The following is a 72,089-nucleotide window of genomic DNA, read 5'->3' on the forward strand; positions in this document are numbered from 1 at the left end:
TAGAAACTTAATGCAGTAATAAGGAAGATGTATTTTGTACTTCACAATCCACGTTACCCTCATTATATCATATCACTCATCATAAGAAAAAGCATACAGGTGGTGGCAGGTATTTGACAGAAATACACAGCTTGTCCAAGCCCAGTAACCCAACATGCAGCAACATTTGACTGCAAATCAAGAATACTTAGCTGAAACTAATGTGCTGTGAGAAAGCAAACCTAGAACATTATCTGAGATTTACATCAGAGTCCATTCAGATTTGATGTCATCACTAAATGTTTGTCTTACAGAACAGACATTTTGCTCCAAGTTACGTAGACAGCTAGTATTAATTTAAACACAATGTCACTAGCAGATATTAAACCAGTGAATCTGCTACCATTTAGCATGTGTAAAAGAAAAATGATGTGGAAAGAGTCCAGGAACTGTAAGCTTCTAAAATCTTTTTTCCTTTTATTACCAATCATTAATCTGACAGATGTCACCCAACAAGTTGTTTATTTGGCTCTTGATATTTAGATAAGCGTCATTCTTCTATAGATGATTTTTAATTTCTATTTGGCTGGTGTTGTTTATAGAGTTTCTGAAGTAAATGTTTTTATGACTTTTAGGCCTAGCTGAAAGCTTTCCCCTGCAAGCAATTATATTTCTGTAAAAATGCCTGCAGGACTGGAGCCCAGAGGATTTAGCTTGTATTTTTATCCAAGTAGCTAAGGCCCCAAATCAAATCAGTTTATCTCCAGATAAATACATGCTTTTTGCAGATGTTTCTTGAGCAGATTTCTGTGTCTGGTGGTAAGTAGTGTTCAAACACTGTGAGTTTACCTGTAAAGGAATTATACATAATAAATAAATAACTCTTATGTTAAAAATAAGAAAATTTGTGTTAAATATAGGTATGCACAAAGAAATGCATATAGAAAGCAAGGACATATATTAAAAAGTTTTACTAGTATAGTGTTTTATGAAAAATTTAATCTTGATGCTATCCAAGTGTTCTGTTTCCTAGTGGGGAACCAGGCAGATGGTCTGAAGTCCTAACCAGTGAGATTATTCATGCTAGAAAACTACTACATGCAAATTTGCCTTTTATTCCTCTCTCCTCACCACCACCCCACCCTTTTTTTTTGTTTTTTGTTTCTTTTTAAGAGGAAGAAGTGAAGCATCTGCAGGGACCAGGATGGAAAAATATACCACAGATCCATAGCCTTGTGGTTAGAGGACAAGAATCGTCACTGCAGCCCACCAGGAACTGTGGCTTTGATGCAGTGCTGTAGCAGTGACAGCCTCTCTTTATGCCAGGATCTGTTCAAACACAAAAAGAAGAGTCAGTCACAGCCACAAAGCTCTTACAGTTTCTCATATGAGCTAGACCTTCCTGCCAGGGGACTGCAGTGGAAAAAAGTGAGAGGAAGCTTGCAAAGAGAAGGGGATAATTACATGGTAAATAGGCTGTTGCTTGTGTCAATCTATATCCTGGGACATACACTGTACTATCAAAGGGATAGGCAAAATACTGAGATCCAAGGAGCTGCTCCCACATCAAGTGAAAAAGACTGCCTATAATAGTTTTGCAGGAGCAAGAAATGATAGAATCACAGAATGGCTTAGGTTGGAAAGGAGCTCAAAATTCACCCTGCCCCAATCTCTGCCATGGGCATGGCTGCCCCCCACCAGCTCAGACTGCTTATGGCCCCATCCAACCTGGCCTTGAGCACCTCCAGGGATGGGGCACCACAGCTTCTATGGGCAGCTGTGCCAGCACCTCTGAGTGAAAAATTTCTTCCTAACATCTAACCTGTTTTTTTTCTACTTTAGTTTAAAGACATTCCCCCTTGTCCTATCATTTATCAGGCTGTAAAAAGTCAGCTGCCCACTTTCAGGCTGCAAGTGCACACTGCTGGCTCATGTCCAGCATTTTGTCCATCAAAACCCCCAAATCTTTCTCCATAAGACTGCTCTCAATGAGTTCTTCGCCCAGTCTGTATTCATATCTTGGATTGCCGTGACCCAAGTGCAGCACCTTGATCTTGGCCTTGTTGAGCTGCATCAGGTGCACATGGGTCCATTTTTCAAGCATGTCCAGGTCCCTGTGGATAGTGTCCTTCCTTCTGTGGCATCAACCACACCACTCAGCTTGGTGTCATCAGCAAACTTCGTGAGGGTACACTTGATCCCATCTTCTACATTGTTGATAAAAATGTTAAAGAGCTCTGGTTCCAGGATAGAGACCTGGGGAGCACCTCTTGAGATCAACCTCCAACAGGACACAGAGCCACTGACCAAAACACTCTGGCTGTAACTATCCATCTATTCACTAAACAGTCCATCTTTCAAATTCATATTTCCCCAATTTAGAGATAAGAATGGTGTGGGACTATACCAGAGATCTTGCAGAAGTCCAGGTAGATGACATTGTCCTTCCTTTGTCCACCAGTGCCATCTCTCCATCATAGAAGTCCATAGAAGGCCATCAGATTTGTCAGGCGTGATCTGCCCTTGGTGAATTTGTGCTGGCTGTTTAGAACCACCTTCTTTTTCTGCATGTACCTTAACATGTTTTCTAGGAGGATCTTCCCAGGTGCAGAGGTGAGGCTCACTGGCCCAGGGTCTTCCTTTCTTCCTTACTTATAAATGAATGTTTCCCTTTCATCCAGTCACTTGGAACTTCACCTGATAACCATGATGGAGAGCATCTTGGCAACCACATCAACAAGTCCCACAGACCAGTACACACTCAGCCTCATGAGGTAGTCTTGGACTTGCTCTGCTTTGTAGAGCTCCACTCTGCACTGTAGTGCAGAGGATTTCACTCCCACTATACCTGCCTAAAATTTCAGGGACAGGAGAGGCGTGAGAAGCCTGATTGTTCGTGAAGACCGAGGCAAAGAACTTGTTGAGTACCTCAGCCTTCTTCATGCCTGTTGTAGCCATACCTCCCTTCTCATTTGTCAGAGGGAGTACACTCTCTTTTGTTTGTCTCTTCTGACCATTATATATAAAGAATCACTTGAATTTTTCACATCCCTCACCAAGTTCAGTTTCATCTGCACCTTGGCTTGGCTTTCCTGATCCTATCTCTGTATATATGGATGACATCCCTGTATTTTTCTCCTGCCACCTATCCCTCTTTCCACTGCCTGTACTTTTCCTTTCTTCCCCTCAATATCACAAGCAGGTCCTTGCTCAACCATGCCAGTTTCTTGCCTTGTCAGCTTGACTTCTCATGCTGAGGGATGGAAAGCTCTTATTTCTCAGAAAGGTTTCCTCAAAGAGCTGCCACTCTATTCTGTTCCTATGTCCCTAGGGACAGGGGATGCCATCCAATAATTCCTTAAATATCTTTAAGTTTGCTCTCCTGATGTTTAGGGTCCTAACTCTGCTCTTTGCCAGGCCCACACTCCTCGAGATCATGAACTCAACGAAAATATGGTTGCCGCAGACCAGTCTGCCTCCAATCTTAATCTCCTCCATGTTGGTGAGCACCAGGTCCAGCAACACTTCACCTCTGGTGGATATGTCCAATATCTGGACAAGGAAGTTATCCTCAATGGACTCCAATGGTCTTCTGAATTGCTTGCAACTCACTGTCTTGCTTTCCCAGCAGATATTTGGGATTTTGAAATCCCCCATCAGAGAAGAGCCTTCTGTAGCTGAAGCAAGAATGCCTTGTCAAAAGTTCTCCATGACAAGGCAGCCTGTAAATGACTCGGGCCACAAGATGTCTTTTATTGGTCTGTTTTGTAATTTTAACCCACAAGCTCTCAACTAGATCATTACTGTTTCTGAAAGGTAGCTCTTCACAATCTATCTACTTCTTAACATAGAAGGAAACTCCTTCACCTCTCCTGTCTTGTCTATGTCTTCTAAAAAGCTTATAGCCCTCAATCATAGTATTCCAGTTGTGTGATTTGTCCCACCATGTTTCTGTGATAGCAATTAGGTCATAGTTTTCTAACTGGACTGTGGTTTTCATCTCCTCCTGCTTATTTCCCATGCTGCATTCATTGGTGAGGGGGCTCTTCAGTTTGACTATCTGGCTAAGAAACCCTTCCATATTCCTCTGGGACAATTCTGAGGTTTTCCCTGCTGCTTTCTAAAGTGACAGTGTGCCCTGGCTCTTCTCTGTAACTCAGCAGTACATCTCCTTCCTCCATCAAATCTTGTTTAAAGCTCTGGTAATCAGTCCAGCCAGCTTGCTGTCCAGTATATTCTTATCCCTCCTAGTCAGTTATGTCCCATCTAATGGTGACATGCTCATTCAGTTGGAAGTACATCCTAGATCATAGGTCCAAAATACCAGGCCTTGGTAACAGCACTCATGGTGGACAGAGTGCCTGAGCAGAGCCAAAATGCATCTGTACAACTGTATTTACAACAAATTCTCAGTTTCCATAGCGAACTTCAACATAAGATCAATGTTTTAACAATAAGTGGAATCCTTGCAACTGAAATCTTGTCTGTTTAATGGGTAACTGCTTGGGCATACAGGCCAAAGAGTATTTTCCACATGGATAGACAACACTGCATTGGTGTCCCAAGGTACTTGCAGCTTAAAAAAAAAAAGAAAGGAGTGCAGTATCTCTTTGTTGTAGCTAGAAACTAACTTCTCAGTGTTTATTTTTCACAAGATTCTGATAGGCAGAGGGAGCAGCTGGTGGTCAAGCTACTCATGTGTAACATAGCAGATCTAGAGGCACAACTACACACACATCATCTCTACTATGTCTTCCTCCTACTCTGCCTTTTTACCACTGTTGATTACACAGTTTTGCCATGGTGTAAGCATAGAGAAAATTTTTAGAGGAAAGGAGTGCTATGCAGTGTATTTTTTCCTCAAATCCACAAACATTACTTTCTTTTCAGTATTTTCCCCATGTATCCAGAGTTTGGCTAAAATGTACAAGCTGACCAAGAGTAGGTTCCCTAGTAAGTCTTGTCTGTCATTATTTGCTGGGAACTGTGACCCCTAATTTCATTCAAAATCTGTCCTTCTGCCTTTGATACTGACAGTGAAAGAACAGCACATTCTGTAATTTTAATGATACATTTCCTGCTTATTGCTCTAGCTTGTTTTTTCCCTCAATAAAAATTTATGCCAAAATGCTTAACAAATACATAAATGGTTTTCATACAAAAATAACGTGGGCTTTTTATGGCCTAGGACCAACTTTATCTCAGGCAGAGTTCTTTGTATTCACATGAGACGATAAAAGTTTACTGATATTTGACCAGTTTGTGTTGATAAAACGTGAATTGCAGGATCGGAAGACATTTTGTCTCCAAAGAAGACACACTAAGTCATTCTGAGAGCAGTGTTGTAGAGCTTAATTCGATAAAGACTTGGGAGGATAATGTTCCTAATGAATTTAGGCCTAATTCTCTAAGTTCTCTCATACATAAATACTCCCACAGACTTTTAAAAGGAAAGGAAATAGGGGTCACAGGAACAGTCCTTTCTCATTAAGTACTCAAGATCTCTCCCATCTTATCCGTGCTGAACAGAGTTACTCTAACAGCAGTCTTGTTTACATTATGTGAACCAAATCCCCTCAGTTGGGCCCCAAACATGCAAAATTTGCAATCAGCTATGTTGACTACTCTTCTTAGCAGGCATACAGCAGTTAGATGCATCAGTTAACACAACATTTGTTAGCAAGTATGATCAAGCTTTTGCTTCTTATTCTCAGCAAGTAGTATTAAGCCACAGGAGCAAGCAGCAAGGCCCATTAGCCTACATGATAAGGTGTGCAAACATCTTTGTTCAAGGAATTAGTTTTGCCTTATGTCAAACATATCTCCCTGGAATTGCTATGTTACTGTGCCGTGGGCACTGAACCCAAACTCCAATAGGTAACCAGCAGATTTTCATGTTCCATATGTTTTGGAAAATGTTTTTCGGAACCAGAGAGCCCATCTCCTCCATTGTAAAAAACTTTGAGCTGTGTCTGAATTGTGTAGCATGGAATAAGAGGTCAATATGTAAAGCGGTGTAAAAGACTCCAACTGTTAAAATTATCTAACTAATAATCAGTGGTCATGTAAACATTGTGCACACATCAAAGCAATGTTACTAATATCAGGCACCAGCACAGAAAAAATGCTGCTGTTGCTACGATTGGGACAATCCCACACACACCATGAACCTGGGAGAAAGTGGACACAGAACTGGACGAAAGTACGAGCTTTGTTTTTTTTATTTGGGATGTGGCTTCTTTTTTTTTTTTTTACTTTTGTTGTGGCTTTTTTTTTTTTTCTTTCGCTAAACTGCTTTTGCAGCTTTTTTTTCTGCTTTTGCTAAACTGCCAGATAACAAAACCCTTCATATCATGAGAAGTAAAACAGCTGAACATAAGAGAAAAAACAAGTGTGTGGGATTGTAGTTGCTGTTGAATGCTTTGCTCCTCTGGACTAGTACCAGTATATGGAAGAGCCTGTACCACAGCAGAGAGCAGTGGGAATTCCCCTAGGATTAACAGCAAGATAGAAGCTATTAATTAAAAGCTGAAATAAAATATGTGGACGTATGAATGCAAAAGTACAGACAGAAGTCTATGAACAGAGTGTAAAAGGGCAACCCATTCTAACATTATTCAAACGATGCCTTAGAGCTGAAGTTAAGAACTGCTCAATGTGAAACGTGTGCAGATAAAGCTGACCCACAGTAACTGGCACCACCTCTGTGCCATAGCTTTACTTACACAACATCAAAACTTATCTTCCTATGCTCTAAAACAGTTCAGGGTAATAATTATAATAATGACATGGGGATATCTATAACACTCACGGACCATTCAAATAAAGCTGTATTTTCTGGACTTCTTGCTGAAATCCCAGAGGACTGAACATACTGACTCTACATTAGATCACAGTCAAGCACACAAGTGCTTTCTGGTTTAACAAAAGAGGAACATTTTTCCTGCTGTACTGTCTGTTCTTTAGCTACAGAAAAATGAACAAATAAACATGCACTTGCATATTTAAATAGTTGCTTAGATTCACCCTTCAGTCAAAGCTGCTCACAGCTTGCTGCTAGCTGACACTGGCACTATATCTTTTATTTTTTCATTGCTGAATAACAGCTACAACCAAAAATTAGGTTGTTTCTTAGTGTAGCACATCCTACACCAGGCTGTTCTAATTTTGTTTTTTCATGACTTTGTGGGGAGAAAAAAAAGACAGAAAGAGAGACAGAGAAAAGGTTTCTTTTTAGTTAAAAGTTCAGGAAATGTTTTTCCAATCCAAGCAGATTATACTGGTAGCTGAGAAGCTGAAGAATAGCCCATCATTAAGATATTTTTTTCCCTTTTTTATCCCTTCACTAGCCAAGAGATAGCATGCCCCTGCAGGGCCTCACTTCAGACTTTCTGACGAAAGCTGAGAGCCTTCTGAGCCACAAGATGAGATAAAACTGCAGTTATGAACAGCAGGGCAGAAGCTTTGGCATTTTTCCCTCCCACAAACCTCCATTAAAGGTCAAGCAAACTACTTAGACCAGCTATTAGAGGGATGAAAGAAGAACAGTTTTGCCATATAGATGGTGTACGCAAATAAATAAATAAGGTAGGAGAGACAATCGAGGCTCCTTGATTCCAGCTAGGAAAACATAAAAGGACAACTTTCATGCCAGACTGTTTCTGAATTCCTTTCAACCTCTTGACCTCAAAACATACATTCTAAGAATGAAAGGACTGTTACGGATTGCCTGAGATCAGTGACCATTCATACTCAGCAATAAATTTATTCACCTCCCATTTTTCCCTCCATTGTTCCCAGGTATATTATTAGCTAGCACTGTTGGAAGATCTGCCAGTAATGTTCATGGTGCTCCTGGGCTTTTGATAGAGGGAGCCTGTAGCGAATCTAAGGACATACAAAAAAAAAGAAAGAAAGAAAGAAAGAAAGAAAGAAAGAAAGAAAGAAAGAAAGAAAGAAAGAAAGAAAGAAAGAAAGAAAGAAAGAAAGAAAGAAAGAAAAGAAAGAAAGAAAGGAAAGAAAGAAAGAAAGAAAGAAAGGAAAGAAAGAAAGAAAGTAATCCCCAGACCTAGCTTTTGCAATCATTACTATGAAAACAGAACACTGAGATTAAAAAAGACTTATAACCTAATAAACAGATTTTTAAACAGCAATGCTGCAGTTTATATCATCTTCTGAACTGAAGCGTCATTACTAGGAATTTGTGGGGCAAAAGGATTAAATTGCATCTTAAAATATCCATATGGTTCTATTTATGAAGCTATAAACATGTAATTAATATATGCAAGAAAACCATATTAATATATTTTCCAACTTTGAGCAAGTATTAATTTTTTTTTTCCCTTCACCAAGAGAAAGCTTTATAGCCAAGAGAGGACAGACACTGCAACATACTTTCCATGATCCTCCTGAACAACAGGACCATTTGCTGCCTTTTAATTAGAAAGATATAGAAAAGCACAAGGAAGCATATCTTAATAATTGTATATCTTTGAGATAGGCAGATATCTCAATACTCATCAAGTCCAGTTTGTTTACAACACAATCACTATGGCAAAAGACCCACCTGCCTGTAAGTTGTCTTCTGCCTACAGTGGTAATCAGAAAATGCTTGAAGTTGCTTCTAGTTACCCAGGAGCAACCTTTGCAGTATCTGTGCTCATCTCTCCAGTTGATCTCTGAGGAAGTTTTTCCTCGTAAGTCTGCACTTTCTTAGATAGACTTTACAACTACACAGGAGTTGTGACTAAGAAACTAAATACTCTGAGCTTTGTCTAGAATGTCCAGTGAGGCCAGACACATCCATAAGGCAACACAGGCAGAACATCTCTGGCACACATGCAGCCATGTGGCACCTTTGGGTCCACACACAAAATAAATGTGACATGACTTGAATGCTTGTGTTCATGTGCAGTGTTACGGCAAGACCTGTACAGTATGACAAGAGCTACACAGACACCACACACAAATTCACTACTTCCATTTAAGAAGTCCTAAGACAAATGTAGGTTGCCCTAGGTTTCCTTAAAGGTGGTCCCAGACTTCCATAACTTATAGTATTAGCTTTCCGTGGTACCCTACGTCCAGTGTATGCACTTGACTGCTGACAACAGCAGGAAGATCTCATGTCCCAGCTGACTGCTGCAATCCTCTCCATATGGTCAAGGAGTCAGGATGGCCAAGTACCTGACAGACTGAGAAAAGTAGCAAGTTAAACTGGCTGTGACTCAATTTAAAACACATTAGACAGAAGTTTACAGGTTAGAACTAAAATAAGAGCTAAAATATGTGCCAAAAGCAATGAGGCCTGTTGTCTGAAGATATGAATCTACCAGCTGTCAGCTGAAGTTTAAGCTGAAAAAAAAAAAAAAAAACAACAACCTTGCTTGGTTTTACAGTGAGAACTCAGAACCAGAGCAACACTCACAGAAACATCTCCTTTAGGTACTGACTCTGATGCAGATATGAAATAGCTCACACCCTTTAGTGCTTTCTTCCAGGAAAACTGGGCTAGCAGTGCACCTCATTCATAATTCTACCATTTTTTTGCCGTCAAAAATAACTAAAGACTGTACAAGATTGATAGTTAACTCAATAGAATGATTTTGGGATGCAAATATAGGCTTCTGCATGATCTTGTTTATTTGCTTATACCCTTCTTTTCCAGAGCAGAGAAGAGATCTCCAGAACAATGTAGCAATATCTGTGAACAAATTTCCCATCACTGTCTTCTCTAGATGACAGATGTTCACTCTTCTACTTCCCTCCATTCCCTTCAGTGCAGACTGCATTGCATTTCCCTTGCTGCAACAGTCCCACCATTCTACTCACCGATAATAGTATCCTTCTGCACCACATACTTACTAACAAACTGTGGGGAGTTGGATCCCCACAGAGAGATAAGCATTTTAAATGTGGTCAGTGGTTGCCATTCACTTTTGAGGTCTTGCCTCCAGGGTCCTAATAGGAGGCACAAGCTCCACAGAAACCCATTCCATTCTACATTACATTTGCAATGGCATAATTCTGCTGTTCTGATACGAACCACACAGTCCCATGTTAGAGTCACCACTACGTAAACAGTTAAACCACATTCACAGTATTGAGATACTACCCATTTCAGTCCTCGTTGCTACAAACACTGGCTGTAGGAAGACCACATCGGAAGTTAGTGAGATTTCTTACTGCACCGGGGATATGCCTGATAAGGGTATTTTTTTGCAAAACATGCACCTCTTTCGTCAGTTTACACTTACTGCTTCGTGTAGGAGTCCATCTTTCATAATCCAGCTCATTAACTGACATTGTAGCCTATCCAACAATCCAAAATGCTCTTTTCAGCAGGAAATTCTTTATAAGGTCCACATCCTGCCATCGGCCTAGGCACTGATCTCCCACTTGAAAACAGTAGAGAGGTCTGTATAAAATATCACTGGCAGGATATGGGTAATCACTGATCTTTTTCTGGCTAGCTGTAGGAGTAGAAATATGCTGTTTTTCTCATATTTAGCAGTTATTTGGTCTGAATTCATTATTTACCTGTATGTTATTAAGGGTATTTGAAAAGGCTTGTTTTCTTCAAAGCCCTAAAGGGGAAGAGATCCATGCCAAGTCTGTCTACCCACACATAATTATATATTTCTGCAGTAAACTGTTTAAAAAAAAAAAAAAAAGACTTTTCCTTCAATGCTAACATGTCGAAAATTTCTCTCCGTGCCAATTACAGGACTCTGAATAAAATAAAATAAAATAAAATAAAATAAACCAGGGTGGAGTGGCAGATTTATCAGAGGACTGCATCATCAGAGGGCTGACCTATTGGAAATCACAGAATCACAGAATCACCAAGGTTAGAAAAGACCTAAAAGATTATCCAGTCCAATCATCCACTTATCACCAATAGTTCTCACTAAACCATGTCCCTCAACATAAAGTCCAAACGTTCCTTGAACACCTCCAGGGTCAGTGACTCCACCACCTCCATGGGCAGCCCATTCCAGTGCCTGACCACTCTTTCAGAAAAGTAGAATTTCCTAATGTCCAGCTTAAATCTCCCTTGGCACAGCTTGAAGCCATTCCCTCTAGTTCTATCACTAGTTACATTAGAGAAGAGGCCAACTCCCAGCTCACTACAACCTCCCTTCAGGTAGTTTTAGAGAGCAGTAAGGTCTCCCCTGAGCCTCCTCTTCTCCAGGCTGAACAATCCTAGCTCCTTCAACCACTCCTCATAAGACCTGTGCTTCAGACCCCTCACCAGCTTTGTTGCCCTTCTTTGAACCCGCTTCAGGGCCTCAGTGTCTTTCTTGCAGTGAGGAGCCCAAAACTGATCACAATACTTGAGGCGAGACCTCACCAGAGCTGAGTACAGGGGGACAATCATTTCCCTGTTCCTGCTGGCAACACCGTTTCTGATTCTTGGCCACCCGGGCACACTGCTGGCTCATGTTCAGCTCAGCATCAATCAATACCCCCAGGTCCATTTGCTCTACGCAGTCTTCCAGCCACTCTGCCCCAAACCTGTAGCGTTGTCTGGGGTTGTTGTGGCCAAAGTGCAGGACCCAGCATTTAGCCTTGTTGAACCTCATCCCATTGGCTTCAGCCCAGCTATCCATCCCAGTCCAGATTCCTCTGTACAGCTTCGCTACCCCCAGGCAGATGGACACTTCCAGCTAACTGGGTGTCATCTGCAAACTTACTGAGGGTGCACTCAATGTCCTCATCCAGGTCATCAATAAAGATATTGAAGAGGACATGCCCCAGCACCGACCCCTGGGGAATACCACTCGTGACAGGTTCCTCAAGACAATCTGCTCCATAACCTTCTCTGGCACCGAGGTCAGGCTAACAGGCCTGTAGTTCCCCGGATCCTCCTTACAACCCTTCTTATAGATGGGAGTCACATTGGCAAGCCTCCAGTCACTGGTCAACAAGGAGCACTGATAGATAATGGCAAGCAGCTCAGCTGTCACCTCTGCCAGATCCCTCAGCACTCTCAGGTGGATCTCATCTGGCCCCATGGACTTATGACAGTCCAGCTGGAGTAGTAGGTCTCTGACTGCATCCTCCTGAATCGCGGGGGGTTCAGTCTGCACCCCAGCCAAGACTACCAGGTCAGAGAGTGGAGTTCCCTGTAACCTGGTCTGACCTTTAAAGACAGACATAAGGAAAGCATTCAGAACCTCTGCCTTTTCCTTATCCTCAGTGGTCACATTCCCAGCCTAATCCAGTAAAGAATGGAGATTCTCCTTAGTCCTCCTCTTACCATTGATGTATTTGTAAAAGAGTTTCTTGTTCCTTTTTACCCCAGCGGCCAAGTTGAGTTCAAGCTGGACTTTTGCCTTTCTGATTTTCTCTCTACACATCTTAACAACTTCTCTGTACTCTTTCTGAGTCACCCATCCCTTCTTCCACAGGAGGTAGATAGATTTTCTCCCAGAGCCTCAACAATAGCTCCCTATTCATCCACTCTGGTCTTCCCTGTGGCTCATTTTGTGGTTCAGGGGGACAGTCAGCTCCTGCACCTTTAAGACTTCCTTCTTGAAGAGCAACCAGCCATCTTGGACCCCTTTACTCTTTAAGACTAAAACCCAGGGGATTCCCCCTACTAGTCTTCTGAATAATTCAAAGTCCGCCCTCCAGAAATCCAGGGTAGCAGTTTTGCTGTTCCCCTTCCTGGCTCCATCAAGAATTGAGAACTCAACCATTTCATGGTCATAGAAAACAGCTCTGCAGAGAAGGACCTGGGTGTCCTGATGGACAGCAGGTTGGTCATGATCCAGCAGCGTTCCCAGAAGGCCAGTGATGACCTGGGAAGCATTAAAAAGAGTGTGGCCAGCAGGTTGAGGGGGGCAATCCTCCTCCTCTACTCTGCCCTAGTGAGGCCACATCTGGGGTTCTGTGTCCATTTCTGAGCTCCCCAGTTCCAGAAAAATATGTAACTCCTCGAATGAGTCCAGCAAGGGGCTAAGAAGGTGGTTGAGGTGCTGAAGCATTTCTTCTGTGAGGAAAGGCTGAGAGAGATAGGCCTGTTAAGCATGGAGAAGACTGAGAAGGGATCTTGTTAATGTGTACAAATAACTTAAGAGAGGGTATCAACAGGATGGGGCCAGACTGTTTTCTGTGATGCCTGGCAACAGGATGAAAGGTAACAGGCTCAAACTGAAACATAGAAAGTTCCTCCTGCATATGAGAAAAAAATCTTGTTTACTATGAGGGTTAAGGACACTGGAACAGGTTTCCCAGAGAATCAATCTTTACAGATCAACTTTTAAAAGCATTAGAAAAGATCCAAAGTGAAGAAGTCAGCATCTAATTACATCACACGATCTACATTTTTCAAAAATATTCTGATATCACTTACAGGCAGTAAGGATACAAGAGCAGGGAAGGGCAAGTTATCCTGAATTCTCTTTCCAAGTCTACATCATCAAATTATGGTGTGATTTAAAGCTGTACTTAACCTCATTGCTTATGATGAGCTTAACAGCATTATAGTGTTTTGTGGAGCTGGAGACATGAAGAGAATTCTCCTGCTCCCTTTCTGAAGGCATATGCTTAATTGAGAATATCATCTTTCATTTTTAAACAGTTTCTAAACCTCAGAATTGCAGAAAATTCTTGAAAGCATGAATTCAGTACAGAAAAGGCAAATTAAAGGCATCCACTTGTTAAAAAAAAATATGTTTTTTTAGGAGAAAGTAGAGGAGGGAATAGTTGACAGATGTTTGAAGAGCTGAGGTTAACAGTGCAGGATCTATCCTCAGTTCTCTCCAACTGCAAGATAATCCTTATGAAAGCAGGATAGAAAAAGGAGACAGAAAAAGATATGGGAAAAAGAAAAGGTGGTAATTAATAGAAACCTTACTCCTTTACTCAAGACAAGAAGTGGTTTCCTCTCTACTGTCTTTCCTTGTCCTCTTGTAGAACATGCCCACATTAGCACAGATGGATGTTACACTGAGGGAAGAACACAGCAGTAATACAAGGAGAAGCCTGCCACAAGACAGAATACCCTGAAGTTGGCACCAAATTGTCAGACAAACCAAGATAAGAAAAACAGTCTAGCTGATGCAAACAGATGAGTTAAAAAAAAAAAAAACAACCCTAATAAGTCTTACCCAGAATCATGGTGCTCACAAGATACCCAGAAATTCATTAAAAATAATGGTAAAGGAATAAAACAACTGAAGTTATCAACTACCTGCTGCATACAGACACTTCTACTCAAGCAGACATAATTGAGATACAAAAACTTCTATCTCTTTTAATTGATACTACCTCTTGCAAAATGTATGTCATCTATATGATGGCTCCAGAAAGTTCACTGGATAAATTATTTCATTTTTTAACAGTTTCCAAAGGGAAATGCTTGGAACTGTGTTACATGGAAGAAAGTAAAATAGTGCAGGAAAACTATCTGGGATAATAAAAGCAATGCATAAAGGAAATAAAATTCCAAAAAAGCCTTAGTTTACTGCAGTGCATGTAGATAGTAAGTTTCTAGAATAATGCCCGTGGGAAATGGAGAAGAGAAATATAAGTGCTTACATCATATCACAGTTCTGTGCTTCATATTAGAGTTAAAATACTAAATTCAGGTCTTTCTACATTCCTTACCCTTGTACGGTGGACTAATTGGTTTTCAGCTGGTTCAGTGAACTGAGTTGGCAGACGTAACTTAAAAAGAGGGTGGGCTTCATGCTTAGAAACACGAAATGAGAGTCAGGTACATTTCATTTCAGATAGTCCCATGGGACTGAAATGCTGCTTAGTTTCTTTCAGTGCAAAATCAATTGAATTGACAGGGACCAAACTCCTAAACCTCTGAAGCTGTAATTGTTAAAGTGTATGTGTATCTGTGCATTTTCAATGCTATTTGAGAGGCCTCTAATAGCCTCAAACTACGTCATTAAATTAAAATCTGTGATAAAATCTGTCTCACTTGGGCTTCTCTCACCATGAAGCATTGCTGGAAAAGAGTCTTGAGGGTTTGTATACAAGAAAGACAAAATAAACACTTGAAAAATGAAAGCAATCTGAAGAAACTCACAGGCTGCATCTTGCACTACCCAGGACATCCCAGTTAAAGGTTAGATATACCTTCTACCAATGTGTTTTGTTTCTCTAGAATAGTGGTTAGAACACATCTGCAATACTGCAGCTATTGACACTCTACCAGTTTTCAAAAAATGTCAATTTTTTGTGAGAGAGGCCTAGGTTTTCTTCTAGTCTCCCTCTTGTGAGAGTGAGCATTGGGAAGTAAGATTTGCCCAAATTCACTCTAAAGTCACTGAGCTGGTGGCTGAGCAGGCTGAAGTTGCATGAAGATAAATATATTGTACCTTGCACAGCTGGTGCACAAAACAGTTTGAGTGTGACTACACAGTCATGCACAACTAATTTCTTACATATGGTTCATGGCTTTGGTCTGGCCTCTAAAGCTTAGCATAATATTGTTCTTTCACATTTACTGAAGGAGCTATTACAAGTCACAGAGATTTGAGATAAGAGCCATATTCTGGTTAATAATTTTCCAGGCTCCCTTCCCAAAACTCTCATAGTTTGCAAGAAACAACTTTGACCTAAACCACCTCTGGCTCAAGTGAGAGCCTTGCAGGACTACCACTCCCCCAAAAACAATCTTTGAAACTGTGACCACTTTTATTTGTCCACTAGAGACAGGAAAATCCCAGAATGCTATGCAAGCTCCCATGTTTTTCTTTGGTGTTTTGTATTAACTAATTTCCAAATTCAAGTCATATAAAATTGATTTTTTAGTTGACTAAATTTTGCAATGTAAAAACAAAGAACACCAAACACAACAACATGGTTTCCTTGGTTTATTTTGGAAAAGATACTGAAGTCACTATTGGGATGAAAACAGGTAAATACAGCATATCTGAGCTATAAATTGTATTTGAAAAGGAATCAATAGCATTATTTGAAGTAAATAAACCAGTTAGGTAAAGCAGAAACTGCCACCACAAGTCCTTCATCCCAATCAGAAAGATCCTTTATCTCTGATGATGTTCTGAAGCACCAGGCATAACAAAGCTCACTTTATTTCTGATTTATGTTCAACAGTGTATTGGCTCCAACATATGGAAAGTTTTGAGACACTCCTGCTTCCCCTGAACTTTTTTTCCTAACAATTAGATAAGTTTTTTCTTTTGTGTGGATTTGCCAATGCCTAGGGCAAATATTTGATCAATTTAAGCCAACATCAAGGATGGAAAAAATGGTTCCATCCTTCTCTTGCATTGCTACGAATATTCATGCCACCACACAATGAAAATGGATTACAATTTTTTTTTTCCTTTTTTTTATTTTTTTTTTGGGGGGGGGGAAAGGGGGAAGGAGCATGGCTGGGGTGGGAATGCTACATCACTGTTGAACAAAAGACCGGCCTCACCTTTAGGTTAGGTATATTAAAGGAACAAACCCAAAGTTAATGGATTTAAGCAAAACCTCATTTAAACAGATGGCAATCAGTATGAAGTACATCCAGGTTTTTTTTATTTTCTTAAAGAAGTATTTGGAGTATGTGAAGATAGCAAGCATGTGAGATTAAAGATAAACTTACGCAGTTATACACTTCAGACTGGAGGCCATTTTCCAGTCCTAAGAAAAATATATATAAGTGGTTAAAATACAATTGCCAGTCCAATATATGTAAATAATCACTAGTAGTATATGATCTAAAATGCCAAACTAAGATGAAAATGACAGAGAACTTCTGGAGAGTCATATTGGTGTAGAGACCCAGTGAAAAGGTTTGCTCTTTTCAGAAGGTCAGAAGCAGGATTCTTTGTGAGAATTTGTGTGGATTGTTACCTGTGCTGAATCCAGTAGATACATTTTTTAAAAATTCTATGCATTATGGTTGTCACTCTGGTACCTTTCACAAACAATAATAATTTTACAGAGAGGGAGAATAATGTATTTATTATCAATTTTCTGTATTTTATTACCATTTCTGTATATGATCTGTACTATTAAATGATCAGAATTAATAACACTAAATGATCCTGAATGCATATCCACTAATAATCAAAAAGAAATGGATTCCAATAGAAGGCTTAAAATTAAGGAACTTTTTTATTTCTGGCGGGCAATGGATAGGAAAAACTTCACTGAGCCAATGCAAAAATGTCAAGTTGTTGTTATCAGAATAGTAAAAATGGAAACATGTTTGTTATTGATTTATGATGATGAATGGCTTTTTTGCTTTTGCTTTTTTGCTTTGGAAATTACAATGTCAGGAAAGAGACTCAACGTGAATCTCCCCTTCTTCATCTGCTATGATTTTTTCCCTTTTTCCTGTGTTGCAACTTATAGAACACCCTCCAACACAACTTGGAAAATTCACTGCTTGAACCTGTCGAAGGTCATGACTGTCAGTAAAAATTCAGAGAAGAATAGATTTTGGTTTTAATCTATGTACCAATCAGTTTTATTGGACTCAGCATAGAATTTAATTGGATCCACTCTCAGGAGAAGATCTTTCCACTCACAGCCCGGCAAATTCCTTTATCCATTATTTTGTATTCATATTTTGTATTTGAAAAGTGTTGAAGTAAGTTACCTATACTTATGGCAATCAAACTTCAAAACTGCAAGGGAAATTTGCAGGCTTTTTTAAGAGTTTAAAAACAGCACCACAAAGGTACACAAGTACAGCAGCTACTTATATTCTGGTTTCATGACAGCAGAATTTATATCAGATTCTTACTCTCATCTCACTGCTCCTAGTAAGTAAATTTCATTTACATGCAGTCACCTGTACCTCTCTTCATGCACAACCGTACACTACTCTCACAAGGTGGATTATATTAAAGGGAAGATAGATATATTTATTCTCTATACTGCACAGAAGAGCTCAATTTGCCCACAGTCCAACTCCCAAACACCAATTGATCATTTTAGACTGCTGCCAGTTTATATGTTAGAAAAATCACAGTGACAGATGGCTTAACTCATGTTTGGTACCATTCCAGTATGGTTACAGGTTTTTTTCCCCAGCATTGTTCAGAAGCAGGATTCAGCTTGCTTCTGCCTCAATGCTACTTGGTACAGCAGTGTGGGTGTGGACAAACGTTGCAAATTTAACAACATTGCAGATTTTGTCTTGCACCTCCAACTCAATGAGATTTTCCATGTTCTTTGATAGAGCTCAGGTTTCACCCACTGTAGCTGTCAGGTGGAAAAAGAGCTTATTGGTTAAAAAAAGACTCTTGTTCTTCTGTTTTTTTAAAAGAATGGTTATTGAGACACTGAGTGAAAAGGCAAGAGAGAGTTACATTATGTGGGAGACAGTATCACTGACACACCGAATAGGAGCTCAGAATTAGTACTATCGCTTTTGATAGTAATAAATATTTTGAAAAATATGATTCATAAAAGGAAGAAAATGTTCTTCATTCTAGTCTTGCTCATTTTTAGGTATATATCATGTCATTTTTTCACTAAACTTTGTTTTCAATGCCACAAAAATCAACAGATGCTTCTGACAACTGTTTGAGTTTTTACACTGACATCAAAAGCTAATTCTAGATTAATTTTAGAGAGCTCTTTTCTCTCAATTACAGCTTGGAGAGGGGGGAAATGGCAACTTATGACTGAGGCTTTGTTTTATACCATCCAAGCACCAGCTCTTGAGAGGTTTTGTAGCACCACTGAGGTTTCTAGAAAAAACAATAATAATTCCCTCTTCCTCTGCTCTTATTTCTGTTCATAAAATAATTATTTTTTTTCCAGCTCTCTAGGTTTCAGTCTAACATTTGCTTTCTGGGTCGTCTGGAATTTTGCCTTCTTGAAAGACAGACTTCTAGGTAAAGCCATTCCAATTGCTATATGAAAAGATTCGCTTGTGTAGAACGTATAAGACCAAAGTAATTTGGAGTGCTGAGGACAACTGTAAGAATAATGATTTGTCTAATTTGTCAATACTATAATTAAAATATCAACACTTCTGATTGCTTGGCAGCAATAAGTGCAATTTAATACAAAACTTCATAGCAAAGTGAAACAGCTAGACGAAAGTGAAAAATGTAGTAGATTACATGATAAGGTTATCAACTTTCTTTGATCAGCTGGTTAGAGAAGATCTCATTTACCTGTGACTGGATTTATCCAGTATGTTCAGAATGGTCCATTGTGCTTGGCAAGAAAAGGAGCTTTTTTGGCAAAAAAAGCATCACACCTGAATTTGTAGATCTTATGGGAAAAAGTTGTGCCATCAGACTAATGCAATATGATGTTCAAATATTTCCTTTGTACCAACACATAAACAAACGCAGGACAAACTTCCTATTTTTCAGTTTAGGCTTACCTGTTTTTAGTTTCTGTGTTGCTTCAAATCCCCTCCATGTTGACTTACTGTGCTAATGGTAGAATGCTAATATTTAATTATACACAAAGTGTTTGTGCAGAAGACCTGACTTTGTACACACACTACAAAACAGATGATACTGAATTCAGTTGATTCTTATTGTTCCTGCAGAAATAATATATTACATCTTGACTAGCTACGTAAATACCTTTTCACAACAGCTGTTTACATACATATTTTTGGTTTGGATATATGCACTTACGTTACTAATGTCTGTTTCGAGTTCAGTGTTGGGCTAAAATACTGTCTTCTGTTCAAGACACTGAAGTAAAAAAGAAATAAATTCTCTGTCCACAGCAGAGCTAGAATGGTTAATGTTTTGGTTATCTTCAAGACACTAGAAATTCCCATCAGTTCTTCCGTGTATATTTGGACTGAGCAGTAAGCTTAAAATAGGATTCAAAGAATAAAGCCTATGCCCATATTTGTATGTAAACTTCTAGGCATTCTGGGAAACATTATAAGCATCAGTTGCTGGAAAGCAAACAAAACCCTCGTGACTCTTTTTTCCCATGCACATGCATGTTTAGAGAAGGAACTACTGTCTTCTTCCACCAGATTTGCATTTTGATTGAAGTTCCCTCATCCTAATTTTCAAATAAATGCAGAAGAATTTTGTGATCTTATAGTATGCCCTATATTCTTTATCTATTTTTATCTGCTGCCCTTAAGTCCTCAAGAAACTACTACATGTGCAGATACATGAGCAGACTGTTGTGTATTAAAACTGCAGCTATGTTCATGCATAGTCAATTCCTGAGCACATTACTGTCCTTAGAATACGTAAGCATACTGACATTACAATATGCACCATATCCACGTGACAGTAAGTAACTTAAATTGCAACTCATTTAAATAATATTTCTAACAGCCATTTTTAGTGGAATGTGATCATTCTACCAATAGGAGTAAACTATTAACAATTTATTTTATTTTCCCAGTATCTTTATATTTTTCTTTCCAGAATGGTACATTGTTGCAAACAGGACATATGTAACTTTCATAGTGTGGATTAAAATTCAAAAAAGGGAGCACATAATATAAATAACCTTTTAAAAATGGAAATCTCCGGTGCTTGTAGACATGTTTGTAGCCAGCATTTCATATATGTGCTCCATGAGCACTAGAAAATACAAGGGAGATGAGGAGTATTCAAGACATGGTATTCATATGATACTCATGTTGGAAGGGACATGAACTAAAGATAATATTTTATTGACTGTATTTATAATTCAGAAGAAGTTAAGTTTTGATCATGAAAACATATCTTATGATGGATGTAACTGAGTAAGCCAATAACAATAAAAAATCTTTCAAGATTTGGAAGTTTGGAAAAAAAAACTGATCCAAAATATCTAAACTTAGAATTTTTTTATATAACTGATGACATAGTTGCATCAAACTACCATGCTGAATAAATGGCTTACACTGACTGAAATAATGGTTTGTCTATAAGCATTCAAGTAAACCTTAGAGGAAAAAAAAAAAAAAGTACATAGACAAGGGATATTTTTATGCAATTTTGATATTACCAATATAATGCCATTATCATAGTTTAAAATCAGAAAATAATTGTGGCTAAGAAGGTCCTCTGAAGGTTTTCTGGTCCAGCTTCCTGCTCCAAGGAATACTAACCTCCTGGTAGCATCAGCTCATATCCTTGTCAAGTTATGAAAATCTTCAGCAACAGCAATTCCACAGCCTCTCAGGAGAATCCATTCCAGCCTTCAAGGACTTTCATTATGAGAACTCACCAAACCTCACCTCTAGTATAAGACATACCCTTAAATCTATCCATCCAAATGTTGTGGGTTTGTGTTTTTTTTCCAATGTTGTCTCAAATAGAAGCATGATACATCCATCTCAAAAGACAGCAGTCCAAGAAATAAACCTTTGCTAGTAATCAACTCACTGGGGCAACACAGGAAGGATTAATGGGAAGGATTAATGACAATCTATTGCACTGAAAAAGCATTTGTCATTTAAATTGACAGTCTTGCTCTCCATCTCACTGACACTATTATTTCCTGGTCACTTAGAACCTCAGCTTAGCAGTTGAGCACCTACCATGCATAATAATGTGTGTCAGTAAAGAAAATGTTACAGATTATTTAATTGATTATATTAACTGACAGACAGTATTTCTGTTCTCAAAAAACTTTGATTTCCAGTAAATTTTTGTTTCCAATCTTCCTCATACAGAGAATAAGAGCACCACAGGTCTTAAAAAAATCCCACTCAAATGATATTTTTGATTTAGCCTGCTTTTATGCTTAAGGCCACAATATTTAATTGTCTGTCTCTTTACGGGTTAAATTGTGGGTATAAATGTAGTTTGCAGTATGTAGACAATTTGGCAAAAAAGAAAAGGTCAATCTATCTCCACCTAAAATTGTTGGCCAATCGATTTCAGCTTTGGGATGAAAACAAGTCCGTTAAAGATTACCAGTGGAGTGATATTAATACTACAGGGTTTCCATCACAGTTACGTTCACAAGCCAACCCTGGAGTTCAGCTTTTAGTTTTTTACCCTTTTATTTACATGTCATAAGCAAGCTGCTCACTGTTTCACCAGTCCCCAATAAGGCTCACAAGCTGACTATTCATTCCTGCTGCTCACCCACACATAGATGTATGATTTCGGATGGAACTGTACTCAGAAGTGTCATTTGTGTGCTACCAGTAAATGAACCTTTTCATCTTTCCTCAGTTTAGTCTATCTCTTTCCAAAACAAAAATTCTCCTCCCTGTCCTTTCCAGGAGGTGAGTGGGCTGCTCTATTCCTTTCTGCTTTTGTTTCTTCTGTGATGTGATGTACTGAGCTATGCCTTGCAGGACCATCAGATGACTCTTCTTCCCAACCTTCAGAGGATCATGAAGTAAACTTCTTTTCTGCTTTCTCCACAATCTGGGAGTTCCAGGAAGCCCAGAGGATTTCTGTTTCATCCTTCCTTCCTCAGGGCAGATGGCATAGGGAAGAGCAAGGCTTGCAAAGACATCTGGAAAGGATCTGTGTACCTCACTGTTGCTCAAAACAACGCTGAGTCAAGATTATATAAACCACATTCAAAGCAGCATCTTATTCAATTCAAATGAATTTAAGATTCAACTCAAACATTTAACACAGTTCTAACTATCTGTCTCCTTAATGAAAAAGATAAAAAACACAAAAGGTATGGTATGCATGTGTGTTTGGGAGAGAGACAGAGAGGAAAGGAAAGGGTGTTCCTTGCTTGAAACAAAATTAGTTGAGCATGTCAGACTCAGGAAATTACATGGATTAGCTAATCTGAAAAATTTTATGGCACATACACATATGTATCTCAGGTGACAAGGTTTATCTGTCACTCCTTATAAGTTCAAATTCCTAAGATTTCCTTCAAATTCTTCAATCTACTTACAAAAGAAGTCATCCTGATGTTGCAATAATAAATACTCTAAATACAGATCCTGAAACTCATGGATACATAGGTTTTCATATCACAGTCCCTTCTGAATAAAAGCTTCAACTAGAAGCTGAATAGTTGGAGCACATTTAGATATCTTCAAAAGTTTCATTGTAAACGTGTGGGAAAGTTAGTACAGTAACAGTCGGTGCTGTGAAACTACTTGATAATCAGATAAGGAGCATGGCAGGTCATTCTGCCCTGGTATAAGGAGATCAGAAACTTTTATGTCCCCAACTCACCAAGGATACATAAACTCTGTCTTACTGAGATTATTTTTATTGTAAGAGAACATAACTAATTCATCCCTTCTAGAATAACTGAGGTAAGTTTCTACACAGGAAGTGCTTGAGGCATATCCTCACTGTTTTCTGCAGAGAAAAAAATCCAGCATACTCTCCTTTACTGAAGTTTAGTACTGTCTTCAAAATGGATTTTACAGTTGTTTGATAGGAATAAGGAAGTTCCTTAAAGACTGAACACCACTGAGTGATATTTCCACTGAAGTGTACTTTGCAACAGAGAGGGGATAATTCCAGGTTTTTTTAGATAAGACAAAAAAAAAAAAAAAAAAGAAGAAGAAAAAAAATTCTCTTGGTTATGCAAAACTCTTGTCTTGATTAGTGGCCAGGTCTGGATCGTAATCTGTATGATTTCAAAATATCATGTTGGAAATTTCACTGGAATATTACTAAAGAAATAGCTGTATTGATGGACTGCAACTTCCCTGATTCTGAGTGCAGCCCCCATACTACTGGAGAGTAGACTTCATAACAATACTCATCAATATTTGTGAAAAGCCTGAATGGAAAAACTGTAAACAGGTGAGAAAAAAAAAAAATGCATTAAATTGAAGGATTAATTTTTTCTGTCAAGGTTTCAATAATATTTTACAGAAAGACTTAAAATCTTGAATCCTTTTTTATTTCTGTCAAGAAAATACTGTAACTTGACAGTTAAAGCACAAAGTGAGAGGACTCAAGTTCAAGTTCCAGTTCTGCCAAATTCTCTTTTCTATGTGTTCATTAAGTAATTTTTTTTTGTGCTTTGTATTGATGTGGAACTAAAATCAAACATTTCAAAGCCTCCATTTTTCATATAACAGAATCCTTATTTCCTTCCCAAACCTAAAATTCTTTTTGTTATATTCTGTCAAACTCCAGTAAAGATAGAAATTTGAGAGTTCCATTCTCCACCAACCTGCTCTTTACTATAATATCAGGTTAGAAGTGTTCCTTGTGAAGCTTGCAAGCTCATACACATAAAATAATTGGCTCTACTACATGGCTGAAGTCAATACACAGCCCCAACTGTGGTAGACAACAGCATGTTAATCTGCAGTGATGGGAAATATCAAGCATTTGCCACATTAAAAACAAACAAACAAACAACAAAAACAACAGTAAACAAACTGTAATGAGAAAATATCTTGTATTGGGACCACCTCCATCTTGGAAGTTCAAAGCCTTATCTAATCTTGAACATGAATGCACCCAGTACATAGCACTGCTGTAACATCGCTGTCCACAACAGAAATGTTTTCACTCTGATCAAGACAAGTATTTGTAGATTTCATTTGGTATACATTTTTAACGTGTCTAAAGAGAATGATAAAGATAAAATATTTTGTACTATCTCATTTTGAATATTGACTTTTTAAACTAAAAATACTGATAATAAGCGGAGTGTTTTTTCCCCTCCACTTTTATTCTGGGATTTCAAAAGGGAGACATTTCCACTCATTATTAGCCAAGCAATCATTATTTGGCAATCAGTAGGGTCAGTGTCACCAAAACCAGTATTTTCTTGTGAGGAACCTTTGTCTTCCTTCTCAGAATGCACATTTTTACCTGATTATTTCCTCATGATCAGCTGCAGTCATGTTGGTTGAAAACAGCACAAATATCGCAGAAATGAATCATAATTCAGACGGAAAAAAAAGAAAACAAAAAACATCCAACTGGCAATAAACTTGTTTCTTGCCTTTTTTTTCAGTCTCAGAAGATGGAAGCATTGTAACATAAACACTTATTTTCTTCAGGTGCATTAAGTCTAATAATAACGATCTAAACCACGTTTTCTGTGCAAAGGGTTTTACATGAGTGCAGTGCTCTGGGTGAGAATTATATACTCTTTCTCATGTCAAAATCTAGTTTCTCAAAGCACAGTTATTTGAGGCAAAGTCTTGACACAACTAGATAACCACTTGAGTTTGCAGATGCTTCTAATCAGCAGTTATACAGAAACTCAGAGAGACACAGGAAGATCAAAAAACTAGGTAAATGCATGCTCAGCTAGAAAAAAATCAAGTAACTATAGTATTACATTAGATCTAAAAACTCACTTCTTTAACCATCAGTGTCAGGGCAGAGAGAAGATGGATTTGGAGATAAATATAGAGACTTTAATATGTACCATCATATACATTCTGCTCCACAATTAAATGCTTTTATTTCCATATGACTCCATGCTCATTTGAAAGTTATGTTCCAGGTCACAGCAGTTATCTGTAGTTGCTTGTGACAAACACTAAGTGTTTCCCTCAGCAGTAACCTATGACAATGCTTTCAATCAAGGTTTCATCACAGTCTTTAATGTGATTGTTGAACAAATGACCACGTGACTCACTTTGAATAATTTATGTGTATTATTTAACTGACTCACTTTGGTAAAAAGATATAAATTTAATAATTGGCATTAGCACAAGGTTAGAGATGTATTTGCCCCAGTATCCAAGTCTTACAAGGGAGCGGGACAAAAGCTACAGCTATGCTTCTGGACACTTAGTGATACTAAGCAAATGATTTTGGTTGTGCCCATGAGCTCTGACTCTAGTGTGCACAGGGCACTAGAGGGTCAATATACAATGGCAGTGCAAATGTACCTTACACATGTAGGCAATCCCACACAAATCTCATGCTCAAGTGTATCAAGTCTGAAGCTTTCAGTAGTGTCTTCAGTGTGTTCAGCAAAGCTGGCCTTTTCCTAAGGCATCAATCTCTGTGCCTGAACAACACACATATGAATTTCCAACACAGAAATCCAGCAGCTCTAGACAGCGCTCTTGCAACATATAAGATGATCTTAGCTGTGTAGGGTCTTTTTTTTTTTTTTTTGCTATGGCTAAGGACTATACGTGCCTCAGAATAAATATGCACGTAATACTTTTGATAAAGTCAGCACACTAGGATCACTTCCAAACAGACCTGATGAAGAAAAACTGAGATTACTGCATTTTTTGCTCAGAAATTGAAAAAACATGTTCCAGATAAAGGCATTCTGGCTGGTAAGTTGGTGTACACTGCAAATCCAAGAATCTAACTGAAACTGGAGCAAAATCATAATAATGATTTTATAAGAAGTTAATTATTATGACAGTTGAAGTGGACTTTGCAAAACATTTGACAAAACAAGCCTCCCATGCAAAGCTGTACTGCTTCTTATGTCTCTTGCAAGCAAGAGTTGCAGGAAATTAGATTGACTGTGGTGGAACATATAAGCTGACACTATTTTGCATATGAACAACAAGAAAAGATTCTTGAGAAGATGAAGGCTGAAAAAATCTTTTTTCAGCAGACAAAATATATTTACCTGATAAAAGAGAGAGAAGTATTGTCTCCCAGTACAATTCCGAGGGGTCTGCAGATGTGTGCCTACTTGGAGATAAGAACAGCCTTGAACCAACATATATACAGTGAGAAAAGAGATGCTTTCTCTCTCCTTACCACAATGATAAAGTTTGTTCTGTGATTACTAGAGTAATATGGAAGCCAAACAATTTGGAAAAGTGTCGTATTAACTACGAAACAATATAAAACAAACAACAACAAAAACAGCATTAACTCTGTTTAAAACAAAATACTCAGACATCCCTCCTCCAAATGTTTACAAAATACCTCCTGTTCTGCAAGTTCCAACGTACAATGAGAACGTCCCGCTATATTTGTGCAAAAATCTGGCATAAAGAGCCCTGACAGTGTTGTATGCCTAAAGCTACAAAAATATCTGGACTCATCATCTGACACTGATTTCAGAGTTATCACCCAGTTTTGCCTGTGGAATATTTTCTATAGCTGCTAATGTGGAAGAACCTCAGCTGAACTTTTCAGACTCAGGAGGACCGCATAGGATTGTTATTGTAAATTAACTTATGCCTGCAAAACAGTCATATTCGATGCAGCAGTAGGCTTTAGGGACTGAAAGAAAAAAAAATCACCTGTGTCTTCTCTTTTTTTTGTTGAAGGAAAGAAGGCTGGATACTTTGCTCTTCTTAAAGAAGGATAGTGAAACTATTTAAAAGACATGAACTTCCAGTCAAGCTGGATATTTTTCCACCATCTTATTAAATCCTGCTGTGTACTTCTGAGACCCAATTTATTTGTGCACTATGCCTGCTGAACCACAGGGTAACTCAGGAGCAAAAAAGCACAGTTATGTAGAAAAAATTGCTTAGTAAAGTATTTTCTCACTGTTAATCTTAAAAAAAACTTTACTTTTTAATAAAAATGACATCTTTCCTGTTTGTACTGTATGCAGAACATAATTTAACATTTAACAAGCAATTAAATTAGCATTCACACTTTTAAAATGTTTTACTTCATTCTCCCAGGAAAAACTTGTCAAATACGGATTTGAGTCTACGTATCCTGTTTCAACTAAAACTGTAATTATTAGGCCTTAGTCCATAGCAGCCAAATCCACAAATTTGCACTAAAGAATAGGTGTGAAAACTGGGAAACACAAATTGGAACAAATCAGATCTCAGATAGAGATCTATCTGAAGCTATGATATCTGAACTGAAAAGGAGATAAGTCTTTATAGCCTTAAAAATTCATCTGAATGGTTAGCAGCTCACCCAGTGAACAGACTTTTCCATTAAAAATAGACAATAAGTTTGACTTATTTTAATAGTTTATTTTTTTTCATACTATTTTTATTTTGCTGATGTTAGAATTACTTATAGAGGAAGATGCACACTTCTCATACAGGAATTTCAGTCCCTTTAAGCAGAAGGTGTAATTGTGATTCTGCATCGCTCTTTTTCCACACACAAGCAGCTCCTGAGTCAAAGGGACTCTTTTCCACAAACACTTTATGTTCCTCAGTAAAACGCTGTTCCACCTTGCTCTAAGTCTGAAATTCACACACACAGGCAATCTAGGCCAGTGTTAGTAAAATATACCACAAGTGTCCATAGGACCAAAAAGTACTGAGTGCCCGTACAGTAGAACTTAGCAGGGATTTCACTGTCAGTCTCACAGAGACACTCACATGGCCAGTTGGACTACATAAAAGAAGGGGCAAATAAGTGAGTGTTAAAAGGTATTTTTACCAGGTAATGGTCATTTTGTTCTGTTTTGTGACAAGTTTCTAAGCATATTCATTGTATTTGCTCAAAGATTATACTAATTTCTACAATACTATTTTCTTAAACCTCCCTTGCACTCCATGCAGGAACAGGAATACCTCTCTCCTTCAGATTTTACTGCTGCTATCAATACCAGGAACAATTCATCAGAACTAGCACACCACACAAATGCAGGTACCCTCCATAACAGTAAATAACTAGTCTTTAAGTGATTTTAGAGGTGAATTAATTTATTTCTTATTTACGTTAATGAAAATATTTATACAAAATGCTTTTTTTTACAAAATGGAGAACATGGTTGTATTTTCAATTATTAATCAGACTGTCAGTATGATGGTTCCTGGTTATCATTGATCCAGGGGGAAAACAAGTTACTCATGTTCTTTTCTAGTCGTATATTCTCTTGAGAGTCTCTAAACATTAAGTATTCTTTTTCTCTCACCCCTGCAAATTCATCATCAGCTATTTTGTACTAATAGAGTCTGGCAAGGAAACTGATTTTGACCTTCCTATACTTAATGCAGAAAAATATTAGTCATCTAAACTGTGTTCTCAGCAAAGGATGTTTTAGCTATATAGATACATACCCTTAATATCTTCATACTGAAACTATTGTGGCTTTTGGAATCGTGGGAGCTTTATGAAGCTTCACTTGAAGGGTTTAAGAAATATTTACCCCAAAGGACAAGGTTTTCTGCTTGAATGGTAGTTTTCGGAGACTCCATTAGTTTTTTCCTTATTCCAGATATAAGATGATGTTATATATTGTCAGAAATGTATTCTCCTGACAAAGCTGGTACATATTGCTTGCAATGACCTTCAGTTGACAGATGTGAGACTGGCAACTTTAATATATATAAGATATTAAAAAAAACACCCTTTTCTATAAAGTCTCTCCATATCACTCCTTGGCAAGTATTGTGCTACAGAGAGCAGACAGAACGTCTCTGCCTGTCTCACAGAAAAGGGATGCATCTCATTCTCTTGCAGGTGTCAGAGTGCTGACATTATGAGCTACCTGCACTTTTCTGTATGCTGAAAAACAAGCTGAGCCACAGATCTGACAGTCAAAATCTTACCTTTGATATCCAAAGCATAAGCCACCAGAGGACTAAAACTTATCCCAGTATAGATGGCATTTCACTTACCCACCTGCACTGTTAGCTTGGCAGCAGCAATTTATTCTGAAGATTACCATGTTCTCTAGCTGACCATGTTATGCTACTTTGCCTCCTCTGCAGTCATAAACAGGTTGCAGCAACCCTCCATATTATTCAAGCTCAAAGTCTTCTCCAAGTATTTATACTTGAAATTTATAATTGACTAAACTTTTTCTCCTGTATCCTTTCTTCAACTCACGCTAAATTCATAGACCTAAATGCAATTGGCTCCAGCAAGGTATCATCCTGTTACTGGTCATGACCTGATACAGAGCTGACAGGGTACATGCAGCTAAACATCTGCCCAGAGATTTGAATGAGGTGATAATTCAGCACACCAAATGCTGTGTTATATGTTCTCTTTCAGATTGTACAGTATGTACACACAGAAGAATTGGCGTCAGGTAGAGCTTGTTCTCCACGTGCCAAAGTGCTGCACAGCTGCAGTTTCCTAAGCTTAATGCAATTTGTTTTTCCAGAACATATTCCATATGGTTTAGCAATGAGTTTATTCTAACTGCCCCCTTCTGGTACATCAAAGTTTTATCGGTAAGCACCGAAACTGCCTTTTTTCCTTCTCAAAGAAGAACAGGCAGCACCTTGGGGCAGATGAAGAGAAACACGCCATCTGATGGTGTTCTTCCCTTGAACTTTGTATAGTGCTTATGTTGTATTAGAACTCCAGGGTGGACAGAGGCTGGCAGGGGAGGAGGGAGAGGGGATAAAAAGCAGACTGGCAAGATGAAAGAAATGTCCATAATCTGATAAATGTCACCATGGGGAAGGGTGAGGGGAAATGAAAGGAGGGCATGATTAGGAGGAAACATGAAATATCAGCAATGAACCATATGTCAGCTAGAACTGAAATTTTAATTCACAGCATCCTTCAATACAGGGGGAAAAGTTTAACAGAATGGTTTAAAATTAAGATACTAGTTTCAAAAATCAGGAGTTAATTTTCTTACCTTTCTCAAATAAACTAAACAAAACAAAAGAGGTCTCATCCTTATGGGGTCCCTTCCAATTCAGGATACTCTATGATTCTACAAAAGCAGAAGGGTTAAGAAATTGGATGAAATTACTATAAATAATAACTTGTTAAACAGTTGCAGTGCCATAATCAGGATTTTGGCACAAGATCCAGTAGAAAGATGACTGTTAGATTGCCTTTGCTAAAAGTCCATTTTAATTTTGAAAATAAAATAAGCAGAGGCCTATCATACAGTATGATTGCCTAATTTCAGTACAAAAGCCATACTGAAGTCACATGGATTGTTATTTGCCAGAAAATGTGGAGAAGGGAAGGGAGGAAAGGGGAGGGAAGAGGTAGAAGGTGAGAGTGAGAGAAAGAAGAAGGTAACTTGTGAATTCCCCAAATGGCCCTCTGCTATTTAGCTATTACAGATGAGAAAAGAAACATCTTGTTGAGGGCAAGACTATCTTCTGACCAAATGGACCAGTAGCATTCATAAGAATTAAAGATAGGAAATTGTAATAAAGCAGGAAAGGAGGTTATTATGCGAGCCTTTCAACATCTGAAGCCCCAGATCTAAAATCAGACTAAGACTGTGCTTTAAAAATATCCAAAAGGCATATTGCTCCAAAGTAAACAAAACAACAAGATAAGACTCTGACAGTTGACAAGCTGGCAATGATGGTAACACTCTGGTTTTCTTCTGCAGAATGTTACTGCTGCTGTATCTGATAACAATCATGCTATCATTAAAAAAAAAAAAAAAAAAAAAAAAAAGAGCAAAGATATTGGTGATGAGCAACGATAGATAAAAAGGATATTTCTGATCTAAGTGTCAGTGTCATTATGAGAATGGGGGGGCTGTCTACGTGGTCACTCCAGAAACATGAGATCTCGACTACTGGAGGAAATTAATGAATGTGCATGGATTCAACTGTTACCCCACAGGGTTTTCCATTCCCTATCCATGCCCATGTCCTGACCTCATCCTAGTTCCCTATCAAAATGAGAAGTAATTGCTCACTATGTCCACCACCGACCAGAAGGAAACCTGGGCATCCAAGCTGGAAGGAAGTTCCAGGTCAGAGTGGCCAGGTTTCTGAAATTTCAGCATAACCCAAGAGAACAAGTAGGAAATGAATCATCCTGTTCATTTCTTGTAAGGAAAAGAAGAACCGGGGGGATTGGACAGAAAACATATTTAAACAACCTTTCTCCCTTCACCCTTTCTGGAACCACCAAAACTAAATCTGCAGATGGAAAGTAGTGTTTATAAGGAAACAAGAGAGTCATCAGATATTGGTAAGCCTTCAAAATCTCGGAGAAACTTTTTTTATTGTTGGAAAGTCTGCTGATACTAATTCTCCTATAGAGGCCCCAAGTTAGATCATCTTCAATGTAATTTGTCCAAGTGGGAAAATTGTCTTCCATTATTGTTAGCAAGCACCCAGTGGCCCTGTATATCATTCCATAGTAGTTTGTTGGCTAATATTTGTAATCAGAATATTAAAAAACATACTGAAATAAGGTTTTCTTATCAACTATCTTTCCTTCCCTTCCCCCTCTGTGCTGTGCTCACACAGTGATAACAGAATCTCATAATGGCTGACATGGGAAGGGACCTCTGGAAATCACATCATCCAATACAACTACTCAAGCAGGGCCACCCAGTACAACACCCAGGACCATACCCAGACAGCTTCTGAATATCATCAAGGATGGTGGCATCTCAGCCTTTCTGAGAAATCTGTGCCAGTGTTCACTCACCCACACAATAAAAAAGTGATATTCTTGTGGGGGCCTACACAAGGAGACAATTACTATGTGTTTGGACTATATATAACACATGAGATGTATTTATTTCATGTCCTGTGAAAGATAATTAACAAACTTTAATCATATAACGGATTCAGGTCTGATTTAAAGGAAAAGTAGTTTTTTAAATTAAATTCTGCAAGCGATATTGAAATTTTTGTAATCACAGATGTTCTTCAGCATACTGAAACAAAACAAAACAGGCTGTATTATTTAGTATGACTCACATTTAAGTCACCGATTAATAAATAAATAAGCAAGTTGTGATGAGTTACATCAATAACTTATTTAACCTACTTGGGAATCAAGTATTCAAAAAATTTCTTTAGAAACTGTGAAGCTCCTTTGAATAAATTACAGGCTAGCAAATCTCTTTTTCACATACAATGAGGCTAATTTTCCCTTTAACTGTGTATTCTGACAAAGATGAAATAAGTGTCCTAATATCTTCCTCCAGCCCATTTTCTAAAAATCACTGCATTATTACAAAATAACAAGCTCTAGCTATCTTGGTATGCTATTGACATATGTAATTAAGATTGTATTGAGTTTTGCACTGGAAGTATAATGAAAGTTCCACTTAGAATTTTACTATTAAGTGTAGTCTCACCATTTGGCATTAAATAAGTACAGAGAAATTTTACAGATACATTAAAGCTTTTGAAAGAGAAACAGCTTTTAAGTGTTCCTTTTTTAAAGTTTTGCCATTTGGCTGCAGTATCCTCCTCTCTAGCATAACCTCTGCTTTCCCCACAGACTTCCAGCTTCTCGCATGCACTTCAGCACCTCAGACACAACTGACTGGGAGATTTAAAGTTCCATCCATTCACTTATTTTGGTGTGCACAGACATTGAAAGAAGGGGAAATTAAACTGGTTTTGTCAGATCTCAGAGCTTTCTGTTACATCTTTCATCTCACATGCTTCTTTCCACTTGTATCACCACAAAATGACCAAAAAAAAACCCAATAGCTATAATATTTTGCCTACAGGTCCTCTCTATGATTGTTTACCATCTTGTTATGTGTTCTGTGATTTTGTTTCCTTTCATCCACAATCAGCAAGCATAACTTGCAGTCACAACTCCAGGCATGCCTCAGAGGGACTGTGGGACTGTGTGAAGACTTTGAATTCAGCTTTCATTTCGTAGACTAGAAGCTGACAATATGTTATCATGATAGCATACTAAGGTCAAATTTTCATAGGCATGCCTGCATATTTTGTGTGCTTATACACAAGCTAAAGAAACTGGCAATGTTCATTGTACAGACTTGTACTTTAGACACACACACACACACACCAAAAAAAAAAAAAAAAAAAAGTAACATGGAAAAAAAAAAAGTATTTTCTTGATTGGCAAGGTGTACGAACTGAAGTAGCCCTGGGTGTGAATTTTAACTAGTCATTTTCTTAATAACATTGTGTTGATTGAAAATGCAGTCAAGCATCTCTAGTACTAATCGATACATTTCAATAAGATGTCATTTTGAAACTTGCTATTGAGAGACTAGGGCTAAAGAAATGTCAGCTGTCCAACAAGAGTCAGTTTTCTGCATGCTTCCTTTTCTACTGGAGGTCAGTAAGGTCTGAGGCTTTAAAGGGACTATTATATCACGTCAAATGTTTTCTAACAAAACAGTTTCAGTATTTCAACTTTATGAGGTTTTGCAGAATGTGCGCCTGCTTTCTGGCTAAAGTTTATTCTAATCCAAAACTGAAGATATCCCCATCGAAGAAGTAAATAATCTATAGCACCTAACAAGTACTCTAAGATGGAATTATTTCAGTGCATGGGCAAGGCGTACAACAGGAAGGACATGGGGCAACAGAGCATTGAGTGGAGACCTTAGGACACTGAGAGGAGGCCTGATGGCGGCTGCAGCTCCTCACAGGGAGCGGAGGGGCAGCGCTGAGCTCTGCTCTGTGTGACAGCGACAGGGCCCGAGGGAATGGCATGGAGCTGTGTCAGGGGAGGGGCGGCTGGGGGTCAGGGAAAGGGTCTGCACCAGGGGGCGGTGGGCGTGGGACGGGCTGCGCAGGGCTGTGGGCACGGCACCCAGTGCTGGAGTTCTGGAAGTGTCTGGACAACACTCAGAGATACATGATCTGTTCTTTGGGCAATCCTGTGTTGCATCAGGACTTGCTCTTGATGATTATTTTGACTCCCTTCCAATTCAGAATGTTCTATGATTCTGTGTTATAAGCTACATAGAATTCAGTCTAGCCTTGTCCAGATGGAAGAATGGGAACATAGGTTATCTAAAAGTTAACTCCAGGGAGGGATCAGAGCTTAAAAATCAGCTCTGAAACATGCAGTCTGACACACTTAAATTCAGTGTCTGTTGAAAATAAACTATGTTGTTTCAATCAATTTCCAGATGGAAAGTTGGAAGTTTGGGTGTTTCAACAAATGTCAAAATATTTCACTGTAAGAGAAAAAGGAGAACTAAAGTAAAGCCAGACCAAACAATGTATGACCAATTGCAGTACTGATCACTTGATGCTATCAGAGATTAAACTGTTCCAACTGATGAGATCTGCAAAAGAATTATATCTACTTCCACTTTATAAACCTGTTATGAAGACTGTAAATAACATTGATCGAGTCTTATTCAACACTGAACAGCAACCTGGTGACCAAGTGTATATCAACATTGCAGCTGGGCTACGGTTTTAATTTTCTGTCTTACACAACAGTTATTTATAAAAACAGCGTTCCAATCAGAGTCAAAGGATTACAGTCTGATTTTAATAACATGAAGGTACATACAGTATAACTGCCTCTGTACCAGTTATGTAGTGGAAGATTAAGCTCTAGAACACATTTCACGTTAGGCCCTCACTTTACAGTTTCATTCTTAGAAAAATAACCCGAATTCAGGTAGATTTTCCTATTTTACATATGTTTAAGCTGTTGCTCATGGCTAGAGCCTATGTTTACCTATGTTTCTACTGCAACAAGAGACAAAAAAAAGTGTTGAAAAAATCCTGCAGTTAAATTAGACTCATTATACCCACAAAATAAAATCTCTGCTCTTTATAGGCTCAGTTCATCTTAAATTTTAATCAAAAGAAGCTACCACTCCCTCCACATTTTTCTTCAGCTGAATATTCCAAGGAACCACAGTTCCTGTGGAAAAAGAAAACAAAACAAAACAAGCTCATAAGCCCATTTGCTTCATTTTAACATCCTTGTACAGCACCATCCCAGACACACCTTTTAATGTTATTAAAGCAGAACTTTTGCTCTTTCCTGGACAGGTAAAATTTACCTTGCAACCTTTCGTCAGAGTTCATCCTTCCAGAATATCTCAATAAAATATAACAGACACACAGAAACTCTCCCACTACCTTCTCTTTCAAGGCAAACATTCCTATGAAAATTCAACCTTCATCCATCCTTAAACTTTGATCTTCCATTGATTATCTACCCTCTTGGCATCTCTCAGCTTCTTTTGAACTCTCCTTATTGTTGGCTTAGGCAGATGTGTAGCTTCCCCATGCCTGAGGCTGGGATTGGAATCCAAAACCATCTTTTTAACACCATTCTCCAGCTAGAGAACTCCATCAGATTGAACTGCTTACCCCCAAGCAACCAAGTAGCTTTGTCTTCTTTTACCAGCTCCAACCTATTTCTTTTGCTTAGGAGTTCTTTTTTCAGCTCCAACCTATTTCTTTTGCTTAGGAGTTCTTTTTCCACTGCTGCTGCACTTTAAAGATTGGAAACCAGCTGTTGTAGGTCCCACGACTGCCATCCTACTGTATCAATCCCACCACTTGGGGATCAGCCTGACCAAACCCACTTGAGAGCTAGGATTTCTCTTCAGAGCCAATTTGCCCTATGATATCATTGTCTTTGTAGCTCTAGTGGTTGTTCCTTAGCACAGGAGATACAGCTGAGAGTCTAGTTGCACTGTCACATCATTCAGTATCAGTACGAATGTAGAGCCACCATAGATCCCAGGGAGAAGAGAGCATCTGAACAAAGTTACTCAGCCTTTGGCTTCCCTGCAGAGACTGCCAAGTTGCAATGATTGTGTTAGGCTGTGTTCCGGAAAGGCCCTTAATTGTTCATCAAACTTTAACCAGATGAGTAATCTTATTAAAACCATGAATTACTCATGCTTAGAGATAAATACTTGCTCAAGTGCTCTTCTGGATCAAGGACTCAGTGATGTAGATTCTTATCCATTAACATGTGAACTGAGATAACCAAGTCTCCCTCTTTTAGTTGTGATAAAATCTCACAAGATTTAAATCCTTGTGTTAGTGGAGAAAGGTTCACCCACCTCTTTGCCAGAGTGCTGCTCCTCATCACAGCTGTAAATCACAAGAAAGTGGCTTATATCAAGTGTCTAACCCTGAAGACCCATAAAATACAAGCAGTGTTGTTATCAACTGTCAGTTAACTCACATAGAGTGGTAAAGAAGCACATAGCCAAGAAGTATAATGTATCTTCTGTTCCAGGCAAGCTCTTAGTAAACATAATATTTTAATTATATGATTATTTAGTCTAGCTAAGCTTTCATTACTGACTGTATTCTGCTCTTCAGAGTTTCAGAATGCTGTTATTCTTGATAGTTTCCACTAACTAAAATTTGATTGTTTAAGAAATGCAATACTGCCATCTAGCATCCACAAAATGTGACTAAACTTTCCTCTTAGATTTGCACAGGCCCATGTCAGATTTTTATGAGCTTTGGGGACTGTAGGTTGTGAAAAGCCTGTCCTTCAGAAAGCTACTTGCTTCCTCAAAAAGTGCTAGGGGAAGTATACCTGGAGACTGAACTGAAGGAGTTACATTTGCAAGATCAGTCATCTTCATGGCTGTTGTTCTTGCTCCAAAGGGGTCTCAAAGCCACCGAGCAGTTTCAGAGAGCAGCCAGCCCACAGCAAACTTCAGACAGGACAAGCAGGATGAACACCCAAGACCCCACAGCCATTTTGTGGCTGGACTGGATGGGTACCAGCAAAGCAGGTGTGCTCCAGCCCTCTGGTGTCACCACCATCTGATTATCCTTAAATCAGTACTGTGCCTTCTGTGATAGCGTGTATATACATAGTGTATATGTATAATGTGTACATAGTGTGTGTACAAGAGAGTGCATAGTGTGTATACAGAGAGTATACATACATAGTATATGCAATATATATATATCCACACATAGCATCTGTGTATATATAATATATACATTTATGCACTGAGCATATGTTTCTAGGCTATATCCATATATATGGTATGTATATACGTATGTGTTTGCATGTGTGTCTGCATTTGTGTGTATATATACGCTGTGACCCAATGGTGGTAGCTAGGACACACCTGAAGAGATCCTTAAATGGTCTTAGCAGTAGATGTAATGTTAAAGCATACTGCAATTTTCTCAGCCCCAGGGCAGGTTCTCTGGTTTCACAGAGTCATTAAATCATATAATAGGCAAGCTAGAAAGGATCCAGAAGGATCTACAAGTCCAACATCTGGCTCTACGCAGAACCTCCCAAAAACCAAACCTTATGTCTGGGAGCTCTGTCCAAACACTTCTTGAACTCAGGCAGGCCTACTGCCATATTCTGTGGAGCCCCCGTGGAGCCCATTTTCAACCACCCCAGGTTTCCATCCTAGGATGAGCCTTGCTCTGGTGAGCATCTTTGACCCACAATAACAGCTAGCCTTCCACTTCAGGAGGTAGGTTTGTGCTGTTCCCAGTACTGTATGTTCATCTCATTATTTTTTCCCAGCAGTGGCTGCTCAAACACTTTCCAAGATGCTTGGTTCCTTCTGCAGCCTTCACACAGCAGCAAACACAGCATGCACTCAGAAGTGCTCATGTCTGTGGACATAGACAGACATAATCTCCGTGAAACGGAGCTCTGTGATAAAGTCTTACTATTTCATTCAATTATCATTGGTCTTTTCCCTGCTTGGGGACCCATCATCACCAGTATTTTGTGTCATTTGCCAAATGACTGAACGCTCGGCCAGCTTTACAAATAGACTCACATGCAGAGGAAGAGATGGAGAGGTGTGGAGGAGAGAAACAGAAGTGCTAAGCTGTCAAATTCTGAATCCTCCTTTTCCCTGAAAGAGCAGTTTCTTACTCAGAATTATAGTGGTCTATCATACAGAGCAAGTATTATTCCCCTTGAACCACAAGGCTGAAAATTGAGATCCCATATATGCTATCTGTCATATTTGAGGTATTAAACAATGCTGTTGGTGTACACAGAACATTCACTAGAGGCTTTTTTCAGCATTTTCTTAAGACTTCACTGAATTCATTGTTCTAAGACATCTGGGTTTACAGTTCCATTTCATTTTACCTAGCTTCAAATGTATGTAATAAAACATTTCTGCCTGAGCCACTTGTCTAGACTCTTTCTACACTTGAGAAAGTGTAGAAAAATAAGCCCTGTTTCAGATGTCTACATAAGAATGAGATGGACTTTGACCTAACAGTACCTCTTCATCTCCCTATAAAGGAGAGCCTAAGCAACTAGCAGGCATAGACTTCTGCAGTGTTGATGTCTAGAACAGGAAAAGATTAATCCTGCCTTTTGATTTTTAAATCCAGGGAGACTTTAAACTGTTAGTCCATGTCTTGTTAAATATTGGTCAAAAACTTTCATCAAGTTACACCTGTTTTAAGCTTGATACCTTGCATTTGTTTACAAGCTATTTTCCAAAATGACACCCAACATTGATTCAAAGACTTAAACCAATGGAAAAGTCAGTTTTGCTGGAAATTTCTTCAAATGATTCGTCACCATCACTGAATGATGTAACATGATGGGTAAGTATAGAAGGAATACCCGTTCAGACTTCACTTTTACTCTAGTTTTTGATTCTATCAAAACTATAGGATAGTAAAAAATCATGTTAAAATATAGTCAGTTCATTGTAGTTAATGTCTGTATAATTAACATTCCATTAAGAAATTTCCTTTGGAATCAGCCTTCATTAGAAGAAAGTGAAGTGTAAGTTCCATCCCACATATGAGAGTTAGAATATGTTTTTGCAGTGGAAACTTCCAATACTAAGGTATAGGCCCTTACTGAACTTAAAACTTTATTAGAAAATGACTGCTGCAAGAAAGATGCTGAGCAGCAGCATAGAGCAAGTCTAGGACATTCTGACCGGGGTAAGAAATTAATCCAAAAGGCTTGAGCAACACCCACCATGATCAAACACGAACAATGTGAACTTTTGCAAAGGAATACGCAAGGGAAAGACTGCTAAATAAACATAAATAAATAATTAAATTTATGTTTGCACATAAGCTATTAAGCACAGCATAATAGCTATCATAAATCAGGAATTGGGGCTTACTAACCTTTAGATATTTTCTGATACAGGTTTCTTCTTAAACATAGCTTTTGTAAGTAGAAATATAAGGAAAAATACAGATCAGGATAAGAAAAGCCTGGCATAGGATAAAACAGTTTCAATAAATATTGCCCTCCTAAATCCATATGAACATACAAAATGATCTGAAAAACAATAGGTTGGTGATAGATCTTGTATGGAAAAATGGATTAGCAAGTGCGTTGTGTAGATTGTAAGCCTGGAGTACCTAGCCAATAGGGGAACAAGAAACCCACAAAAAGATAAAAGGGTTTTTAATGAGAAGAGTTTCACTGATTAAGCACAAAATTTTTTCTGCACCGTAAGGAGATGTGTACACACTATTGCAGTAATGAATAAAAACTTTGCTACTTCACCAAGATCTTTGCCTGATTGAAAATTATTGAAGCTAAGTGTTTCTCACACCAAACTAAGGTCAAAGACATTTTTTGCTGTAGTGCCATTCTCTGTTTCAGAAAGCTTTGTCTATGAACTCTGTAACAACTTCTTGTACATGTGGAAATAGATGCAGTTCACCTATTTGCTCTAAAGCTTTTAAATGATGGTTCTGCCACAGTGTGAAAATGACAGATCATTGTTACGATTCCTAGTTATATAAATGTTTGATTGCTTTGCTGATAATTGGGATTACTCGACCACAAAGCCGAGGAAAGACAGCTGGACAACAAAGATGCCCCAGTACAGTGTCTTCCAAAGATTTATGATTCACACGATCTAAACTTATTAACCACTCCACATTTTAAGAAAAAACTCTTTGTTCTTCCTCCATTTCTAAAGTGCTTATTCTGAGAGACCTCAAGTCTATCTCACCCTTTTAAGTTCACTCCACTTAAATCTTTGTGGTTGAGTTGAAAATATTTATTGAGATGTAGAAGTATAGGAAGTAAATGTCAAATTCCTTCAAAACATTTAAAAGCAAGTGTTCCCTAACTTTGTCTTCCTCTAGCATTAATGAGAACTGCCTATTCAAAGCATGTGGTGACATTTACCATTACTGTCAAAGTAGTCTTTCAAGTGATGAATTCAAGACATAAATATATGACTGCAATCCATAGCAGATTTCAAAACTGTCACTCATTTAGAACTCCTGCAGGGAGCAAGAAGAACTTCCCCACTTAGAATTTTATCAAAAGGTACAAAATATGAAGGAATCACCCTTCTCTTCCTTCTGCTCCCTTAAAAAAAAAATGTATTTACATAATTTTGCTGAAACAGCAGTTATGGTAAAGTGATTCGTCCCAGCTATAAATCTATGAAACAGTTTGAAATATTTGGGGATATGGTTTGGGATAAGATATTGCTCTGAATAGAGGTCATGGACTATTTTATTGACTTCCAAAATTAAATATAACCCTGGACACTTATTTCACTTCCCAGTTTGCTGCAAACAAAGGTATCCACAGGCAAACTTACCACATGCAAATGTGTAGATTGGCATACTAAGAGCAGCTCTAGCCAATACTGTGTGGGCATCTCTCTTGTGTCTCTTGTGTCCTGAGAAAGGGATCAGGAGGCAGTAGTGCTGGGTTGACAGCACAGTAGTGAGGGTACCCCCCACAGCAAAGGTGTATGTTCCTGTGGCATCCTGTTAGCCCCTTGGCATGAGAAGATCAGAGATTGGTAAATATAAAGAAGACACAAGGGCTTTTATTTCAGTATTTTAAGATCTCTGGTTTGATGCATGAAGGGAGGTCGAACTACAGTGAAAGCCACCTTTGTCTCTAGAATAATAACATGCTTGCATTGCTTCCCATGTGGAGAAAAACAAAAAGAGAAATAGTGAAAGAATGAGTGTGAGTGAGCAGAAAGGGAGAACATTTCATTAAAAAGAATAATGCAATATTGAGAAAAATAACCCCAGTCTCTAGGCTGCTAATTTAATCACTGTCACTTCTTCTGACATCCTTTATTTCTGGATGCTTTTCAGCAAGCCTGGAGGAGTTTCCTTGCTATTCTTTTTGGCAGTGACCTTTTGATGTGGAGGGGTAGATTGGCTTCCTGATTTATGCAAGGAAGACAGAGACATAAATGAGATTTTATCCATATGGTGCAACAACAGCTCCCTACCTTCTGGGAATGGACAGCCTCACACTCCTGCAGTAGGCAAGGAGGATAGGTTAATATGGAAGATTAATTTATTTTTTAGATTTGGTTAAAAATAAAGCCCAGGTTCAGTAATGAGGAGAAAAGCAGAGACAGAGGAAGAGAGGTTTTGGTTTGCTTGCTGAGAGTTTTTTAGTACATGCTCATATTAGCAAGCCACTTGAGGTAAAATAATGGGCAGCTTCAGGATGTATGAACCATTTAGGAAAGTCACACAAATTTCTGGAATAGAGTTTTAGTTTCACCTTCACAGAAACCATGATGTATGCAGGAGTGGCTTTAAGCTACTTTTAAAACACTCTTGTTAATCTTTACCAGCGTAACGCAGAGCAGGTTTAGGCCACTACAGTTCATTTCCTCTTACTGTCCATGTTTGGAATGCTATGGAATCACATGAAATCTGCAGATAAACAGAAATGACTGAGCACAACATACATTTATCTTTAAAAAGTTGCCCTTTTAAACAGAAGCAAAAAATGCATGAACTGGGACTAAAGTTTGCATAGCTGCCGTAGATAGAACCTATAAATATAGACAGTTTTGGGCAGAGAATAAATTATAAAATACCAACCACACCAATTTCGTCTGCTGCTATTGATGCCCAAGTTTTTAGCAGGCCATTAGAAAAGATCGTCCTATAAAATCTGTGACTTGAAGGAAAAACTTATTAATGGGAGATGAGCTTCAGAGGCAATTAACTGAGACCAAAGCACAATGACAGTCTGTTTTTGGGAGCTGTAAGAAGCATCTTACTTGATATTTCTCTTTCGGAGAATATGATACAGTGAAACAGTAATTAAATTTGTCTGTGACAAAATGTTCCCTGACAAGAAAATTGCCTATGTCAAAACCAACCCTGTTGGCCTTACCACTGATCACCCTAAAAGTGAAATAATAATTGGTCATAATATTAATTAGCATGTACAAACCTGAGATAAAAACAGACAGTATTCATTATAGCATCTTTGTTGTTTTTGAATTTTGGTTGTTTTGGCTGTTTTTGTTGTTGTTATTGCTTGTTTGTTTGTTTGTTTTTGTGGGTTTTTTAACAGTATGACAAGAAAGAATTGGATTAGGTAAAGAGTTAGTCATGTCTACTAAGAGATTCACAAAAAGAGAGTTTACCAGGGTAGGCAGTTTGTAAGGATTTTTAAATGGTGTTATTTTTATTTGCTAAAAATAAGGCACATGATTAAATGTTTTATTAATGGAAGTCCTAATATTGACTTCTCTCCATCCTGAGCCTGCCTAAAGGAAATAAAGGAACAGTGTTTTCCTTAGAAAGCTGCTTCCTGCTGTGATACTAACCTTGATGAAGTGGATTTCAAGTGCTGTTAAGAGTAAAGAATATATATATTAAAGGAAAGCTTTCCATGACTGAGGTGAACTGTTTTTTTTTTGTCTCACTGACAGGAACAGATGCTTCTCTGAAAATATCAGCATTAGACATAAAACATAAAAGCAGATATATGCTTGGCTGAAAGCATTATGATGTCCTAACAGCTTTTATAGTTCTACTCACAGGTTTAAAATTAAGCTTAGTTGTAAACGACTGAAAGAATGCAGGAAAAAGAGTAAACAACATTTTCTTTCTCATTTTCTCTTATTGCTGGAATAGTTACGCGTGTTCTAGTACTTTATTGTTTAACTTCATTACTCCTGTGTTCTCAGCAACCTTATTACTTCTAGTCATCTCATTTCTGAATTTAATACTTAGCAGTTTTTTCTCTTCACCTCTCTTTCTTGTTCTTCCCTTCCCCCCACTTTGCTTCCTCACGGTCTCTCTCTCTCTCTCTTTTTTTTTTTTTTTTTTTAATAAATCTGAATGTACTGGTAGGTTTTAATTTCCATTAATTCCAGATTAAAAATAACAATTGCTTAAAAAGATTCTATCAACTCCTGTATAGAAAAAGAGCAAATAAGAAGCTGAGAGACTAACCACCAAAAACTTAATGCTTATCCTTGAGGACAGAACATTTTCTAGTCAGTATATTGATATATATTACATTCAAGTTAGTGTTAAGTGAAGGGAGGAGGCCAAATAAGTAGTGACTACACCTACTGAAATATTTACAATTATATATACATTTTGAAACATATAAAAACATGCACAAAGAGATAACGTTGCATGAACTATGTGCTGTCTTGCAATGGGGTAGAATAACAGTATTTTATTCTAAAAATGAGAAATCCACTGATTTAGTAAACTTCATTTTTATTTGAAAAATTCGTTTGCATAGTATACAAATAAACTTGCCACTACTGAAAAAATTGGGAGTCATTTTAGCATGATACCGCTGATATCCAATGTTTGCTGGATATCAGCACCAAACTGAAACTCCAGTCCCAAGGGTTAGGAAAGAGTAATTCTTTTTCCAGGAACAGATCCTTGACTGTAGTAAGAGTAATTTTCAAGATTTGAGGTGCTACCTTGTGGCTACTGCTTCTAGTAATCTCAATCTACCCACGTACTCACAGTATATGAATCAGAAAAGGCCAACAATTTGTATCTGTTCTCAGCAAGACAGAATAATTAAGAGAAGTAATTAATACTGTTAAAGAAAATAGTCATGGAAAACTTATCTCACATCTCTAGTGAAAATTGCAGTATAAATATAGACCTATTTAATGACTGAATAAGTTTTCTCCATTCATGAAAATACCACTCAGGATTTAAGGGAAGTTATTGCAGATAATTACACAAATTGGCAGCACTACTACTACACCAAGCTCTCCTAGGCATTAATCATCACAGTTTTCTTAAACATCAAATCCTAGAATATTAAGTAGTGCCTTCCACAGTAGCATCATTCAGTACAGTCTTTAGTTTCAAGTGAAAGCAAGGAAAGGCTTGTTTGCACATTCACAGTGAGTCTTTGCTGGGAAACCAGTCTAAGTAACCTCCATCTTTTTAGCCAAGAGCCAGTTTCTGTGCTTGGTTTGGTGCAGTGGTAGTTTACCCAACTCTTGTGCTACTATTGGCGAAACATCAACAAGCCCTGACATATTTAACATACATCTGTTGTCTGCACATATTTAACATGCACTGTCCTACTCCTACCTATTTCTAGGGCACCAAAGGGAGAAGGAAGTTAGAGGTTCAGTCCATGTGCATTCCAGAGCATGGAAAAATGCAAAATGCATCCACAGACTGGGATACTTACTTTACAAAGAATAAAATGAATGTGTAGCAAATAATATTTGGGACACTAAAAAAAAATGGAAACATTTCTTTGGCTAATTCATTTGTGCTGTTTCAGCGCAGTAGATTGCAATGCAGGGAGGTGAAACCTCTGCCTCAGCAAAGGTAGGGAAGACTATGAAGCACTGGTTTATGCTGCAGTCCATGGTGATATGTTGAGATGAGTGAAGAAGGCTGAGACTTTTCATAGAAGTCACATTTGGCAGATGATGTAATCACCTTATCAAAAGCTTCAGATGTAATGCACTGAGAAAGGATACTCTTTACTTTTCACACAAATGGTTTCAGAGGCTGTCCAGACAGCTAAGATGACAGCAGACTTTACTTTCACTGTCTCTCCTGGCAATGTGGAAATGTTGATAATAGCTGATATGTAAACTATTTTGAATATCCCCTTGGAATTTATTTCCTGACAAGAGTTAAGGCAAAAAGCAGCAGAATAAAACCTGCTAACAGTTTTTCTGGTTTTGTATATCTTGTACATGTAACCTGACAAAAGGAATGATCTAGTCTTGGAAATGGAAGGTGCTGTTCTCTTAAAGATGCCATATCACCTTCTCTATTTTTCTTTTGTCTATCTCACACATTCATTTTTGTTATCAAGTTAATTCTAGATGATGCTGATATCTATGCACACACCTATATATATGCTATGTAGAGTATATGTGATACACTGTATATATTCTATACCATAAATAATATAACAAATATAAATTTTAAGCTTGCATATGTATTTATCTGTTCCATTTTATACCTGGATGAAGAGATGTATTTCTTTATTTATAATCAACAAAAATGTCCAAAGGAGAACTCAGACACTTTAGATTTAGAGCTTTTGAACATGTACATGAATATTGACATTTATGCACATTCAGTAGACATTACAACTTGAACTTTGCCTACTGAATATTTACTGCTAACAAAATAAGTATATTCTGTTTCACCTCTTTTATTCAATGCACAATTTGAACAACCACAAGAAAGTAACAGCAAGTAAGAAGACATTGCATATAGCTCTGAAATAAAACAAAGAATTTGGAATCAAGCATGTAGATTGCTTATTGATAGGGATATGACTAATTTAAAATAAAGTGAAAATGAAAAAAAACTAATTTATCTTTTGCTTAAAGAATGTTATTATATTTCTGACTCTCTTTGTGCTTTATATATGTGCCTTGATTAATTAAGGCATTTCAGCACAGGGCCTACTTGCATTCTTAAACTGAGACATATATTCAAATACCTTGATACACTGCAGCTCTGGTTTGTAAAATGGATGCTCATAAATAATGCTAAATTAGTAGGAACTGTTAGCAGAACAGAAAGTGTTCATGCAATAATGTTCTAAATATAGAATAATAAACAGGAAACGGTAATAAAAAAACAGCTGTGGTAGCAGGCAGGTTTCCATGTATCATGATATCCCACAAGGCATGGAAATATGGATGGTTAAGCCGTATGCTACACATAAGCATATAGTTACAGCAGTCATTCTACAGGTGTGTTTGACTTCTATTATTTTTCACAAATGTGTTTTATTCCTGACTTGTGATATACCAACCCCTTAAAAACTTATTTACAGAATAAAAAAAATTTAAAAATTTATAGCAAGTGAAGTCTCTAAAATAACACAGGTAAAAATTGATTCAAAGGCCAGCTTACACAAAAAATAAGACAACAAAATGTCTCATTCTGATGATAACCCCACTAGAATAAAAGGTTATTTTGAAATTCTCATTACTTACATTTAAGCCACACCATAAAGTAGTGGCATCAGTGAACAAAGGAAGGACAGTGTACTTCTTCAAGGCATTCAACATGGTCCCACACCACATCCTTATCTCTAAATTGGAAAGATATAGACTTGAAGGGTGAACTATTACGTGGATAAAAAATCAGTTGGGTGATGATAGCCCAAGTGTTGCTGACAATGGTTCTATGTCCAGGTGGAGGCTGATCACAAGTGTTGTCTCTCAGGGATCCATCTTGGGACCAGTGTTCTTCAACATCTTTATCAATGACATAGTGGGATTGAGCATACCTTCGGAAAGTTGGCTGATGACACCAAATTGACTGGTATAGTTGATACAACAGAAGGGAGAGACGACATCCAGAGGGCTCTGGACATTCTTGAAAAGTGGGAACACAAGATTCTATGAGGTTTAGCAAGTCCAAGTGCAGATATTGCAGTGAGACAATTCCAGATACAAGTAAAGACTGAGAGAAGAGCTCATTGAGAGTAGCCTTGCAGAGAAGGACTTGGGGATCCTGATGGATGAAAACCTTGTCACAAGCCAGCAGTGTGCTCATGCAGACCAGAAGGCCAACTGTGTCCTGGGCTGCACAAGAGGGATAGCCAGCAGGATGTGAGAAGTAATTGTCCCCCTCTGCTCTGCCCTCGTGGGGCCTCATCTGGAGTATAAAGGCCTGGGGCTACTGGCACAAGAAGGATGTAGAGCGGTTACAGAGGAGAGCATGAAGATGATCAGAAGGCTGGAGCATCTCTCCTATGAAGAGAGTTGGTCTTCTCTAGCTTGGAGAAGGCTCCAGGGAAATCTCACTGCAGCATTCCAGTACTTGAAGGGACCTTATAAGCAGTAGAAGGAGTGACTTTTTACAGTCTGACAAGGTGGAATGGCTTTTACTAAAAGAAAAAAAAAAAATAGGTTGGATGTTAGGAAGAAACTTTTCACTCAGAGGGCGGTGAGGCACTGGCACAGCTGCCTGGAGAAGCTGTGGTGCCCCATCCCTGGAGGCGCTCAAGGCCAGGTTGGATGGGACTCTGGGCTGATGGGGGGGCAACATGTCAGGGGTTGGAATTAGATGATCTCTATAGTTCCCTCTAATCTAATCCATTCTATGATTCAGTGATTCTGAATCACCTTCTGTGCCAAATCCCTTGAATATAAGAGCCTTCATGCTAAAATTAAATTCCTATTCTGTAATTTAGGACTTTATTAAGTGGGTTTATTTTCAAAGGTAATAAAAGATGGAAGGAACTTCCTCAATCAAAACATCTGTTGGGTCAGCACATCACAAATTAAAATTGATGCATAAACAGCTATTTTAGGCCCATGTTTGAAAGTGTGGATTATGTTAATTAAATCTAGAATTTTTCTATCTAAACTAGATAGAAAAGATTTTATTTATTTAAGTAAACATATTTATATGGGAGTAATTAAAACTCAAAAAAAAAAAAAAAAAGGCCTAGATTAGAAATTGTCCTCTGTCACAGAAACAGACTACTTATACTCAGAATATCCCTTTGGCTCCCAGTGTCAAAGAATTTTCATTTGCTTGTATTCAAACATGCAGAGTGCTATTTGTGTTTGGTCAGGAGTCCAGCACACGTCATTAGTGTTACAACTTTCCATAAAAATAGATATACTTTTCTTATTAAACAAAGAGGAAGGAGATGCTAACCTCAACAACCTGCAATACAAATCACGCTATGCGTGCGTGATTTATTGTTCAAAACAATAACAAATTTATTTGTTCAAACAAACAATTGTTGAAGCAAACAATTGTTCAAATCTTTGTCCCTTAGATATGACTAATTCTGAAAATAATACCAGACCCAACAGTTTTTCCTTTTCCTGAAAGTGAATAAATAATAGTACAGTATATTAGATACTGTTAATGACTCAGAAATTATCTTCTTTTTTTCTCTCATAATCTTTTTGGTAATGTCATAGAGCAGTTTCAGAATTACACTGTGTTCATTGTGTTTATTGACCTAGTCTGTATCTGCTGTACAAAAACTACATACAAGGTTCCCCTTTTGAATCATTTCCTGTCCTTTTCATGTAGCTACAGACCATAGCTCAGACCAATACTGGTGGGCCAACAGAGAGATTCCTAAAGATAGCACTGTTCAGGATAGTCTTAGAAGAGAGTTTCTGCTGCAAAATGTCATGGCTGTCATCTCCATGTCATCCGTCTTGTTAGTATGTAATCAATACTTGTGAAATTCTGTGTACTAGTCATTTACATTCTCCCTTCTACACCAAAACAAAATGAAAGGTAAGCAACCCCAAAATAAACCACAAAGATGTGATGGAGTAAGTCTGTGATTTCTAAATGATGTTCTGTCAGGGCATACAAAATGGAGAGCCACAAAATAACTAGACAACAAAAGTCCTTATCCTGTAGAGTCTATGATTAGGCAAGATCTGAAAGCATTTCAAAGAAACTCATTAGCTTCCCTTTATGACATGGCTCCTTTCAGCTAGGAATGTGTACATGTTTAAAGTCTTCCTATTCTGAATAGCAGTTTAAATTGAATACTTTGTTTACAAAACATAACTGGAAAACCAGAAGAATTTTATTTCCCACAAAACATTTTTAAAATGGTGATAATCAGAACTTTGTACCAAAGCACTTCTTCAGCCTGAGTTTGAAGGCTAATCAGCTGGTATCAAGTACACTTGTGTTGGCTGAATCTGTTCTATATTGAGGAGGCACAAATGTGGATACAAAAGTAGGAAGAGGTGGAAATACCACTGAGCACCAGTGCCTTTGTGGGAAAGCGAGAAGCTGTGAAGTGATATACAAGTTCAAAGACGAATTATGTCATTAGTAATTGAATGGTCGAAGTAAGCCAAACACAAAGATAAGCCTTAAAATACTTACTAATAAAAAGAGAGAGTACAAATTTCAGGAACAAAAAGTGTTCAGATATTTTTTGCCCTTTAAAAATGAGAGTTTTCCGAGAATACATGTCTTGGTGACATGGGCCTGGATCCAAAGTGCTAAGTGGAGAACTCTCCTCTAACCAGCCTCCAGAGCTTGCTTCTCTGTATGAGCAGAAGTCCATGGTGTTTAGGGCTGCTTTTAAACCAGTTCCCTTTCACTTGGGTGTGGGGTAATTTATCTGCTTCTTGACTTTGGAACAGATGGGAGGCTTTTGGGACTCAGTCACAACCTCATTTCAGACACTGCAAGACACCAGCCTGCGCATATTCCACTCCAAGTGGCTCTGTAGCTTGAAATAGAGTGAGTTGGTCACCTTTCATGTCATATGAATTGAGTTACATACAACTCTCAAGAATGATCATGTTGCTGCTAGGTCTGTCTTTGAAATACAAATTTCTTTGTCAGCTTTAGCATTCTTGTGCTTTTGCTGAAACTACCCTTGCTTGGTTTAGTACAACTGGGATAAGTCTGAGCAGAAACAATTATCCAAGTACAACATAATTTCCAGAATCAGTATCAAAACTATAGGGGGGCAAAAAAATCCTAAGTCTATTTATGCTAACTACAACTTAAGAAGTACATTGACGAGATTTTTGGAAATAGTAAGCAGCAGTGTTTAGCCTTCATGAGGAATAGTAACTACTTCTACTCCTGACCAATATACAGAGAAGGCAAATATATTCTGTCTTTAATACAGGCATGGACAGTGTTACATGACATTGGTGGAAGTAACTGCTTACCTTAGCTTTTTTCAATGCAAAAAAACAGTGAAGTTTAGACCCTGAATAATATGACACAGGGAAATGGCTAGTGTAGACACAGACCAGCAAGCCAGTTTGAGGGATTGGTGATAACTCATATCAGTACTGACTAAATTTCCTCATCTAGTACCAGTGTTTCGCCATTTACATTCTGCATAATACTGCTCACTGTGCTTTCAGACTACCGCACATGCTACCCTGCTTTAAAATGAAATACAACCTCTGTCCTGGCAAGGGAAGCATTATCCGTGAAGGTCACTCAGATACTTACATCCCTGACGTGACTTCCTGGGCCTTGTGGGCGTTGGGGTTTGGGTTTCAGTTGTTTAATCCCTGTTGGGGCTGCAAGAATAAATCTGCAGAAAAGGTTACAGTTTAGAAAGTGCCCTGTGTATCATTTGCCAGTCACACAAAGCAGAAGGTAACTTGTTTAATGCAGGCAGTTTTAACGTACTGATGATTTTTCAGTCTGGCACACCAGAATTCCAGAATATATATTTATTTTTTTTAAAAGGAAATACGGGATTTTTCATCTGTTCTGTGTATCATTATGTTTAAGTGGAAATACAAGTCAAAAGTAAAACAAGAATCTTTGTAAAACTGCAAAACTGAGAGCTGTGCCTTTATTTTCAAAAAGATTGTATCTTTTCAATATATGTTTATTTTCTCATAGCTGGAAGTTTTTAAAAACAGTGTAGTTTTTATAAAAGTCTATATATTTGGACTATCATATAATCCACTTATTGCTGATTACTAGTTGCTCTGTTAAATAAGTTTTCATTTTGAAATAATATTTCTACTTCACAGGGCGGTGAGGTAACTTGAAAAAAAAAAGTGATCTAAAGAAAAGAGGAAGATGTCCAAAAGCTTACTAATATTAACTTGTTAGTCTAGTAATGCCAGTTTAATAGCTCAATAATCAGCCTCTCACTTCAACAGAAACGTTGCACTGATCCTTGAGTGTTTCTCTCAGAAATCCCAACTACTACCAAACTGCTGCCTTCTTTCCCCTTCCTCTCACTTCCAGTCATCTCTCAGTTGTCAGTGAAACCCAAACCTTCCCACCAAATATATCTGGACAAGCACGGGGTGTGTGTGGGGGGGGGGGAGATACCTACTGGAAAAGTATCACAAGACCTTGTCAGGGTCAGGTCTTCCTTTGCATTGAAACGTCATTTTAAGGACATTCCTTTTCTTCCTATAGCACAAAGGAAAATGAACAGAGCTGTAAGGAAGTATATGGTATTGTTGATCAAGTCTGCATGCCTTTTCAGCTCGTTTTCCCTGAAACTTGGAAGGAGGATACCCATGCATTTGCTGCCCGTGGTTTCCCAATTCCTATCCATGTTTATTCCCTTGGCACCTCAGCAAAGCACAAAGGTAGAGGGACATAAAAGTGGCTCTCACTTTTACACACCAAAATCTGCTCACACAAGAACTCTGTCAGTTTCTGGACCTCCAAACGTTTCAGAATTTTAATTAATTTCTGCTGAATGTGCATTGCACTTAAAAAGTGAGGTTGGAAGTTTCCTAAGAAGAAAATATTCTAGCTGTAATGCTGTTTACTATATAGAACTTCCTCCTATCTAGCTTACATGAGACAAATGCTTTCTGTAAATGATATCATTTTAGCAACAAAGTAGTCTTTTTAATAGAAGTGTGCAATTATCTTGCTAAAGGTACCTCACTAAAGGACTCACACCATCATTAGGCAAGCCCAGGCTTGTTCTCAGGACTGGAGTCTGCATCAGAAATTCTGACTTTACTACTTGTTTACTATTCATTCATGTTCAGTTGTGATATTCCTTAAATATCTGCTGGGCAGGGAGCCAATTACTGAGTGGACTGAAGGCACAGGCTGCTTGAAGAGTTTTGTACCATTCAGGTAAATAGGCCAAGGGCACATCTCACCAGGAAAATTTAATAGTAGTAGTAAACTTACATCAAGCAGGCAACCCAAATGACCGAAATAGTGATCAAGTGTTTAGGACCTTCATTAACAACCAGAAAATCAACTGCTGAATACTTGAGCCAAGCGTTCTGTCATAGTGCAGTCAGTCAGTACAATCACTGCCATATGTGGAAAAGGGATCATTAAACTGAACAGCGATAAACAGAACTATAAGGATGCAGTGGATTTGCCTTCAGATCTCCAATAGCTCTTCCTGATACTAATTGCCACGTGTCATACAATGAGGAAGAATGAAACAGCAGTTGCTTTCCAGTGTGTCTGGTACCCAGGTGTTTAAGCCAGTTGCCACATTGCCTATAGCAGCCAGACTTTTTGAAGCAATCACATGGCTCAACTTCACTTCTACATCAACTTAGATACAGCTTTGTCCTGCTGTAAGCTCCTAGAATGTAGAACTATGCCTGTGAATTTTTTTTTGCTGGATTAAGTGCTTGTATGTAGTCAGCAACCCCGTGGTTTCTTTTCTGATGATAAATTTCCCTTCTAGCTTTAGTTTTTCCATCTGTAAACTTTAAGGACTGGAAGAGCACTCTGTTGAAAAATAAACAAACATATGCATGGAAATATTTGTTTTTCTAAAAAAGATTAAGATAAAAAAAAGTTATTTAATACCTGTGGCACATCATATGTGAATTTTTTAAGACCAGTAGGAAAGAAACTTTCTTGATAGCCAGAATGAAGGTATATTCCATGTACATTGTGAGGAATCTTCTCCACAAAGACTGATAGTATCACGTCATGTAGTTTAGATTTGAGAATTGAACAACCTAAAGATTTTTTATTTAAGAACAGCAAGCCTAAAATTTTCTAATTCTACCTTGCTATTCCCTGTGATAACTTCATTTGAGTTCCTCAGGGAACCATTTTTGTGGTTGCTGTCAACATAAACATATATAGATTACTTTAACTTCCCCACATTCCTACAATTCTCTCCTTTTCCCATGACCCCATTTCCACTTGCACTTCCAAGATCATGACCCCCACTTTGGGAATAACATTTGCTCAAAGATATATTCTGCCAACCAAAGCACTACCCAAACAAATGAGCTATGTGTTGAGCAAAACCACATGACCGGGAAGAAGGGGTCTGAAATAACATTCATAGCTCCAAAACCATTTCCCTCTGAGGGTAAATGATCTATGAATGTTCCCAGCTCTATTCTGTCAGGTTTCTCAACAGTGTATACATTATGCCACGAAGTTACAGGTTGATATTCCTTATGTCATCTCCCTAAATCTAGTCTCCTACTTAATGATTAAGAAATCCAAAACAGTTAACTTACTCAGAAGGTACATCAAATGTTAGCTGTGAAAATTAGCCTGTGAGGTAAGGTTATATCCCTAATAAGTGTATTGTATTATGTTCTTCATTATCCTATCTGAGCACCCTAAATGAAGCTGCTATACCTGCAGTTTTTCCCTGCAGTACATTTTCCTCATATTTACCAAGTCTAGAATTTTTTGTTCACAGTTTCAAAACCACCAATGAACATTTTTCAAAATTCCAATTGAAAATCAAATCCTAAAGAGAATACAGAGTAGGGTAGCTGTCTTTTATTTGCTTTCCAGTTTGACGCTCAGAAATTTGCACTGAGAAGGCCCAAATGCTTCTCCTACTTATATTGATTAAAATTGGAGCGACTCCATTCATAGCAGAACAACAAAAAACTAGACCTGGCTTGAAGCCTTGGATCTTCATGTTTCAGCTACTCACAGGAGAAGAGCCCTTGAAGTTAGTGGTCTTAGCATGGGGTCTGAGTTAAAGTAATTCTAGAGTCAAAACAAGAAGGAAAACAACAAGAAAACGACAACTTTGAGCTGAGTCAATGCTAAAAAATAATTGAGTATTGAGTTGCAACATTATAACAGCAGTTCCATGGGCACTGTAAGTGTGGTTGTTAAAATGGTTGTCTGCTTACATCTACTAGATGTGTGACCTGGAAACTGTCTGGACAGTAGAGTCCAGTAAAAAAACACTAAACCACTTCTATTCTGTTGCAGAAGGGTTGCACAATTCATTTGAGCAGGCTCAGGACAGGCACAGACAAATCATCTGGCAAGATATCAAACTTACAAGTAATCTTGTAAACAATTGTTTTCAGAAATTGTTTTGTCCTGTGAGTAGCAGCAAAGGCTATTTTGCAATCAAAACCACTCAGTATTCCCTTCTTAGAAGTAGAATTTGAGAAAAATTTTTGATGAACTGGAAGAAAAATTTCAATGGAAACCATGAGTTATTAGCACCAGTGGCACCACATACACAAATGAACTGGTCAGTTGGCCAGACATGCAGGCCTGTCTTGAGACTATTCAGTCAGCTGAGACTTCTCCCACAGATTGTTATTATGAGCTAAAGCAGACAAAACTCTCTGAAAATATTTCTAAAGCCAACTCAGTTGGTCTATTTCTTAAATTTTATCTTGGAAGTAACCCCCTTGATCATGAGACAACAGTTTGCCTTTGGTGGTAGGACTGCCAACGATATTCTTGTCTGCATTAGGCAAAGTAATGACAGTGGGTCAAAGGGAGGTGATCCTTCTTCTCTGCTAAGCACTGGTGAGGCCACATCTGGAGTGCTGCATCCAGTCCTGGCCCTCCAGTACAAGACAGACATGGAGCTACTAGAAAGACTCCAAGGAAGGGACAGAAAAACGGTGAAGGAACTGGAGCATCTCTCCTATGAGGAAAGACTATGAGAGCTGAGACTGCTCAGCCTAGAGAAAAAAAAAATCTCAAGAGACTCCCAAGGGGATCATATCAATGTATATAAATACCTGAAGGGAGAGTGCAAAGAGGATGGAACTAGACTCTTCTCAGAGGACAAGAGAACAATGTGCACAAATTGGAGCATGGGAGATTCCATCTGAAATAGGAAACACTTCCGTGCTGTGCAGTTGATGGAACAGTGGCTCAGATTGTCCACAGAGGTTATGGAACCTTATCCTTGAGATCTTCAAAAGCCACCTGAACACTGTCCTGGGGAACCTGCTCTTGATGGTCCTGCTGAAGTAGATGAGTTGAACATGATGACTTCCAGAGGTCCCCTCCAGACTGTGATTCTGTGAATTTCCAGGTAGGTCAAGCTTTTTAAATTTCTTGTCATTGGGCCTGGAGACCTCAGCACAGTCTGCTATTGATGCTGAATGACAAGATTTGCACCTGAACAACTGAGCTATACAAAATACTTCTTGATATTAAATGGGTGGCCATGGTTAAAATAGACACAGAATGTCAAGGAACAGTATCTCTTGCCTGGTTCAAAGAAGTGTTTTCTTTGTGACGCAGCAAAGATTATTGGGAAAAATTTCTAGCTCTCCAGTTAAATTCTTGGACTTCTAAATAGAAACCACTGTCAGAGTCCAGGTTATCAAAGTTCACAGATGATAGTAGGCAAAGACAGGTAGACATCGGTGTGTTTGTTTGAATGGACAGAGTGAAAGTTCACTCATCAGAACATGGCTGTCAGCAGACCTTTGCTTTCATCCTGCTTGATCTTCTAGACAGACCTAGATATTAGAAGTATCAAAGGGATCACACAGAGGTACATCTGCTTTCCATCAGGAGAGAATGTGTGTCTTGAGAGCCTGGAACCACACCAAGACAGAGAAAGTACTGAGTACAGTTAGTGTTGTGTCCCCTATTCCGATCCACCCTGAAGAGACTCACTCCTAGGAACAGAGGTCAGGGCTTTTAATGTTGGATTTTTGTAACATAGGTCCCATTTTCCTTTTACACTGCCAGTGTTATATCCTGATCATTTATGGTAGCTGCTATAAAAATGAGAAGAGTCAATCCCTTTTTATACCTCAGTTCTAACTGTGTATGTTTCAACAGGGATCCAAAAATATGTTAACTTTCTGATTGTTTATATTTTAGATTTAGACTCAACTTCGAATTTCCTGTCTTTTCAGTACCTGACACAATAGACAGAATTCCTCTTCTTTTTCACTCTACCTGTGGCTGCTTTTCTGCTTGACACTGTATTACTCGCAGTGACCATGAGAGGAAATGAATCTTTCCTGGTGCACAGTGAAATCTGAGTAACCAGTGCCACTGTGAAATAAGTGATGTATGAAACATCAGCTAAAACACCTTGTTATGTATTTCTTGTATACAATTTAAAATACAAAGGCTGCTGCTAACAATTCAAGTGAAAAGAAAAAAACAAAAAGTCATCACAAATACATTTAATTATCTACTGATGTTTTCAATATATTGCATATTTTAACAAGTGTGTATTCACACACTTGAAAAATATACATGGAACAGAAATATTAGATGTCTTTAAAATGTATATTAATAAATAAGCATAATCTCAAAAATTTTAAATGAAACACTGGAATACAAAAGACATCTTTGTGTGGTGTAATTTTACAGATATTTTTGTTTGACTGTCACAGAATTGCAGAAGTGCAGAATTGTAGGTATTGGAAGGGACCTCTGGAGATCAACTGGTCCAATCCACTGCTAAAGCAGTTCCCTACAGGAGGTCGCACAGGTAGGCATCCAGAGTGGTCTTCAGTATCTTGAGAGAAGGAGACTCCACAGCCTGTCTGGGCATCATCCTGTTACAGTGCACCATCATTGTCACAGTAAAATAGTTCTTCCTTGTATTAGTATGGAACTTCCTGTGCTCCAGTTTCTGTCCATCACCCCTTGTTATGTTGTTGCTTGCCACTGAAATGAGTCCAGTCCCATCGACTTGACTCCTGCCCTTTAGATATTTATAAACAGTTATGTGGTCTCTCCCTTTTCACCCTTCTCCAGAGTGAAAAGCCCCAGGTCTCTCAGCCTTTTATCATACAGGAGATGCTCCAGGCCCCTAATTGTCTTTGTGGCTCTGAACACTAGGACACTAGGCTCTGTCCAGGGGCCAGTGTTATCAGTGGCTTTCAACTGAAGTACTGATTTGAGTGCCTAGCTGGACATGTTTCACCTTCAGAACTTATATCTGGACTTAGAATCTAGTTGTCTTTAAGGTGCTGAAGCTGGGAAAACAGAATTGGAAGCCCCCCTACACAAGCAGTTACTTCTGAAGCCCGTAGACAGAAATTTCTGCTTACCATACAAACTTCTGTTATGCCATACAAACACATTGTCAGCAACCGTCACATCTGCACACGGGCTTCAGCACCCATCAACATCACATAGGGATGTTGTGTAAAAGGAGAAAACTAAGGATGACATAAGTAAGAAATATGGCTTAACAAAGTAGTTCTGCAGGAGAGAAACTCAGGTTTTCCTATTTCCTTGGCAATAGCTGTAGGCTGTAACGTTAACTACTTGGACATCTGCATCCTTAGAACAATTTATTCCTTTAGTAACCAGAGTAAACAGTGGAGTGCTCCTAGGAACCAGAATATATCGCTACTCAACAAAAGCAATTGAATGCAAGGAAAGAACTCGACCTACTCTTAAATTTAATAGTCTTGATTTTAATGCTTGGGAGAGAATTAATTTTTTTTTCTCTTTCTTTACATGAAACTGAACAGGACATTTTTAAGGTCAGGAATTTCCTGAGCTTTGCCCACTGTGGGTGTTTTGCGGTCTATTATATGCATGCTTCCCCAGCGCTCCTGCAGGGACTATTTTTTATTGTTACTAACCTCTAATGAGGCACCTGATAAAGGTTAAATTTTGCTTGCAGGTTGGAGCGCACTGGCACCAGTGACACGGAACCCACACCCCAGATGTCATTTCATGCTCAGAGGATGTGGAGGCAGGAAGGGAAGGAAGGGTGCCAAATGACCTAAATGAATGTTTCAATTAGCAAGAGTCCTTGCCAGCCATGCATAACTGAAACAGGCAAAGCACAAGGAGTAGCTTTCTTTTACAACTTCAAGCAGCTTTCTGTGAATTAGTCTGAATTACCAACTGATTTATTTATTTATTGCTAGAAGAGAGGGCAGTAAACAATGTAAAGATCCAAATTTCTAGTGGTTCTTCTGTTCATCCTAAAAATAACTACTTATATCACAAGTGGATTTGTGTTGCACTGTGTAGGTGTGTGGGGTAATATCCTCCAGTCCTGAAGTAATATCCTTACAGGAATGTAGTGGTGGTACAGAGAAACTAATATATTAATTAACCTCACTTGCTTCCTGGTCAGGCACAGTCTCTGAAAGGCACCTTTGTTTCATAAAGGAAATGCTATGAACTGTCAGGATACTTAAAAGCAAACAAACAAACAAATCAGTCAGCAGTGTCAGAATGAGTACTTATTTGTGCCTGCAGCAAAGAGATGGCCCCCAGATGCCAAGGGAGTAATTCAAAGTTGGGAAGGTATAATATAATATGCCTGTTTTGCCAGGCATGGTGGTCAGTTTTTCAGATCTGAGTACTCTAAGATGTCTTGTAAACTTTTTAAATTAAGAATATTTTTCAGTGGTATAAAGGCAGCCTGATTTTGACTGGGCAACTGTGCCTTGCTCTGAGGAGATCAAGTGAGGCAGAAGTTATTCAAATACTCCACAACAATGCAAAATGGTAAAAATGCATTAATTATTTTCTCATTTATTGTGTCCATATGTTTATTTCTATTTCATTCATCTGTAAGTCCTCTGAAGTACATTTTGCAATATAGCATACAATAGAAGGGCTGCAGTGACTTCAGCTGCAGCAGATTGGATATGCACCATTTCTTTGACCTTCATGAGTGCCATATTTGCAAATTGTCTCTAAAAATACCCAGTGGTGAGATCTGAAGACATCCTGGAAGAGAGGCTTTCCATAACCTTGAGTACAAGGCTTCAGTTTGTTATTCACCTTCTCTAGTCCAAATAAAAGCCATTGTTGATGCAGAAGAGGCTGAATAAAGCTCAGTAATCAGTCTATTACTGCTTTAGAAAAATAAAACTCAGGAAGAGGAAGCCCTAAGGAGATATGTGATGTAAACCAACCAGTAAATCATTTGTCACAGGTACTGTATGACCGCAGACCTCATCCTGTCCTTGTTTGCTTCAGGCTGAAGCAAGAGTGATTCTGAGCAACTGCTTTGTGATTAATGGAGTAACAGCAATACAAAACTGTTCCCATTGCTGATGCAAGCATCTAAGATGGCACACGGAGAGACTCTTAAATGGTTCAGATCTCACTTTCTAGGCTCTGGTTCATTGAACTGTGGAATAAAATAAACCAAACCAAACAGTAATGGGGAAATCTGTAGGCATGAACTTCTCAAAGCAGCTTTAAGGAAAACACATTAAAAAATACCACTAGTTCACAAATCAGCTGTGCAAAGTTTCTTATTCCCAATCTGCAAAAGTGGATATTTTCCTTGTAAGCTGCATACATTTCCCATAGCCAATTTTTTTATAGTGCCACCTGTTCTGGAACAGCAACTGACATTTATAATTTTATTGACAACAAGCCTGCCAATACACATGTGAGCTTACTACAAATTTGTTCCTGACAGGCTTTTCAGATCCCTCAGGGCAAATCACACTGAGTTCTCTGCAACGTTATTCAAAGCTGGCGAAGACTGCCTCAAAAATACAACCTTTATTTCTGAGTGTATAGGTCCTTTCTAGCCATAGAAGGTGGACATAATCATAAATCATTTCCAGTTTAAGAATCTTTTACCCCCATAAAATGCCTAAATATGATCTTATTTTGACAAAAATCAGGCTCAACATTTTTTTTACTCTGAGTTTTATAAGTATACTCAGGGTATATAGTTGCAGAAAAATTCAAATGTCCTAAATTAATTTGATTTATATGCTGTCCTTGGAATGATTTGCAATTCTCTTTTCTTATTACTGTTTGGATTACCATTCCTTCCTCCATTTTTTGAGTAATTTCTGTGAGCTATACATGAACACCAAATTTCACTCCTATCTCTAAGGCAAAAGAATATTTGTATGGCCATAGTCACATTAACCAGAATGCCATCACTACATTGTACACCACTGTCATTTGCCCTCCTGCTACTTTAGATTTATTTTCCTTTCTCTTTTGTTTTTGTTTAGCTACCACGCTGTATCTGACAGCAATCCATGCTGTCTTGGAAAACACTTTTCCGTGTGTGCATGGAGTAATGTAAACACATGAAAACCCACAATGAGACAGGCCAGAAGGACGTGGGCAGCACTCCCTTGCTCTCTTTGAAGAGATACCCATTAACCACAGATTCATAGAAGCAATATGATTGATATTCACATATTTTCAGGAAATAGTACCACGTACTTATGGATTGAACTTTTTAATTCTTGATTTTATACATGTGATCTTCATATTCTAATACATTACAGTGTAGTGATACTCTGCTAAGAGTTATTAGAAGGACTTGTAAACCGCAGAAGATTGAGACACAGTAGTAACACAAAATGTGAACTGCCAGTGCAGGCTTCTGTGGGGTCCTCTGTTTTGCCAAATAACTGTCATCAGTGCATCAGTCCTGAGTGGGGACGTGTTACCTCTGTGGTTCGTGCTGCTTTGCGTGCTCCAAAATTATTTTTCCAGAACAGCTAGCTATCAATAAAAAATAAAGATGAGCTGAAGCAGGAAAAAGTTTTTCCTGCCTGCTCCCACCTTCCTCCTCCACATTGTTCCTGTTTGCTTTGCTGTACAGTCATGCAGCTGGCAGAGAAGTTGGGTGAGCGGGTGGTTGCTACAGGAGATATCCTTTTGGGATGCCTTCTTTCCAAGATCTGCCTTATGTCTTCTGTGATCCTCAGGCAAATCCCCAAGGCTGTGTCCATCTCGTCCTTGTGAGCACCACACACTTCTTTCCACTCAAGAAGAGTAGACGTTGCAGTAGTCATTGAGAGCATGGAAATGAGGCAGAGATATACAAATCTGTCACTATAATTTATCTCTTCCTTAAAATCTTTATTCTCATACCAGCAGTCTGTCTTTTCCACTGTCCAATGGACAAAACTGAGACAGCCAGTTTCATGCTAGCTTTTCTAGCTAAAGAATAACCTTTTCTCTCATGTAACTATTTTTCATAATGCTACTGTAACAGACACAATGAGACTTAAAAAAAGAGGAAAAATGGAAATCCTATTATGCATAGCATCTTGTTAAAGGAATTAATCAGAACAACTTAGATTATCTGTACAAGTTCTGGAATGAAATTGTATTCTAAGAAAGAATTTGAAGACTATGGGCAAATGGTAAATGGTAAAAAATGGTAACTGGGAGAAAAAAAAAATGAACTGATTATTTTAAGATAAAGGACTTAAGAGGATCACATACCCCTCCCACATACTTTTATTGTTTAGTATTTTCAACCAAGTGACTTGCAATGACATCACTTAAAAATTCTGTACATTCACGCATGCTCCAATGTCATTTAAGGAGTAAACACTGCCATATGGTTTACTTGATCAAGCAGTAACTATCTGGATTTCAGCCATGAAAGGTCAGGAAAGTGAATTAATGTTAAGCATTCTTTTTTTAATTTTGAATTTTGTACAACAGTGGAAATAGTATAAACTTTCTTCCTTTTTCTAGTCCCGGAATGAGAACAAAAAGGGAACTTGGTGAATTCATCTTAGTCTATATCCGAAATAAAGATTACTTTTTGCTCTGTATAACGTGGAAGCCACTGGTGCAGGGACTCTATTTAAGTAGGGTTTTGAAGAGCTAGATTGGAATGCCTGGGAAGCAGTAACATTAAACGTAATGCAAGCTCTGGCAAGCTACGCAAACTACAGTAAAATGGGAGACTGAAACCTCATGCTGCAGGGCTTAAATTTTACCTACTCGGGAGGCCAGGAAGAAATTTTTCTCTTAATAACACTGTATAATTTGGTACATAGACAATGGGTCTGATCCAAAGCCCGCTGCTGCTAATGAAGCAATATGCATTTGTGCTTCTGAGATTTGACTCAGGACTATCATAGTCAGAAAGCTGCTCATCTTCCTTTCAAATTTGTTTAAATTTGCTACTCCTGGAAGCAATTACTCCAAGTAGGTGTTTGATCAGTTATCAGACTAGGAAAGAAAAATGCAAGCTATTCTTTCAAACTGAACCCATGTGAACTCCCCATTAACTGCAGATGTTCAAAGTTTGAACATATGTCTGTGATCTCTGAGCTTCTTGGCTGCTGAATACAGGACTCTACTGGGTACTTAGAGATGATTTTCTTCCCGTGAAGCTTGGCTTCCTGCGCTTGGCTGCACCTGAAGAAGAGAGCTCAAATGTCCTTTAAACCTTTGCTAAGCCCCTCTAATTGAGATGATGGCTTGAGGGAAATGGTAAGCTCTCTAACTGGAGGTGCCAAAATTAGCTGTTGTTCATCATGCAGATTTTCTCAGGCAAAGGTTTCCTCCTTTCCTCTGTAAAAAGAAACAGTGACTGTGAGAGGGTATGTGATCACCTGGTGAATGCAAACAAATTGACAGAAAAAGTAAAAGCTTCAGTATCAGTAATACCAGGTGTGACATGGATGCACCTGCAACCTATCCCACTGTGACATCTCCTTTCACTTCCTTTGGCTGCCAGAGGACATAAATATGAATATCAACTAGAGAGAATAAGACATTTCTTTTGCTAAAATATAAAGTCAGAGATTAGGTTTGTTTCCTCTGTCTCCACATAGAATGCTCAATAAATATTTCTTATCATCTGAAAGCCTCTCAGGGGGAGTAATTATCATATGCTGCCATAAAATAAGTGTTGGAAAACTCTCCCTCGGTCTGACATACTGTTCTCCACTCTAAAATACATTGAGGTGTTGCTGGGCTCAACACCTCTGTGCCTAACTATTTTGTTAGCTGACTTGGACCTAGGAAGGTAAATGACTTGTAATCCTCCTCATGCAGTGGAGAAGGATTCCCTTCTGTTAGATTGCAGGCCCTGGTGGCTGCCTCTGCTGTGGTTATAGGAGAAGGAGTTAGCAAACTCTGATGGTGCTGAGCTGGGCTGCCACATGCTCACATTTCATAAGGACTCTGCTATATAACGCATTGCCACATAAGAACAAAAGGAACTGAATGTACATAAACAATTTAGCCTTGAAATTCTTTTCAAATTACATGAGTAATAGGAGGGAACAATGTGACTTTGTTCTATGACAGTTTGTTTTTTCTTGAGAAGTATAGGTGTAGGACTAAGAAGTCCTTGTTCTTTAGCCTCTTCTTCTTTGAACCCACTCCCTTAACACCACCTCTCCATGCAGTAATCTTCTGATTTCCTCAGATCATACACTCTTCCTGGCAGAAGGAGCATCTCTCTGGAATCACCATGTACACAATCCCTGCACAAGACATTAAAATGTCCAACCTTAATCCATATGAAGGTAACTTTCAACAGGTCAGATTTCAGAGAAGGAAGAGCAGAAAAGGGGTGAGCATCTGTTCCTTCTATTAGTGCAATCAAACTGTTGAATGTCTTTCCCATACAAAACAAATTAATTTTATATTTTCAAATTGGCACAGGTTAAATCTAGATGCTGAATTAATTAACAATGCCTGTGACAGTGATTTCCCCTTCCACTTTTAATTATACTGCATCATGTGCCTTCACAAGTTATTTCAAGGGAAACCAAACAGTAAAGTTCTGCTATTACTTTTTACCTAGGAAATGCAGAATAAATTGAGAGTGAAGGTCTCCAAAGCAGACCTGAAGGAAATGGTGCAGCAGAGTGCAGGGAATCCACATTGCTCACTGTTGCTCTTTAAGGTAAGAAAGTGTTTCTTTCTCACCAGCCCTTCAATTATTTTGGAACACAAGTTAAGTGGAAAACCCTCCTTAAAGTTTTGTGGTAATGCATATCCTGCATTTCATACAACATTTTTGCACATCAAGTGCACTTGGTTCTTGAGAATAATTTAAAAAGCTGTCTATTTCAGGGAGAATAGCAGGACAGATATATGTGGGTAAAGAGGAATGTTAATAATGTTCTTTTTTTTTTTTTTTTTGCGTCAGTATTTACTGTAACATCTTATTAATGTAAAAAAATAAATCAAGCAGTGCATGAGTAAGCAGTTTATATCCATTACTATCTGTTAGTTTTTCCTTTTAGATGCAGAAGATTATGCAAAGGATCTAGTGTGGTTTTGATAATTTATACATAAATGCAACTATTTGGAGATAAGCTGTCTCACAAAGGCAAAGAAGGGTCTTGCAGGACTCTAATGTTTTCCCTCTTGCCTTTGCTCCTGTCTCGGGAGATTAACAAAAATACTGGTGTTTAAAAGTGGCGAATGACAGAACTGCAGCATTATTGACCTCAAAACTTGTGCGGGCTGTGAGTGTGACTCTGTTGTTGCACATCTGCTTCATGTGATGTCTGCAACCTCCAAAGAACAAATCAATGGATGCAAAGAAATGTTCTTGTGTGCAGCAAGGAATAACAAGCCAAAGCCTGAGAAACAAATGGTCACGGGATCTCCTCTCTAGAGAGGAATAGACACACAGTCAGAGAATAACTGAAGCTCTCACCCAGCATCACTTTAATGGGCAGATGCATCACAACTGAGTTGGCTTCTGAGCAGCCTGAGCAGCTGGCCATACTCTCTTCCTTGTTTCAGAGCAATGCTGGGCAGCCCAGCCTGCATTATTCTAGTACTTTTCCCTGTAGGCCACAATTGTAACAATCCAATTTATTTCTTGCACTGGTTTTTCAGTCACTTTGTCAGCATAAGCAAGCACTGGATAAGTCTTGTGTTCTTTTTCCTTCTGAAGGCAAAAATACAGCACGATATCTCTTTGTCAGGATAACAAAGCTAAGTTGCCAGTCAATTTTACCTCTGGAGACATGTCTGATCTGCAAATATTGCACATTAGCTGAAAAATGAATCTGCAGCACACAAATGATTCTTCCATAATATCCTTTAGGGTGACATCCTTCAGCTTCATTTTCACAAACTGGGCACATTTGTGATTTCAGCTCTACCAGCTGTGTACTTGAATCCAACTCAGCTGGTTGTATCAGAATGGTCTTATTTGTGTCACTTTCACCTGAAAGATCTGAGGTGCTCATCTGGGTAACCATTCAGCAAAATGGAAGGAGTCCTCTTCCGCATCACTGTTTTCGAAAGCAGACAACGTCTGGCAATGTTAACTTGAATTATGTTAAATAAACACTGCCATTCATACATCACATTGATTTATTTTGCCTGATCTTGTTAGTTATTTCAATTGCCATGAAAGAAAGATCATGGAAATGCCTGGAAAAATACCACAGAAAAAGACTTAGTACAAACCCTCCCAGAATACATGAGAACAAATCTACTTTAGTTGCAACATTGTAAGTGCAGAGTGACTTCAGAGTGTCCTCATGCGTATGTACAGAATGTAAACAGGAAATGCTGGACTCTTTGGCAATCTGCAGAGAAGGCTGTCCGGACCTTGACAGCACTCTACCTTCTGTGGAGAGTTTCCTGCTCATCAGCAAGAGGCATCACCCTGAGAAGGCACTTACAGCCCATCAGGCCCAGGCAAGGAAGGGAATTGTGATGATACTCCAGTGATGCGGGAGATCTGGTAGTACCCACTCCTGACTCTACCACATGTTTTCTTTCTGTCCTGGGGCGGATGATAGATGCAACATCTGTGTTCAGTAGTGATGAGGATATCTGCCTTCCTGAGAAGAAGCTGTAAGAAGTCATGGACAGAGGAAGGAGCTATGAGTGAGTGAGTGGTGATAAAAAATCCTTCTGTTTTCCACCCCACATCACATCCTTCCCTCCACAGGAGTGAAGTAGTCCAGCTTCTCACTTTGCTGTAGGTATTTGCTATAATTTGAGAAGCGTAAAAGACTAGAGACAAAATATCTTAATTCAAACCGATGCATTTTGGACTGCCCAAAGCAATGTGGTAAGACAGGCCTGAGCAGACTCAGGTGCCAGAGTCCATTTCATTTGCTCAGCAAGAAGGTAGATCGCTCCATCTCCACCCCTGAAATGATGGTCTGTTTCCTGAAACAGAATGCATGTAACACTTAGAAATTATAAGTACACTACTCAGGATATAATTAATATTAATTGTCCTTCAATTTGAATACTAGTGTAGTAAAATAGTGCAACCAACAGTATACGAGCTCCTTTTAATAATGTGATGGCATATAAACCTGTTGGTACTTTCACTGCTGAAGGGACAAACAATGAGGGTAGCTGCTTGTAGGATAGACAAAAGTTGCCAAAGGACATGGTAAATGCAAGGGACTGCAAATACACAGGGTATCCTACCAGGTACAAAAGAATGACTGGCATGATGAATAAATAAGTAGCAGGAGCAGAGAAAACCAACCCTTTTGGAAGGGAGATGGAAAAGCATTAAAAACTTGAAGCTCAAAGAGGAAAAACAATGAAGACAGAGAAGAACAACCATTTTGGTGCTCATCAAAGAGCTCCCAAAGGCTGATCACCTGAACATCCATGAATAAGAAATTGCAAAGACAGAAGCTGCCCACACCAACTGCTACATCAAATCCATGGTACTGTATACTTACAGCCAATTTGAAAGATGAATGTTGAAGTCTAAGATTTTTATCTATGTAGCAATGATGATTAATGATGTGCAAGAATCCACCAATAGCAAAAGTAGTGCTGTTAATGAAATGAATTCATTTGCTATGCTTTTGTTTTACGGTATTAAACCATCTCGATTTGTCAGTCATGTATGTACTGCCCTCACAGTCATCTTTAATACCTTGCTTATACATATGTATATATATATACACGTGTATGCATATGTATAATCACTTGCAGAACAGTTGGGAAACCTGGGAGATAAAGGGAACAGAAGTGATATGAGAAGCAAAAGGAAGGAACAATATACAAGAATTATGAGAAACATTTTTATCTTACTTTCTTACCTATTGTAGCAGTAACATTATTGAGAAAGGGGACAAAGTGGCAATAAGCTACCTTTTACACCAGAATGTAAGCCTTTCTTTCCACTGGAAAGAACCTTTCAGAGTGAGCGATGCCATGTAAGCGCTCTAAGCAGCTGTCTGTACAATGACCTGCTCATCATGCTGAAGGGCCTACTATTCAGGGGAGCAGTGTGATGAAGGTTTGTCAGAGTAAAGATGGGTCTTCCTGCTTCATTTGAAACACATTACCCTCTGCCTAGTGTGGTTTAGTTTTCTTTGTTTTGATTTGTGTTTTTCTTCTATTGTGTAGGGATACCATTATCGTTTGGCTTTTTGCTTATGTACAAAGTTCCATTAAATGGATGCATCAGCTGTCCAAGCAAAGAAAAACTAAAGAATGATCTAATTAGTAAACTTAAACTAATTGCAATTTGCAGCTTAGTTGGACACATATGTGGCTGTTCAAATGGAAAGACCCTTGAAAAATTTAAGAGGGAAGGAATGTGGAGGAGTATACAGAAATATAATACTGTAGAGGGAAATTATTCCAGAAGCCTATAGCATTTGACATAAAACATTTTCCTCAGGAAATTTTCCTTAAGAAATCTTCAGCATTTCTTTCTTGAATATAATTTATTCTCTTTGAAACACTATCAGATGAGTTGAAATTCATTTACTTTTTCTACTAAATTGTATAGTGTTCTTCATAAAGGGAAGATTATTACAAGCTGTGTCTCTTCATTCCGGTAGTATTTTTGAATTGATTGTGGACATTCAAAAGTACTACTCACCTTTTTCATTTAGCTAAGAAGCATGCATATTATATATTTGCTTAGAAAATTTGATCGGATCTTTTATCAGTCTTTTACCTAATTATATTGCATGGGCAGCTTAGGTTTGCCAGTTCATATTAATTTCCAGCATTCTTGTTCATTATGAAGTGAAAAGCCTGAAACACAATTGAGAAACAATGTTCCTGTACTACTTTTATACCACACACACTTGAAACACATTCATTCTAAAATATACTGGATAAAATAAACGTGAAACAAGGGGACAGCACTGTCACTTAGATGGGAACATTGGGCTGCTAGGTAGGACAGAGTATCAAAGATCATAGTGCTTACAAAACATACTGCTTTCTTTCAGCTCCTTCTCTTGCGAAGCGATAGAGCCATTAGTGGACACTTTCAAAACTGTACCTACCCTCCAACCTTTGTCACACTGCAAGGCGCTCTGTCTGTCTACCACAAAACAACCAGGCGGTGACTCAGTAACAACTGCTTCACAGTTATCACAAGTTACTCAGTGTTTCATCTGCTGAAAAAGTAAAAGGATTGAGGGTGAAACCCTGTGCGTTGACAGTCACTTGCACAGCATACGTCTTCAGTGTCTGACATGAAAAGAGACTAACTACACCTAGTTCTCAGTAGCAGTACTGTCAGATTTCTTGTACCATATGAAATTAAGAGCATCAGTGGATTCAGCAAATAATTTTACTTTATGTTTAAAGAAATTTCTCTCTCTTCCCCAAAGAGGTGAGTACCATTATTTTCAGAATATGGAATCAGGTGTAAAGTTCTGTACATAGACAAATTATTATTTATTGGTATTTTTTTCCCCCAGGTGAAAGCATCTAGTGAAATTGATACTGTTGCTGTATTACTTAACAAATCTGAGTAGGTTTGCCAATAAAACATTGAAAACTGAAATCTTAACAAGATTAGTCATTACTCCAGACAGTTCTGTACTGAGATTTAGAGACAAATCTTCTTTACTCATTGGAAAATCATTAGGCATTACCTCCAGGATAATTCATCTGATTAATTGAATAAACAACCTAAGACCTCTTTAAAAATAACAAGGTCTTAATATACTCAAAAGACTGTAGCCCATGGGTCATCTTACCCTGCAATAAATGTCTAATAAATATCTAACTAGCATAAGTCAAAGAAATCCAAAATCTGTGGGTTTCTCTCCTTGCTTGTAAACACTCAAGGCCAAATGAGATGAGTCTTGCCTTCCTGTAATCAGGAAAACTCAGTCATTTCCATGAATTCTGTAAACTGATTTAAAGTTTTTCTCATTAAGTTCTTACGAAGGAGGAAAAAAAAAAATGTGACTCTGAGGTAGAACAGCCTAAAAGGCTGTAGGATCAACTCAGATGTGTAAGGAAACATACTAATCCATGCAGTGAATGAGCTCTGAACAAGACAGTTTGGGAACTTAAAACAATCTGTATTTATGTATTGAGCTACGTTCTCAGAACAAAAGACTCTTAAGGAACTTACTCAGATCTCTGTAGAGTGTCACCTAAAGGCACACAGAAATGGGACTTTACTCTGAGCCCACATATGTTTCTTCTCCAAGATGCCATGCCTGCAAATTGCTAATTTTTTGTGTCAGACTCTTGCTCAAGGTGCCCCGGAATGCACCTCCAGCAGTGGTGGGATGAAGGCATGTGATGTGGTGTTGCAGGACTTCAACTAACCTCGTTCACATTTGCAATAAACACATTTCTTTTAATAATGAGTATTGATTGTTAATTCTGACTTTTAATAAAATAACCTTCAATGTGTAGGGAAGAAGAGGAAGAAGAAATCAACCTGAAATCTTTAAAGCTCTTCTGTTTAGGCTTTGCTAATTCTACCACACACAATTTGTATTCACAGTACATCTTCCTCTCACCTTGTTTCTCTCTTGTAGCATGCATCATAGAGCTTAAATATCTCTCACACTACTTCTAACAAAATTTTTTAATGAATAACATGAATTCGTGTATTTTAAAATAACTTTATGGATACAGAACTGTCATCACACTCCTTGCAGTCCCACTCACAATCATCCATGTGGCCCATACCTGAGAAATTTTGGCAATTTTAGTCTCAGTTTCTCTACCACTTGACAGAGTTCCCATAAAATCTAGCTTGGGGAAAAAAAAAAAAAAAATGCCATCTCTTCCCTTTCCATAAAGTTACTATTTATAAATTAAATACAAGGAAAACAAAGGAAAGCTCCTGGGTGAACAATCCAATGGGAAGGAAACAGAAGGGAGAAAATTTAACCAAGTTTTCCAGGAAGCCTACTGAGCCAGGAAGAATACTGACTTGGTGTTTTATATTATGATTGAGCAGTAGATGGGAGAATAGTGACTCAGAGGTTTTGAACATGAGTATTATCACTGCAGTTTTCCTATGAGAACAACCAAATTGGTTGCCTGATTTCAGTTCCTGAACCAGCCTTGTGATAACTTGACAATCAGTGTTTCTCAACTTTCTTTTTAAATCCTAATCTATAAGACAGAGAATTATTGATAAATTACTTAAAGATTTAAAGACATAGTATCTCAATTACTTCTGAGCAAAATTTCACAAAGGATTAAGTGAGAGAGTTGTATTCAAAGTGGCCAAGGTGTGAGGTGCTCTGGAGACAGCTTATGTCTCTCCATAATAAATGGCTCAAAGATGGTTTCTAATATATACTTTTTTATGTTTTTGTTTGTTTATTTAGTGCAGTAATTCTTCATGTTACTATTGGCTGGATAGTTAGATCACTTTTTAGTATAAGTTAGATACAGAAGTGCCAATGACACTTTAATCTGTAGTGTACAATCAATAGGTGTACAAAGGTTAGGCTTAGTAAGATAATCATGATGGAAAGATAATCAAAATAAATGGAAATGCTCACTGATATCATTGGTTCACAGTAAACTCCACAAGGAGCAATCTCCAGAGAGAGATCCTTCCTTAGTTGTAGTTAGCACTTAAGTAGGATCTAGGAGAGGTGCAGCCAGGCTCCACCCCTTCTGATCACACAGGTGAGTTGCCTTCACCTGTGCTCCCATGGCTGACTTAGTGCTTGCCTCAGGTGGTCAATCAGAGGTTCAGGCCATGATCAACAGTTCCCATACACTCTAGCTATTGCAGCTTTCAGTCATCCACTTTTTGCTGTTAAAAATCAAAATCTTACACCGTCATATTTCTGCACACACAGACAACTCTGAAAATATCTCATAATTGGGTACCAGGCACTTGACTGTAAGCAACTGCAAAAGCAGGTTGCACAATAACATGGATATCATGCCGATGCAGAGCACAGCACAGTAATGCCCTGTCTCCCAGAGTGTGTTGATAGTTAGGATGCTGTTTGCTCCTTGTGCTGAATGCTACTCCTATGGCAGCTCCCCTCCCAGCTGCCCAGGATATCATGCTTGTTAATGAGGATACATAAATATGACTGGTGGATGTGAAGATCCATCTACTTCAGCTCCAGCTTGTGAATACAGGTTTTTGCAACTGTACAACATCAGAACTGGGCATAACACATTTTTTCCCACGTGCCCTGGGGTCCAGTGGAGTTTTCATTCACAGTCAAAAGAATGGGATTCCCTCTACTCATATCTCAAGCTTGAAAATTATTACAGCTTTGTCAGTGTCAGAATCTGAGCTGAGTCAGAAACACGTGCTTAGGCAATCTGACTAATTTGCTCTTAATATTCTTATGATGTTGTCTGTGTTCCTGCTAGAACAGAACAACACATGTTTTTACCGTATGTAATAAAATGGCTATATACAGACCACACTGCAGAAAGAATAACATGCTGGCATCATGCTCACGTGTAGTTAGTGAGTCCCAGCAAAAACAAATTTGGTTGCAGTCATGCCAAGAACCACCTTAGTATCCTGAGAGTCACAGAAATCTGGTGTTTCTCTTACTCCAAGCTAATAGGAAACACAATACAAGAAGGAAGCCATTAGAGAGTTGTTGCTCTTAATTTGACATTAATCCTCTATTAGCCATTAGAAGGAACTTTCTCTGAGATTGCTCCAGGATCTTGTTTTCTAAGCTCTGTTGCCAGTAGCAATGTCCATGCATTGGCAAGCTTGCATTCTTGGCTGGATGAATGGAGGGATGGTGGAGGATCATCCAAACAGGAAAATTCTCTTGTTAGTACCTAACTCAAAAGGTGTTCATGGTCCCAGTGTTCCTGGTTCCAACTCTCAGCAGCAGACTGCTGTCAGTTTGCATACTCCCTGATCCCTTGTGTCATAACGCTGGTCATCTTCTCACTTCTGTAGGCACAGTATGAGCTA

This window comes from Meleagris gallopavo, chromosome 1 (assembly GCF_905368555.1).
Source record: "Meleagris gallopavo chromosome 1, MGAL_WU_HG_1.1, whole genome shotgun sequence".
In the NCBI taxonomy this organism is placed as follows: domain Eukaryota; kingdom Metazoa; phylum Chordata; class Aves; order Galliformes; family Phasianidae; genus Meleagris; species Meleagris gallopavo.